Genomic DNA, 72,089 nt, shown 5'->3' with positions numbered 1-72,089 from the left:
ATTAGATATTATTGATTTATAAATCCCAGATAGTGCTCTTGCTCAGCCCCCTTACATGTTATGGAATCATAGAATCATAGAATAGTTAGGGTTGGAAAGGACCTTAAGATCCCTCCATCTAGATGAAAGTACTTGATAAACAGGTCCTGTGTATAGGAAAAAGAGCAGTGGCAGCATAGGCACTTAACAGAGTGATGAAACTGAGTTTTGAAATCTCAGGATTTCTCATGTGATGAAAATTCCATCCTCAGGGAAGCTCTGATGTTTGTAGCCATAAGCCGGTGAGCTTCAGACCTTTCTTTTTTACTTTGTCTTTTACTTTGTCTTTACTTTACTTTTAATTTCAATAGTATTAAAAGCAAGAAGTAGTGTCATGCCGTTCAACCATCCAGCTTAGTTTTCATTTACCTGCACCCTCGCATATCACACAGACAGCAAATGAAAGAAAAGCTACAATAAGTCAACTGCTTGTATTTTAAGACTCTGATTGTATAAGCATCATTTTCACCCTTTCTGTATACTTTTGAATCTCTGACAAAATGCTAGAAGGTTGTTCTGTGCTCCTGACAGTCAAACTGGATTTGTTACATGAAGAGCTATTCTTGAAGCATTGTACCCTTGGCTCTCAATCACAATCTTAAGTTACCAAGGAGAAAGAAGTATCTTTTCTGTGGAGCTCATCTTAACTTGACCCAAGGCATACAATGTTAGCCTGGCTGGAAACTAGGTGCTGGCTGAGGAAAGAGAAAGGACTTCATCTGTTTTAGTACTGTATATTACCTGAAGGTCATGAGATTACTGTGAGAAGGGGCAGAATGTATGACTCTGGTAACAAAAAGTGGTATCAGGAGCTGAAAGAGAATATTTATGGGAAAAAAAAATGTGATAACAACAAATAGAGCTACCTGAAAGAAAAGTAGAAGGGCTAGATAGGAAGAATACAGAAACAACACATAACTGTCCATTTGGAAAGAGACAGGCCATGATCAGAGAAGGTTTGGGTGTCACCTTGACCTCCAGAGAAAAGCCAGTGGAAGAAGAGGGAACAGGGAAACAGTGTGGGGGCACGAAAAAGTGGAAGCCTCATATGCTCCTCTTTGGGGCACTTACCAGAAATCTGGACCTTGGTTCTGGCCAACTGCCCCTTGTACAGACTGGGAGAGCCCCATAGATGTTGTCAGGAGTTGGAGCAGTAGGACCCTGCAGGAGTTGCTCATTGTCCATCTATCACAAAATAGACTTCACTGAGTTTTCAAACCAGGCTGGAGAATCCTGCTGCAGTAGTGCTGGGGACAGCAGGAGGGGTGGGAGCGGGTGTCCTCACTGTTGTGCCTATCACTGAATCTGCAGGGTCACAAGTGTGAGAGCCCTTTTGGAGGCTGCAAAACGCACATCAAATCCAGCATTCACCAAAGTCAACGTGACTGTTTGATATTAGCGATGTTTTCATCAACCCTCACTGCACTTTTTAGACAGCCTCATTCAGTATTTGTAGACATTCCCTTCATATGCTTCACAGTATTATTCAAGTATATTTGTTTCCTTTGTTTCTGACACTAGTTTTCTTCTACCATCCTTTAATAATGCAGTTTTCTCTCAACAAAAAACACATGCTGCATACTTAAATATGAAATATTGATCAAATACATACACCTGGGAAAATGAAATGTGAGAAGCTTCAAACATTCCTAGTCATTTCTTGCCACAATGCAGAACTCTCCATTTCAAGATAAAAGGCCAAAATCTCTGCAAATACACCACTACAAACCCCATCTAATTCTCTTGAAGTTGGAGGAACTATTTCTGCTTTCTGCAGTGGAGAGACCAATCTTTCTCTAGAAAAGGCTGTTTGATGTCTGTCTGTTGATTTCTACAGGAGTGGAGAGGACATGCAGGAGAATTTGCCAGTGTAGCATGCCTGATTAATTTAAGCACATATCACTCACTGAAAGACAAGGTTTCAGGTAATTGAGATGGTAGTGGTGAAATGGTTGATTAGGCTCAGAGCTGTCAGCCGCATGAAGTAGGATCAGCGTCAGCCATAACTCTGAATTTCCTGGCTTTACTACATGTGACAATGTTGTTGTTTCAAGATAATTTCCTAGGGGCTTTAAGAAAAAGATATGAAGCATTATAAATATACTCTTCTTCAGAAATGCTGCTTTGCTGTCCTGGGCATACACATACAACCAGTTTTCAAACAGCTTGTTATTCACCCATCAGGCTGGTAGAGCTCTTCGGAAGTGGTTTCCATCTAAGGGATAAATACCTATTCATAAATTTCTTGGCAATGCTGCATAATTTACCTGACAGGCCAAAATGGCCCTTGCAGATATGTTACAATCCAGACAACCATGTAGGTAATTTTCAAGAGAGCAGCTACATATCAGAAAATCTTTTGAACATTGGTAAATGTGGAAGTACGGCACATATGGTTCTCAGTGTAGTAACTCAGCTGTTTCATTTCTCTCTTTTGCTCAATATTCAGCCCCTCGAGAGTTCCAACACCGGCTCCAGTTTGGCAGTTTCACACACATAAAAGTCTTGTTCATCAAGTTTTGTGGGCCACCAGACAAAAACAAGATCTTCTCTGCTGACCTTTTTGCATCACATATCAAAATCAGAAAAACAAAAACGTTTATGAGAAACATAATCAGGCCCTTTTCATTTAAATTGGTAGCATGATTGCTGCTAATTATCTGTCCATGATCTTTGTCATTAGACCAAAATGAGATAAAGAACGTAGGTGAATGAATCATCTACGAGGACAATGAGACAACAGACACACAGTTATATTACACATGGACCTGATGCAGCAAGTCCAGAGGAGGTCATGAAGATACTGCAAGGGCTGGAGCAGCTCTGCTCTGGAGCCAGGCTGAGAGAGCTGGGCTGGGTCAGCCTGGAAAAGAGAAGGCTCCTGAAGGGGAGACCTTAGAGCAGCTGTAGTAAATGCAAATTTGTCTAGAAATAAGACTGTGAATGGTGTCACACTTGCTATCACCATCAGACTGTGCAACAACTGTGAGACATACCTATACCCTGCTCACTGCACGTTTCCTGAAAGTACCAGTGAACACGAAAGCTCAACCCTGTATTGTGCATGTTCATGCAAAGTCACACCCATGCACATAGACCTCTTCTCCCCTTTCAGGATTACGTTCTTCTAAAAGAAGGCTGAGAGTGAGAGGTGCATATCGCCCTCAGTGCCTCTGCCTATGGGAATCAGAGACCTCTTTTGTTGGCTTCTTCCTTCAACCTACTGAGAATTTTATTTCATGATAAAAAAACCCACAACAAACTGATGTGAAAAATACAGGGCCCAATTCCTGCCACACCAAATTCCACTGCATATGTGGGATTAAAAGAATTGGGTAAGAGTAGCATTAAGTACAGGATTTCATTCTAATGTGAGGGGGATTTATCTTTGTTCATACATGCAATGCAGTGAAAAATCCATGTACCAAAGACTACCTTCAAAAGGTAAAAGGTTCAAACTAACAGAACAACTGCTAGGGGAGAAGTGGCTGAACACTTTTGCCATCATTAATAGGTTGTCAGCTGGCACAAATAACGATTCCCCTTACCTGGGGGTCACTCTCCTGCCTACCATTCCTTCCCCTGTTTCCCCAGCCACTCTGGGCAGGTCACTGGGGAAGGGGAAATCAGAGTGTTCCTCATCACAGGGAGAAATCAGAGAGGGAACAAAGTTTCACTTAGCTTTAGATTAGTCTAAATTAAATAGAGTGGCCTGGGGAGGGGTCTCAGCCTGTGGGGCAACCTGATAGTGAAGCTAGAATCACAGTCTATCTATGTTCTAAATTGATGGCAATGAAAATAATACTCCCTAGACACAAAAGTACACTTGTTTTCAGATTAATGCATCCTGAATGTGAGCTTTTCATCTCCTTTCTGAATGAGTTAACGTGTGCTTGTTCGCCTTGGCCAGAAACTGAACTGCAGATTCATTATTTGGAGACTTATTTGTGCTGAAGTCCATGAGGCCAGTGGCTTGGGAAGATGAAAACAGCTTTCCACAGGCTCTCATTTTGGGAAAAGCTAGTTGCCCAGGGCTGCCAAATGCATTCCAAATGAACTCTTCCATTTGTATGTTATATTGGGGCTGAAATTGAGACACTGAATAAATGCTTTCAGGCCTGATTCACGGATCCCCAACAGCTCTTTGTGAGGGTAAATGATGCATTTGAAAAACAATTCATACCACTCATCAAGGAGGCTGAGAATGCTGTCATCTCGCACTAGCACTGCGTGTTCCCTCTCCTCAGAGAAGAGCATCGCTGTCTGCCATAACTTCCAGATTCCGTGCTCATATCAATTAATTCCTGGTGTGCTCTGTCAATTAACATGTGTAATGGATGGTAATTTCACAAATGTTCCAGCTTCAATTTCTGTTTCCTAAATTGTTATTAGTACAGAATTAAATTACTCTTTGATTAATACAGCAACACAGTTTTTAGGTGCTTTCTACTGCTTTTTCACTAGTACAACTCTACTTTTCTCACTTGTCTGTGGATAGAAGATGCAAGTTAGAAGACAGTTGCAAAATACATCTGTCCAGATAAGCTTGTGACCACTATTCTTTCTATAACTGGAAAAATTGACTTTAATTTAGACATAGACGTTTCACCACCCTTAGCATCAGTTCAACTTTCAGTGAACAGGAATAGTGAAAAAACCCACCAAAATTTAACAGTTGGATCGAAAAGGCAAAACAGGATCATCAGTTCATTCTAGGACATTTATTTTGATACTGTCAAAACATTTTCAGACATTCTGGCAGCACCTGACTTCTCAAAGTATTTCAGTGCTGACGAAGATGCGTTCTGATAGAGCCTGCCTTGTACACAGTCTCTTCAACGTTCCTCCAGTCTGATATCATTTTATATTTCGCTTCAACAATAGACTATTCAAATTAATGGGCCTTCATATGTTTTTCACTGCTCTTATAACTGCACAAACAACTGCCCTCAGTCTTAGCTAACAGAAACTCCCCAAGCGCAGCTGGTATCAACATTGCTAAACCACATGTACCATCCTTGGCCTAGTTCACTCACATACCTTGAACAAATCTCTGTCTTTTTCCAAGCATTAATTCCTTATCCTCCTGCTGTCTGTGCCTATGACTGTAACTTCATCCTGGAGAACACTAATTCCACGTACTGAGAGCAAAAGAAAAGCTCCATGACTGCTTGTTCTAGTGTCCTTGACGAGTGACAGTTGATTCACTGAATGCAGCCTACCTGAAATCTTCTGTATACTTTCATATTGGCACTGCAGATGCCATTACTGGACATCCAATTTTGCTGTGCACTCATACACGTCTGCTTGCTATTTCCACAACTCGCTCTGTTTTGGGAAGACCCAAAGATCAAAGCCTAATGTTACAAACCCCTGACTCTGTAAACTCACAAAGTCACTTTGATGCTTGGAAGAAAGCTGTTAAATGATCCATTTTTTCCTATGATGCACGCAGAGATAATATGCATGGGATAAATTGAAGAACCAAGAAAAAACCTCTTTCTCAGCCCCGGAATTCCCCCTCGTACAGTGGCATTGCTGTTCAGTCCAGGAAAAACAGTATCTGGGTTTGCATCAGTGAAAGCCCCGGCCAGAAATAAGACTATCATGCTACAGGGCAGGAATATAAAGAGACAATTCAAATTCCTTTACTGGTAAATCACAGAATATCATATGTTAGGATCACAAACTCTACACAAATATATGAGCTGAGAATATTTTAAGAGGTTTCTGTAAGCTATTAATCTATTGTGGTCTATTTAGTGATTGCCCTGTATTATAGGGCACATTCCACAGTTGTCTTGACTACAGACAAATCATGAGAAATAGACAGGCATATTTTTATGCACTCATAATCAGATCTAAATTCAGCTTAATAAGAACAGTTTATTCAAGTGCTAAAATACTTAGAGTGAAATACTTATGAAAATCATGTAAAACATGAGACTTCAAGGCTGCTGTGGCACGACTCTGACTGACAGCTCACTTTTGACTTTGTGCGTACAGGTAAGCTCACTCTGTTTCTCATCCATGTCACTAAAACCGTCTGATCAAAGTACATAATCACAACCAGGGCTCTCATGTGAAAGACAAAATATGTTAAACAAAAGAAGCTAAAACTGGGTGAAAAACTCCCCCAAACAAAAATACTTCCAATGGTATTTAGCTCTGATTTGGGGAAGACGCATGCAGTACCTCTGTCTCTTCATGGGACTTTTTTCTGCATTCCAGCATGTGCATGTAGGAACCACTGTGAACTGAATGTTCTTATCCAGTTAATTCTTTCAGACTTCATTTTACCAAAGCTTAAAATTAAAACTACTCTCCCAAATAAAAATGTTAAGACATCTGAACTCCCTGGAGCCTTTGAACACTGGTTAAATTTTTAAATCCATGTTGGTTAAACACGAATTATCATTTTTCTTATGAATTACTTTAAAAAAACATAACATTACAATATAGAACTATAAAACTCCACAGCCACCCACTAAAGTGAGACTATAAATTCCCCAATCTAATGGTTATTTGACTGAGCTAATATTGAAACACTTAATAGCATTTAAACAAAAAATGTTCAGATTTCTTTTAAAAGTAGTACTCTGATCGTAAGATTTAGATTATCATGTTCATTAGAGAAATCCTGTGCTAGGAGTGAAACTCTAACATTGTAGCGAACCAAATTGACACACAGAAATGTATTTGCCTTAAGAAGAAGATAGACATTAATGTGGCATATATTGGCACATGGAAACATTCCTTGTCAGGGCTGTGGTAGTTTTCCACAGAGCAAGTTACCATGTAACTTTCCCCATTGTTTTCTATTAAAAAGACAATCATCCCTTAAAATGAATAAATGAGCAGTAGCTTCGAATCACAACAGGAGCAGGCTGGAAGGACGCGGCCATATGTCTTCATTTTCCTTCTAAATACAAATGAAAACACGAGTGTTTCTTTTTCAGCCCGGACCAGAGCATCTAATTGATCCTACAGAGACAGGGTCTGAATAAAGGGCCATTATGTTCTGATGAGATACGCAATTGCCTTGACCTTGCCAGGAGTTCAGGTGTGGGTATATCTGTACCCCGAGCGCTTGCAGGAATGTCGGTTTCTGCGCACTCCTGCTCATGCATCTGCCTCGTGTAGCCCTTGTAGGGACCGGCTCTATTTCACTAGAATAACTTCGCTATTCATGAACAATAAGGTTCAAATTGTACTTTTCTTTAACACAACATTAACTCTCAAAGAGCTGGAAATTCAGTATTCTGTTCCCTAAGCTTAGATTCCAAATCAGTCACTGAGAACATTATATGAGCAGTAATCCCATTAAATATATCATCTTGCAAATATCTAAATCCAGTTAATTAACTTGTATTGCAAAAGAGCTCCAAGATATAGTTTTCAGGGAGCAAACTTACATTTTAGGTTTCTAATTATATTAGAAATAAGTTTCATATCTCCTTTTTATTTAAAAATTACAGTAAAATCACCTTTAAATCTACAAGAATCAGCAAAATATGTGTTACAGACATACAGAAACGAAAACAATCAGAGTGTTCTTTATTAAACTCCTATCTTGTGGAAATATTATATACAACAGAGGACCTGTAAATGTTGAAAAAGGGGAACATTGTCTAAAGAAAGTTGTAAGCCATTTTCCCCTTGCTAACTAAACAGGAGCAAATAACCAGGCAGGTAATAATTGAGGTAATTTTGCAGTTCATGAAGAATGCAGTATCACAATTCTTGTACTTGGAAATTAGTTTTCTAAAGGGTAGCACTGGTGAGAGTATAAGAAAAATAGGAGAAAAAAAAAAAGTTGTTTTCAGCCAAAAGTGGTTTAAAAATTGGGTAAAAAGAGATTTTTCAAGAGATAAGAACTAAGTAATTTTATTATGCCTGAAGTTAAAGGTGAGGAACTCTCCCAGGTAGAACACACTTAAACTGTGTGTTTGTATCTTCGTGTGATTTCACTTTACAAACAAGTTTTAAGCTAAAGCCAACAAAAGGCCACCTCAGGCTATCTCAGGGTGCTGCTCATCAGGCTCTTTTCTTAAAGTACTCACCTCCAATCTCCCCTCCTTTTCCAAGAGTGGCAATGCCTATGTCACCAGGACAGCTGGTTTATCCCTGAGCAGGATCAACATCCATCAGCAGAGAGTGGACGGGAGGGAAGCAGAAAGGCCAAGCAGACCTCGTGTTACAGAGCAGGATTCCACACAGGGATCGGCTAGGGAGAAAAGAATGCTGTACTTTCAGGGCTGCCCACAACCATTTGCTTTGCTTTCGAAAGGAACAGGAGTTGGTAAGTGAAAATATTTTGAATATTTAAAATAATTTGACACCACTCCAAGTTTAAAAAATAAAAAAAAAAAAGATTCTTAAGGGTCTTCTTATTGTGTGATACTCTACAAAAATGCCACGTGGCCTTATGGTCCTTTTACAAAGGCAGATGTTGAACTATAAAGCTCAGCTGAAAACGTTTATCTCCTCAAGGTTTTGGTGCAGTGGAGGACAGAGGTTAAGTCAGACCCAGTTAAAGGCTGAGTTAGACCAGGTTAACTAATTCAGAAAGCACTCCATATGCTAACCAGTCGCTCCTCTCTCCACCCCCACCCCAAAGGCTGCACAATGTAGGGTTATATTAGATGCTGTATTTCATAGTAAAAATAGAGCTAGTATTTTATTGCACAGAGGTATTTTTGGTTGCTGCGTGTTCTCCTCCAGCTCAGAGACCTGCTGGTAATCACTATTCCTTTGGGTTTGCAGGCTCAGCTGCTTGTGCAAGTCTAAAGGAGGTGAGCTAGCTGGAGTCCTGCAAGCCTTAGGTCTATGTCAGTGCAGTTGCTTTCTCTAAAAACACCATAGGGATCATTCACATGAACAGCCCAGCTTATGGGGCTGAAAAGGAAGTGTAGCTACATCCTCATGGGAAATCCACCAGTGCTTTAGCAAGTGAGACACAAGTTCTGCAGGCCAAGATAATCTCAGCAATAGTGACACGTAGCTGCTTCCTTTGCTAACTGGAAGTATTCCTCATCATCACATTAAAGCCTGAAGTAAGTGTTCCAGGATTTTTACTTTCAATGTCCAGTGAAATCCACTTTTCAGCACCACCAGGCAATGTCACAATGCCACTTAAATAAGTAAAACTCTATGACCATACCTGAAGTCACTCGTGACTTTAGACACAATCCCCACCAGTTTCAGGCATAATGGACTGAAACCTTTTTGCTTTCAAATTGTGGATAGCAGCAAAGATTTAGAAACTGGGGCAGAAGGGATAAACCCTGCTGTCTGCTCAAAAGACTGACCACAACAGACAATGTATTTGCCTATTAAAGTAGAAAAGAGGATATTTTAGAAACAAATCAGCCACAGGATGTGCTTTGGTGGTTTATTAATTGAATTCTGCCCATATTAACAAGTGTTACTACTTTTTTTTTCTCTTCAAATTATGCCAATTATGATTTCTCTTATGAAAAATAACGATTCATGTTTTAGAATGAGTTGTGTGAACACGAAACAAAAGCGGTATGGAGTAAAACTGAAAAGAATTTTGAATTATTTCCCTCCAGTTTATCAGTACTTCAGGTCAAAGTCCACTCACCAATTATCCAAATGGTACTCAGTCTCAAAAGGACTAATAACTACTTAGTCATCAAAGAGAAGTTGCTTGGGATTCACAAAACCTCCATAGCCACATCCTCACTTTAAAATGCCATGAGCTGTATTGTGGTACTGCACTGTCACTGGCTGAGCATCACAAAAAAGCCATTCCCTCAAAATACAGGGATACATGAATACCATTAGTTTTATAATCCCTCTATGGAAATGCATCTCTTTCTTCCCACTGTCCCTTCTCCTTTTGCCTCTATGTATTTTGCTGTTGTGGTGTCTGTTACTCTGGTCTACCCACCTTGCACAATTTCTACCACTGAAAGATTGTTCATTTCATCCCAAGATTCATGCCATCTGCCACAGGCATAATTCAGTGCTTCAAGTGTCCTTTCTCTAGAAATCCTCTCCCTTTTCTCTGATGACAGACTTCTTATTTTGGATCTCCAATACACGCTTAAGTTATATGCGGCTAAATTGAGGAAGTGTGGTCTGGATGATCGGGTAGTGAGGTGGACTGTGAACTGGCTGAAGGAGAGAAGCCAGAGAGCTGTAGTCTATGGGGCGGAGTCTAGTTGGAGGCCTGTATCTAGTGGAGTGCCTCAAGGGTCGGTACTGGGACCAGTATTATTTAATATATTCATCAACGATTTAGATGAGGGAATTGAGTGTACTATCAGCAAGTTTGCTGATGACACTAAGCTGGGAGGGGTGGCTGACACGCCAGAAGGCTGTGCTGCCATCCAGAGGGACCTGGACAGGCTGGAGAGCTGGGCGGGGAATAACTTGATGAAATATAACAAGGGAAAGTGTAGAGTCCTGCATCTGGGCAGGAACAACCCCAGGTTCCAGTATAGGCTGGGGAACGACCTGTTAGAGAGCAGTGTAGGGGAGAGGGACCTGGGGGTCCTGGTGGACGACAGGGTGACCATGAGCCGACACTGTGCCCTTGTGGCCAAGAAGGCCAATGGCATCCTGGGTTGTATTAGAAGGGGGGTGGTTAGTAGGTCGAGAGAGGTCCTCCTTCCCCTCTACTCTGCCCTGGTGAGACCTCATCTGGAATATGTGTCCAGTTCTGGGCCCCTCAGTTTAAAAAGGACAGGGACCTGCTGGAGAGAGTCCAGCGCAGGGCAACTAAGATGATTAAGGGAGTGGAGCATCTCCCTTATGAGGAAAGACTGAGGGAGCTGGGTCTCTATAGTTTGGAGGGGAGATTAGGGGTGACCTTATTAGTGTATATAAATATATAAAGGGGGAGTGTCACGAGGATGGAGCCAGGCTCTTCTCAGTGGCAAACAATGAAGGACAAGGGGTAAGGGTACAAATTGGACACAAGAGGTTCCACTTAAACCTGAGAAGAAACTTCTTCTCAGTGAGGGTGACGGAACACTGGAACAGGCTGCCCAGGGGGGTTGTGGAATCTCCTTTTGGAGACATTCAAACCCGCCTGGACACGTTCCTGTGTAACCTTATCTAGGTGTTCCTGCTCCGGCAGGGGGATTGGACTAGATGATCTTTTGAGGTCCCTTCCAATCTCTAACCTACTGTGATACTGTGATACTGTGATATGCCTGAAGCAGCCCCTCCTGAGGACACCCTCATGGAGTTAGGTGGTCCTGATGGGAGAGCTGCAGCCTGCTTAATGCTCTAGTAACTCTCTACATGTGGAATCCAGGAGGTTAAAGTCCCATGCTCTTGAAATGTTGAAGATGACACTATTTTGTTCTATACTGCCAGAACAGGCTATGGTCCCAACATCTGCTCCTGAATAACAAAATAAGAGCTAGACTCCATCCAAGACAGTAAGAAAATACACTGTTTGCAGTAAGCAGAGTAAGGAAATGGTATTCCTCTCCAGGTCAGCTTCATAAAAGGGTGCTGGGTCAACTTGGGCATATGTTCCACAGTCTAAGAGCATTTACGCATTAGGTAGGAGGTGTCTTATGACAGCTTGTAATGGCACATAATGCTTTACACCTTGGGCTGCAGCTGCCAGCATGCTTGTGATTTTCAATCCCTTTCAGATCCAGGAGTTGAATGTCCCAGCCCCCAAACTAAAAAGTGAGTTATGGTTATGTTATAGCATCATCTGCAGCAAGGAAGTTATAACAAAAGTGGAAGTACTTTTCACTTCATAGGTTAAACAGCCGCTTTGCAAGTTGAAAGTGGCCTTGAACACCACTGTTGTCTGCAGCACAGTGCCTTATCAGCTTTTGGCTCCTTTTCAATGGTTTGGACAATAACTTAGTGCCAGAAACTTCACCTCACATTTTCCAGTCACGCAACAATTAATTGGATCAACAATAAAGCACATTTCCTTTCCCTTGAGAAACACACATCATCATTCCTCCATCTTTGGCCTCTGGCAAGAACGCACAATGGCCAGGTAATTTACTCTTCAGCATTGCTTACTACTTGAACTTATAAAAAAGCCCTTGTGAACTTTACATAAATCTGAAAAATATTATGACTTGGTTTTAAAATAAACTCTTTCCTTTTAGCTTGCCTCCATATCCAGCTTTATTTTCAGTGAAAGGGTTAATACCTGCATTTTACCCGTTTTGGATCAAGTTGTTGAAAGAGGTAGAGCTTCATGCACCATAGGAACCTGCAGTAGTACCCTAATGACAGTATAATTAGAAGTATCATTGTGGTAATGATTCTTTTCATCTGGCAAAAGGCTTTAGCAGAAAAGATCTCTTATTCAGTTAGTTTCACCTGCCCATTCTCTTACCCCTGCAACACTCCTTTCCTACGTCAGCACCAGAAGTTAATACTGGGTGTTTGACAAGGCTTCAGACTTTGTGCTCATCAAACTAATTAAAGAGAAACGCATCCAAAGCCTAGTGAGTTATTTTACTTCTTAAAAACGCTGCCCATTCATCTTGTTTAAAGTTTTACCTGGCTCAGTGGGTTTGATAAATGAAAAGCACAATGGGGCTGTTGTCAGCACAACCTACAGTCACTTGGTTCAGGGTCAGCAGGCTGAGCGAGAGGCCTCTGTGGCTATATTTAGTCGCTCTCTCCTTTAAAAATCCAAAGGATTGAAACGTTACTGATTTTATCAGCATGGCTCAGTTAGGAGGAAAAGGCAAGAACTGTCTTAATTGCAAACTTCATTCAACTCCTTTTGGTTTGTTTAAGTTAAATAGAACACAAGCAGATCCGCCATGGCTGTCCTGGGTATAGGGTAGCTTTATGTTAACACTCAAACTAAGTCTGGAAGTGGGGTATGGACTCTGAGTGAACTTAAAATGTAGATTCTTATAAATTGTAACTGGGGGAAATTTATAGTAACATACATATAATAAACTCTGAAAAGACAAAAAAAAAAAAAGGCCTTCATACATTTTTGCATACAATCCTGCATCCATAATTGCATACAATTAGATAGACTATCACATATGCTCTCACTACTGGATAGGAGCTTTGACTCTGCCATAAATCTGAAACAAGTTAAAAAAAAATCACATTCATACAACTCCAGAAAGAGCAATAAACCAGATTTCTGTTGTAAATCTGTGCGGTCCACAGTCCCCCTTTGTTTTGACAGAGGGATGCAACCGCCAGCAGACTTGCTGAACTTGGGCTGCTCCTCTGTGTCCTGCCTTACCTCTGCTGCTCGTTGTGTTGGGAAGGGCTGAGCATTGGCTCCCTCCACTCCTCACCCTCCCTCCCTTCACCTGCCTGCACACCAGTAAGCAAGTGCTGAGAGCTGCTGCTTCCTTGTGACACAGGCAGTGAGCAGGGGAGTACCCGGCAGGGATTATAATCTGCCCTCTAGTGATTAGTACAGTTAACATTTGGCAGCGTCATTAACATTACTTATGCACTACGTAATTACATATTCATTACATAATTATTTCATTTTGCAACAGTGATAATGCTGATGCTCTACACCTTTCTAAGAGGTTCTTTAATATCATCAATGGATTGAGCATCTAGCAGATTGAGGATAATTATGAGTTATGAGCATTAATAACTCCCTCTACTGATATGTTTATAGATGCTTAAGGCATCAATCATGGAAATCATCCTAGGACAGCTACTGTTGCACAAAACCATGTGCAAGCACATACAGAGATTGTGCAAAACAACCGCTCAATTTCTTCACTTCAGTGCTTAGGACCAATGTTTTCAGTTCTGTAAGATATTGAGCAACAGAGCCCAGATCCTCTTCTGTGGGGCTCAGTAAGATTTTTGAGCAACTCTCCTATGACAACAGGCTGAGAGAGCTGGGCTGGTTCAGCCTGGAGAAGAGAAGGCTCCTGGAGGGGAGACCTTAGAGCAGCTCCAGTGCCTAAAGGGGCTGCAGGAAACCTGGAGAGGGGCTTGGGACAAGGGCCTGTAGGGACAGGGCAAGGGAAATGGCTTAAACCTGCCAGAGGGGAGACTGAGATGAGCTCTTAGGCAGAAGCTCTTCCCTATGAGGGTGCTGAGGCGCTGGCACAGGGTGCCCAGAGAAGCTGTGGCTGCCCCATCCCTGGCAGTGTTCAAGGCCAGGTTGGACACAGGGGCTTGGAGCAAGGTGCTCTAGTGGAAGGTGTCCCTGCCTGTGGCAGGGGTTGGAACTGGATGAGCTTTAAGGTCCCTTCCAACCCAAACAGTTCTGTGTTTCTATGATTCTATGATTTAAATAGAAGCAATGCTAAAACATGTCTTTAACCAAAGGAGCAGCTCAACAAAAGGGATGTTTGTGATGTGGAAGAAGGGCATGGTCTTTAATGTTTAGTCTTGTAAGCAGCTTTGACAAGTAAAAGGTTTTGTTACATGTTACCGTACCTTGATTTTAAGACAGCCCTTGAGGTCCTTTACCAAGAATTAGTTACATCATTCCAGGATAACTCAACAGTGCATCATGGCAATGCTCCACCGCCCTTTGACAAGCTCTGCTTCAGGAATCTGGAAGAGCTTCCATAGCTGCCTTAAACACCAAGCCTCTTCAGCAGGCACCATAAACCCTTTTGCAATCCTGTTAATTCAGCTGGGCAAAACCATGAAAGAAGGCATCTTGAGAGTCTTGGTCCTTAATTTTGTCAGTGATGTACACTAGTCCCAGTGTAGAAATGGGAGAACAAGTCCTACAGTGATTGTGCCTGGAGGAGCACTGGGGCATGACCCAAAGGAACGTGCCCTGCTCTTACTTGCACCCAGCCCCTGTGTGCGTGCAAACTCTGGCCTTGTGTTTCATGCCCCCTAGTCAGCACTGATTACAGCTGCTGCATAGTGCAGCTGTGTAAACCCACCCTCATTCAACAGCCACTTTCTTCTTGCAAATAAAACACGGGCTTGATCATTTTATCTACCCTATCATCTGGGAAATTCATTTGGATAAAGGGACATTTATTGAACTATCTTTTATCACACAAGTATTTCTACTAAAGAGAGACTTCCAGGATTCAACTCTGTGTGTTTAAAATGCAAAATTCAAAGAAGTTTTATTGCCAGACTTTCACTTCTGAGTAATTATATCTTAATTGTTCTACAAGTGTGTGTTCCAATTTGTCATACATTCAAGGAATTAGCATAGAGGAAAATCCACTTTCCTTCTGCTTAATAAATCAAGACGTTGTGGGTTTAATGCTGCTTTTTAAATACATCCATGTGCTGGCATTCTCCCTAGGTTTTTAAAGAGGTAAATACTACACTGGGATGTTTGCAAGAAAGACAAGATTAAAGAGAGATGAGATAGTTGGGGGGAAGAAAAGTTTCATCTTTTCCACACAGCAAGTCAGATAGCGAATACAGTCAGCTGAGGAAAAGCAGATCAGACACCGCACTCAATTTTTATTGTATTAAATTTGAAATATCACATCTCTTCATTCCCAGGAGAGATTTCTACGTCATCTTCCACACGGTACTTCTGCAAGAGCCATTTGCAACCAAGCTGCACATGGTTTTTCAAGGCCTAAATTTCTAAGGTAGGGAGGTAAATTCTTTATTATGGCATCAGTCCTAGTGCACCCAAGCACCGATGGGCTGAACATTTCCTGCAGTGACTCTGAGCTAAGGATCTCCTGATACCTGCAAGCTCTGTGAGAAAAATACTGCTTACAAATGAGAAAGACTGATGCCTGATATTCCAGGAAGCAGGAGGTGTTAGATCTTCCTTCTCGGCGTCACTACACATTTCCAGGTGTTAGGTATTGCATTATTTAAGAGCAGGTAGGAAAACCAGACAATGAGTACCCATAAAACGTCAGACATTCTCCGAAGGGCTGTTTGAGTTAATACAGGCCATAAAGCTCTCACTTTTATTGGGCTTGAAAATGATAGCTATTTGAAGGAAATTATGTCACTACTTAAAATATTTTACCAGAAGAAAGTGCTTAGTACCATACCTTTAAACCACCAAGAAACTCGAGAGAGTTTCCACTACCTTACAGCTTTCTGACAGCTCTCACTATGTGCTGCAAGGCTACACAGGTAAAATATGAAATAACCTTCCCCTCCTGGTTCAAGAATACCAAGGCTATTAAAGCTATTTTTGCTCAGGACCTGTTCCAAACTGTGTGCTCTGCTTGGTGATTAGCCATACTATTAGCCCTCTAAAGTGAAGTCCTTTGCAACCCTTCCTTTGCACCTTGAATTCTTTGGGGTACATAAGTTGACATAGGGTCAGCTCTCTTCCAAGGCATATATGTAGTTGGGTGCAGACAAAAATTCAGTTCAAGAACAGAATTAAGAGCTAAAAGGCAATATGAAATGACTCCTGACACTATTCTGCAGCTGAAACAGTACCTGAGAGCTTAGTTGTTGCCTTGCAACAGCAAACTAAGAGGCCTGCTGTAAGAAGAGCATGGGAAAGACACACCTGTAAAGTACTTCTCTCAAGCTTCTGATCCAACCCTTGAGCAGCCAGTTTGTTCAGCTAGGGTAGGTCCATGGAGTCAGCCACAGGCCTGGTACAGCAAAGTGCTTGGAGTGGCTCTGAGAGGGGAAGAGCCAAGATGCAAGATGATGCTTGTGAAAGGCAAGTAAAAATCAAACAATCAGCAAGGATCAGGGAAGCAGAAGCCATGTTAAATAGATTCCTGCTATGGGTAAGCTTTAGATCATAGTAGCTCAGAATGGTTTGGATTAGAAGGGACCATAAAGCTCATCCAGTTCCAACCACCTGCAATGGGCAGGGACACCTTCCACTAGAGCAGGTTGCTCCAAGCCCCGTTCAACCTGGCCTTGAACACTGCCAGGGATCAAAATCTCATAACCAGATATAACCAGAATAAAATATCTGGGTTTGGATAGACAATGGGTTCCAGCTCCTGATAGAATTTTGGGTTGGTGACAAATCTTGCGGGGGGGTTGGACTAGATGATCTTTTGAGGTCCCTTCCAACCCTTGGGATTCTGTGATTCTGTGAAATACTTGCAGTGCGTGTTTGTTTGAAGTCTGCAAGTGCATAAACCATGCTGTCATTTATACTTTTCCAAAACCTCCAGGATACTGAAAAAAAAACCCCAACCCTGAATAGCTAATGCAAGAAGAAAAGTAATTCTCTGAGATAGCTGAAACCTATGGGATTTTTTTAAGGATTTCAGACAGACATAAATAGATATTATTTCCCTGCACAGCTTTACAACACCAGCAAGAGTTGTTCACCCCTTGGTGAAGGATTCTTGTTATTTGTTCACGTACATTTTAAAATAGGATGAACAACTGAAAAGCACCAAAGCATCCCATTTCTATCCATGTTTTTGACCTATCTGGGTAGGGTCAGAAATTAACTATGCTGCATAGCACATTAGCTAATTCAGAGGGTAAAAAGGCATGGCCACTTAGTACAAAAAGTACATATTTTTATGTACATATAGTACGTATTTTCTGAATGGGTGCAATCTAACAGAACCTCTTAATCTGTTATTAAAAATACTTTGAATTAGCAAATCAATTCCACAGCAGAAAATCTCTTTGGCATGTCTGTTCAAGTATACCACTGAAATTGTTGGTGACGCATTGGTAGTGATACAGCTGCTGGCTTGCCTTTGTGACTTTTGCTGGATCCTTCAATACATTCTGAATGTCCCAGATGTTCAGTCTAACAACTCATAAGTCTTATTTGTGTTACAAGCCCCCCACTCTTCACTATGTCTGCGCTTATTCCTGTAATGACAAAGTAGGTATTTCTTTCAATAACATTCACTTGTCATTAGAAAAAATATCCTAATTATGAATTCAAAAGTGACAGATTGTGAGATTCAGTTTGCAAGATGATGTCACTGGTGGGGAATTGGTGGGTAACCTGCAATTACCTCTTTGAATAAAGACATCAGTGTTGTATCTCGAGAAATAATGGCTAATGATATGTCTTCCAAGAGGAAATAGCGTTATTAATTACCTTACTGTGAACACACCACTTATTGACAGCTTTGAAGGCCATTCATCCAATTAAGTATAATGACTAAAAGCTTCATTTGGCCCTCATGGTTATACAGATGGGCTAAGAACAGAGAGCAAGATCCTGATTTCGTGTATAACCTTCATAAATATTCAGAGGAAGTCACAAACACCCATGGAGCTACCCTGGTTTCTATTGCTGTGATTAGAGTCAGATTGTGGCAGGTAATGATGGTATAGAAAGCGCTGTAAATTGATACCTCTAATACCTTGAAGACTTATTGTTGTGCAATAATACAATCTGTCATCTCTTCTGATTGTTACTAAGCACTTTGCTTCCAAGCACTATCCTATCAACATTTAAGGGGGTTTTCTTTCCCCAGCTATCATCCAGGCCTGCATACGTTTCACTGACAGATGATTTAGTTGTGAACACAGCTCTAAGTTACTTACCAACAAAACTAACTTTTCACAATATTTCCGTTTCCATGTGTTTTTCTCCTTCAGATGAACCTAACAATCATCCTAAAAACCATTCATTCATATTACAGTTTGCCTCAGTTTTATGGATCTGATCCTTATTTTGTTCACACTCTGCTGTAAGAAGAATAATGCAATTGAAGCAAATAGGATTTCTTTGGGTTTTCCTTTTTTGTAAGTGAGAACGGGATCTGGCCTCAGGCATAAGGGATCATTTTTACGGACCCATCTCTCTAGTCCCCATTAACACGCCATTTTGCTGATTAATTATTTTAATGGACAGCAAGACAAATCCTAGCGCACAGCACAGCTCAGTTAACATGTCTCTAAGATAACACTGCAGCTATTAACATTGCTTCTGCCATCACTGGCTTTTATCTTTGAACAGCAACAGGTTGCTAATGATATGTGGTTATCGTTTTCACAATTTGGAACATCAAAAATGCTGACAGACTAAGGTAGCAGCAGTCTGTAAGCACTCAGGTAGAACATCAAAGGCCTTACTAAAGGTTTAGTACACACCAGCAGTAGCAACAGTTTTAGATCTACCTGTACCACCGGTCTAATCACTCAGAAATCTGATACTGATGCTCATATGACATCCAAGAAATGCTTTTTTTGTTAAATGGAAAGCAACATTACAGCCAAATGGTAAAGCATCTGCGAATGCTTTGTTTCTATGGAGCACTGAAGCGTCAAGAAACCCACAACCTTGTAACAGCTGACATTGTAGAATAACTTAATGCTGCCAACAGGTCTTGAGAGAATGCAGAATTATATGTAAATATATCAAGTAAATGTTTTTAAGGGATAGGTCTTCACCCTGTGCAAACAAGTTGCAACAGCAGTATTTATCAAAAGGGTGCCTGATGCAAAGAAGTCAGATTAATTGTTTATGCAGAGGCATTCAGTCTGCATTGCAATGAGGGCAAGCACAGAAAAGAAACATTTCTTGAAACCACCTCCTTCATGGGAAGGACTGAGAATGAACTAAACACTGTGGCAGCAATTTTAAGCATGATTTTAATACCTTCTGTCACTTTGCATTGTCTGTGTTCATAACATTTGAGTATATTTAGAGTTAGCTGACAGAAGGGAGAGTAGCTGCTACTAAGCAGACCAGAAATACGACTGCTTTGTAGATGGGCCTCACACATGAGGTTATCAAACTGTGGCAGAACACACTCCTGCTTGAGGATGCTGGAAACCCATCACCCCAGGGACAAAGTGATTTTTTTCTAACTTGAAGCTAACAGATTTTGATCTCTTCTTGCTGTGTTACTGTATTCCTATTACTATAATTAAGGTCTGATGCTGCAGCAAACAATGCTTCCTGAAAGACAGGCAGGGATCCCAAGGATTGGTCTTTTTTTTTCCTGGCTATTCTTCAGAAGTTACACCTGGCCCCATAGTTTCCAAGCTAGGGCAACCATTTCCGCTACTAGGAAAGGGGAATGTGGAGATAGATACTCAAAACACGGATAAAACAGAAACAGCAGTTTGATACAAGCAAGAGGCAGTACTTTGTGCAGTTACTTGGCCCATGCTTTGCAGCAACGCAGTGTTGGTGGCTTGATTCTACTGTAGGGCTTTGCAACCTGATCAGCCTGGATGGAGATTCAGACTCAGCTGTGGCACTGGAATTCAGGTGGGTTTTGAATTCAAGACATCTTCATTTCATTTGTGAGAGCAGGAGTGAAAATCTACCCTGAAACAATCTCCAGCTTTGAAATTAAGCAGCAGGACTGTCAAGTGACTTCACTTCCATCACATCAAGTGCCAAACAGCAACGAGACACGGTGGCCACAGAACAGTGGTGCTGTATCTTCCAGCCCTGTGTGGATCTCCATGATGGATCTTACATACCAAAGCCAGGCAAGGACAAATAAGACATTGCATTTTCTCAGGATTAGAGCTGGCTGAAACTAAAAGCTGAATGACGAGTCTAACCAGCATGACTGGCCCCCCAAGGCAAACAGAAACATCATACCTCCTCATGTGTTACCCTGCTGCCCCCAATTCTTTCCATTCAAGGACATCAGAGGAAACTGAGGAAGACAGCAATGACAGTTTCTTTGGGTCCCTTCACTAACACTTTGCCACCTTCACTAGCACAGTTCTCTGCTTGTGTTTAGCCCATAGCAAAACCAAACCAACCCAACCCTCCCACTCTCCCCGACTCCTCATATTAAATATCACAGGATTATAAAGTTTACACCAGAACTAGAATAAGTTGGCAGATGTAAATTCTAAGCACCTCAATGAAAAATGGAAGAGGACAAGGCCACTGTGCTTCATAACACTTACCTCAAGCAAAACTATCTTTTGATCTTGCAATTGGTTACATGTCAGTAACTACGCCTAATGAGGAAAAAGGCTCAAAAGACTCATAATTAGACTCACATAATAATTAAACAACTGTTTTAAATCAATCATTTTGCAATGAATCTTATGCAAAAGCCATGCCAAAAAACACCACCCCAAAACTTATTCCCAAGAAGTAAACAAAAAAAAATTTCCCAATTAAACCATTTAGTTATGACAGTACCATGATGAGTAAAATAAAAGAACATTACCAGCGAGAATCTAATTTCTCTATAGCATCCTAATTTGGGACCTCATTTTCCAAATACGTTTAACTTTAACAGCAAAGATAGCAGCACTGATTTCATATGTTCTTTTTTGTTACAAAAGGTTATAATGAACATTGGCAAATACACAATAAAATTTAGGACTGTTTCCACAGATCAAAAGAAAAGTGTAATAACCTTTTACCTTCTACAGACCACAGTATTAAGGCAAGGCTTATGTAGGCTTTAAATTTCTTAAACCAAGGCACTATCAAAGTGATTTGGTAGCAAAAAAGGATGAATATTTGAAGTTAGCAAAACACAGTGAGTGCCAATGAAGAATGAAGGAAAGGAATCATTGACAACAGCAATCTTGCCATCTCAAAATTACTCAGCTCAGTGCCTATGCACAAAGACTGTCATAGCAAATAAAGCTAGAAGCAAAGCATAGGAAGAGGAATCATGCTTCATGTCATACTAGTGCATGGCATGTTACATACCTGTGATGCAAATGCATGTACCACATTCAATTGTACATTCCTTACTGACCACAATAATACTGTCCTGTTAACTTTGGGTACCATTAAGTAATTTGTGGCTGACAGTGTTTAAGAAAGACTAATGCAGTACTCACACTTCCGTAATTTACACCAGTAGCCAGGCTGTCTATATATCATCCATAACAGGTGTTAGAACAGGGCTGAAACAACAGCACAGAAACTGCCTCCCAATAAATTACCTCTATTGCATCATTGAGACAGAAATGAGAATTAAAAAAGAGACACAAAATTAACAAATTTGTCAGAAGCACATTAGAAAGAACACAAAATCAGTGTTCTGTTTAATGTTCTTGCCATGAGAAAATCTCCCGGTGGAGTCAATGAGAGATTATCTTGGGCAGGGAGTACTGAGCCGGCCTTAACACATTAAAAGATAAATCATATATAGCTGATGCAAGTCAGGGGGGGAAAAAGTGTTACGGGAAATGCTTATCTTTTCCAAATCTTTCTTGAGGGCAGTGCTAAAAAAAGGTTGATGTGATTGAAGCATAATGTCATTACTTGCCAGGGGAAATACAGGATGTTAAGAGGCTGATTAACCTGCCTTCACAGTGCAAGCATGTCAGCCCTAAATTTATATCACATTAACTTTTTATCTTCTGCAGTTCTTCAACTGCAAATGCACAGGTAAACTCAACAGGTACATTTACTGCAGTTAAAGTGTGAGATGTGCCACGTTTAAAGACAGAGCTCCTCTGAATGGTTTGCAAATCTGAGGAGGGTCAGCACCAAGGATTTAGTTTAGATCTATCCTGAGCTAAAGGTAATTGAGGGCAAATTATGACCCCTTCAGTCAGAGGAACTACAGAGCAGCGCTGCTTTAGTCAGTGTTGCTTGGGCTTGCACAGGATTTCTTGATGCTAAGAACAGACTTTGACCTAAACCATGCAAATCTATAATCCACACTCTATGAAGTGGGTGTATGTTTTTCTTACCCTCCAGGATAGACCTACTGCTAAACAACTATGGCCTCCCGCAGCTTAGTAACTAACGCTTTCCTTTGATTTACAAAACAAAGTTCTCACCTTTGGTTGTTAGGAGCTTCTATTTTGGGCTGGGGCAGCACTCCTGGAATGCAGCAGAGCATGACTGGGTGCTGCACCTTCGCCCCACGCAGGGAAGTATCTCCCAGGAACAGCACCCGGAGGTTTGAGGAGAGCCCGACAAAGCACCGCTCAATCAGAAAGTGCTGGAGGCAAATACATGCGTGCCAGCTCATGCCTTGTTAAACCGTAAGAACAGGCTGTTCCAGGGCATACATCACGAGATTCCCAACCCTGCTGACACCTCGATGCCTGTTGGAACACCAGTGAACAGCATCATTACTCTTAAATTCGTTAATAAGGTGGCTTACTCCCGGGTGACTCCCCAAAGGTGTAAGCTTATTCACCTGCATTAGAGTGAGTTCATTACTTCTCCCAGTGCCAGCAGAAAATAGCCTCGTGCTAAAATTGTACCAAATTATAGATTAAGAAACGTTAGGAATATAAGTTTATAATGTCAAGTGCTCCAAAGCCGAGAAATAACAGAATTAGGGTTGCCTTATTATTCACACCTAATTTTTTCCATGGGTTGTACTGTGCTCACGTTAAGAGCAGAAATTATACCTCTTGCTCTCTCCCTGCACCCTCATAATCAACATGAGGAGATGAGCTTTAAAGGCTCATTTCCCAGACTTTTATAGGCCCTCAACTGTCTTGCATCTGCTATGTTTTGTACTTGTTAACTAATTATTTTACAACATCCAAGTGAGATGACCTGGTGCTGATGTGGAAGCCAGAGCCCACAGTCAGTTTGACTGACTGACAAATAAAGCAGAGAAAAGGAAAAGTGTATGACCCTGTAACTGCAGGCTTCTCTGCCCTCTTGGACCTATGAGTTTTTACCACACCTATTTGGAAATAGATGCTTAGTCACAACAGAGGGTCTTAATTAAACCTTTAACACTTCTCCATTGTGAAGAGGATAACTTACAAACCTGATCCTCTTCATAAGGATCATCCAGAAGGGAACAGCAGGGCCAGAGGATGATTTGCTGATTATGGAGGCTTTGGTTCAGTTTCCTTCTTCATTACAGCTTTCTCCGTGATTCATAGCACATCACCAAAGCCATCCCCTGACAAAGGACACAAGCACAAAAAGCAAGACAAGAATAAACTGTAGGCACTCAGGTACAGAAGTATGACTCCTCAGGTCACATATGCATCTACACTGTCAACAGTAAAACTTCCCCAGCATTCATAGCCCAGCATCACCAGCATGCTCTAAGGGCTTAGTGCGTAGCTCTAATATCATGCCTAAATGTGAGTGGCATTGGCTTCAACACTGAACATTCATCAATAGCTCTTGTAGCTTTAGGGCACCAAATACTCTCAGCACTGAATTAGAGAACTGAGATTCTATCTCCTTTTACCCAGCTCCATACTTGGTGTGCTTTCTCCAGTGCTGGCAAAGCTTTAGCTGCAGAAGTGGAATGTCCTTGTGCCCAGGATGATGACAGCAAGTGGCAAAACCATCTTTCCAGAAAGCAGATGGTTTGGATCATTATAGATTCGTACAGAAGATAGAACCTGAATTTCTTAGAGCTTGGTCAAGCCCTCTAATCACTAATGTGCTCTTTATCATGCTCACCTCTCCTTATTCCTTCATTAAAATAAAATACAAAAGTCCAGCATCACTTCTGTTTTTAAAAGAACAACATAAACAGCATAATTACAAAAGATGGTCTAGCTCTGTGGAGTCGACACATTATTTTGGTCCAGTCAATCAAAACACCGGCTTAAATAGCTCAATACTGTCCTTAGATTTACTTCCATCTAAGAATATTCTCCTGTATACAGTGAACGTAAGAAAACTCTGTAACCAAAGTGTGTGGTGCTAATCAAATATTTTAAAGTGAATGCAGAGAAACAGAAGTGGTGTAATTTACATGCTACAGTGAGTGTATATGTTCCTTGATTATCAAAACCTTTATTCCATTTGCTGTAACAAAGGTTCCACGATTGGAGTGCACCCATGGGACTACCGTTTACAAGATTCATTCTGAGACCTATCGACAGTTCAAGCCCACTAGGTACAGAGGAACATTGTGGAACATTCACAGTTCATAAACCCTAATATAACAACTGCCAAACCCTATAAGACCTTGCTTTCAGAAGAACAATTCGCCCCTTTATACATCAAACAGCAATTTTCTTAACTGCAGCAATTTTGTATGTGATGATAAATTTGGGTGGAAATTAGCCCAATAGTTTCTTAGGAAACATAATGCGAATAAACTCCCTCTTCTCACTGGTGCATCTTTTTATATATTAATGTGTGATTTAAGTACTTAAATAAACTTGCATTTCTTTGGCAAAAATGGGTACCTGTGCACTTGATACTTGCACAGGTCTTTCTCTCCCAGGATTAGTCTCACTGTAGCTTGCAGGATTTACCATGACTTCCTTTAATCACTGGCTGGAAAAATTGACAGGCAAAGTATTTCTCCCCAAGAAAAGTACTCTGTAGGGCTTAAGAAACACATATCTTGGCAACTGAGTTCAGAAAGGGAATGCATATACATGTAAAGAAAGGTCATTGTTAGCTGAAGTGTGACAGATCTAGTCTGTATTAATCTACATTGACTTGATGAAAATCCATGACTTCATTGATTTTTGGACTGACTCCTAACAATTGCAGATCCCAGCCAAATATAACAAGATCTTACTGTGGTGATTTTCAGATTGACCCATTTGGGATAATATGCTTCATAAAAACCTAGACTGTAAAACTTATGAGTTCTTTCTAGCTTAAACAGCTCCAAGGAACTAGACCAGTTGCAATTTGAACTCTGCATAAGCTCTTATGATATCTTGAAGTATCATAGTAAATCCTCAATTTTTTAATTATTGTACATTAAGTACCCTAAGTCTCCCTTAGAAAAAAAATGTAAGTCCAGCAAATCAAAATAATGAAATCTATTTCAGAAGGAGATTTGTTCTTTTGTGTTGCTTTCTTTGTGTGAAAATATTGTGCCTTTCTGAACTGGGAGTTTTGCTTCAGTCCAGTGATTTGGGATTTCAAACAGAAGCTGAAAGTTACAGCCTAAGTCAGTATCTGATTACTTTAGGAGAGTCTGGACGGGGTTAAATAATGATAAATGTATGATAAAATGAGGATTAAAAATACGTATGCTTTATGAGCATCAGTACTGTGGCCAAATTCCACTGTTTTAAACTAATATGAATGCTTTTTGCTTATTTACCTTCAGTATTCAGAAAATGAGGCTTTTGCTTATATGGAAATCAGAGCACAGTTCATGTCCTTCTCATGCTTGGTTTATAGCTCTCCTTTTTAGCTTTTGTTGTGCTTAATCTTCAGGTTTCAGCTTGAGCAGACTTTGCACTGGGCTCTAACAATTAAGGAAGTCTCCAACAGCTGGATTGGGCACCGTAAGTTTCATATTTTTTCATTTTGCACTGATCCACTATAAATTGAGGTGACCAACTGAAACAATTTAAATAAATTAGACTTTTAAAAATCTCCCGAAATAATCACATTTCAGCAAACTCAGAATAATTTCTGTTAGCTCTAATCTCACTATAATCTATTCAATTATTTAAAATTAACAAATATTAATACAGGTTTTCTCTAAATTTTGGAGAAGGTCAAGCTACTGAACTAAAGTTGAGCCACGCTGAAGCCAGGTTAAAGTGGCTAAACATCTCTACCAGCTGGTTGAAGTCTTATGCCAGGTTTTGTCGACGCTATCTTTTTCTGTGGTACTGGAATACTCTGTTTGCCTCATTTCATTCCACTAGTTCTAATTACTAATTAGTTCATCCACTGCTGAAAAACAGTCTATCAGGAACTGAAAAATAGAAGACAGATTGTTCTCTTCTTTCTGTCTGTGCATAACAATACAGTGCAAGAGTTTTATCATCTCTAAAATTACGAAGGATGGGGATGAATGTAAGCAAATTGATTCAATTTTCTAATTAAATACAATTTCCCTTTGTTTAATAATTGAATTCATACTGTTTTCTTATATATCTAGCCTACTTTGGGTAATTTATTTCAGTAGCATCAACAAGATTAATTCCTAGAATTTTTTTAGCCATTTGAATTATAATTTCTACACAAATGAGGATACAATCATCATCCAACCCATGACAAATGCAAATACAAAAAATCTATTCAAGTGCCTAAATAATAGACACTAGATATCACATGCCTTATATGCAGAGCACAAAGATAGACAGTTATAGCAGCTTTAAAGGTGTTCTGCTTGCTTATTAATATTACTTTTCTTACTACTTTGATTTAAATCAGCTCCACTTGGCCCAGTGAAACTTTTTCTTCCTGTGGCTTGAAGCTTTGGTCTAATCTTACGATAGGTATTTGTTGACCTTTAGGTGAAAAAGATAGAGTTTTACCTTTTTTCGTAAGTTGGTACTTTCTAGCATGACCCTTGGAGAATACATAACCATACAGTATTCTAATATTTTTTTTATAAAGCTCATGATTGTTCTTATTACTTCACTCATAATTTTGCTGCCAATATAGATGGAATGATTTTGTCAGAATAAACCCATATATTTTTATATTAGCTGTTATTATAGTCCATATTTGATCCTATAAAAGCTTGCTCTTGGATTCCTCAAGGTAGCATTCACCTTTAACATCAGCATAGAGACAATACTTACTTTTACGAACCTCTCAGGAGTTCTGCAATGTCAGGTTTGGATTCATTATTACCAGACCATTCAGCTGACCAGGAGATGGCCCAGTCCCACACCCATTACTCACAAATGTAGTCCTGTTAACATAAATAGGACAACACAGAATAATAGATTGCAAGAGGGGTTTTTTTTTGTGTGTTTACACCTTAAAAGGTGTCATCCAGTTCAATTCTGTGTTTCAAGACACAAAACAGTAAGAGTTGCTTAAATTCCCATGGAGAAACTACTTAACTACCACAGATTTCCTGGAAAAGTGATGTTGCCTGAAGATAGAGGAAGCTGGATCAACCTAAGGACCTTTCCAACCTGAGTTATTCTATGATATTACTATAAAATTTGGTGAAAAGGGATGTCCCATCCCAGTGATATTTTAAAAATTAACTGGGAATTCTTTCCTGCTAGTGCTTTGGTTGTGAAGAAATAATTCAGCTCTCTTGGTTAGACTTGCTAATGGCCTTATAGCACGGACTCCTTCTTCTAGAGTGAACATGCAGAAGATAAATGTTTAAATCCATTGCTTTCTCCTCTCTAAGGCTGTGTCACTGTCATCTCAATGGTGGCTTTACCTAATCCCTCAGCAGATGATCTTTTGACTTCACATGAACACATGGTGAATGCGGTAGATCCTGGATGGGAAGGAAAAGCTTCAAGGTGTTGAGGTGGAAAAGCTTAAATGTGGATGAGAGGAAGAGCTTAAAAACCTACAAGCTGTGGAAGGCAAAAGAGATGTCTTGGGGGCTAAACAACATCAAAAGCTGAGAGCAGATCCCAGAGGGTGACAGAAGGAGTTTGGGTTTAGAATTTACTGCCTTTGTCAATGACTCAATGGAATTTGAGTAATATCTACAAATGCATGCACTTCCCTTGCATCAGAAAAGGCTGTTTGGCTCGGTAGAACTGTTAGAGTGGTGCCTTAGCCCTGCGAGTAGGAAGCGTCACTGTCAAACACATCTGAACAATTACTGCAGTAAATGTGTCAGTTTTGAAACTCAATTTCTGGGCTGTTTGGAAGAGAAATGGTTTGCAAAAGCAACACGTAGGGGGTTTCCCCCCCCTCTTGTATTTAAAGAAGATATTTACAATAACTTAACATTTGTTCAAATGGTGAAAATCCCTTTTAATTATACATATTTTCTGAAAAGCTTCATAGCTACAATAGTTTTATGAGTCATTTATTAGAAAAGATTGAGGCTTTTTAAGAGGATCCAGCTGTAACTTGCCCTGAGCACTGTACAAATTCTTTAGTAAGCGCTTTTTGTGTGTCTTCATGATTGAAAAAAATGCCCAGTAGTTTTGTTTATCAATGCAAAAACTTGCTTGAACATATTCAGAACGGTGTTTCTGGTTTTATTGAACATAATCTGTCTGTTTCTCTTATTAAGAATGCTTTCATAAAAATGATCAAAAAATATGAAACCTTATACCTCAGATTCACACTGATGTTGAGAAAATGTAATGGTGCTGAAGTTTTGATGTTTTCTGAAGTAGGAAGACTACAAAATAGCTCTACAGTGTTTTGGCTTGGGGATAAGTACTTTAAAAGCACAGCACATGAGGTGGTTCTTTCACCCCAAAAAGAGAAGGAAAATAGATTTTCTTTGGCAAATTAATTCTCCTAACTTCTACACAATCATTCAAGTAAACTGAGTGTGATCTCTCCCTTCCAGCCTTTCTGGGAGCCACCATTTGGCACCACTGTGTGCTTCTGCCTTCCGATTATCTGAAGGAAAAGAAAAAATAAGGAAAAATTAAGATCTTAGGGGAAAAAACCTCCCATTTAGATGTGTTTGGTTTAAATATTAAGAATACAATCAGTAAAATCTGATTAGCGAGTCACTTGCTATCCCTTGACTGATTTATTTCTATATTCAGAGGTGTTGCCTGAATGTTCTACCTGCGCAAACCAACAATATGTGACAAGGTGCCAAAAGGCTCCTAAACCTCATGCTGGGTGTGCTGCCTTCACCGCAGTGATGTGCCTACTGCATGTTCCTGGAATAACAGTCCTGAGTTACTGACCTAAAAGTGATGGGTACTGCCAGAATTGCATCCTTCTTTGCCACGATTAAGGGAGAAACCCCTCCTGAAATCCCTCTGATATTTTTCCCCAGGCAACCTCCCAGGTCCCAACGGAGGCTTGAGGCTGTAACTCAACACATGATTTTGCATAATAGGATGCATCTTAAATTGCAGTCTTCTACTGTTGCTAACCCTGGAGTCTGACCTTGGCTTTAATTTTCAAGAGTTTACTTTGCCCAAGCTTCTCCTGCTGAACTTCAGTGATGCTCAAAACAATGACAGAGCAGCCAAAAACTATAAAGTGGGCAAATAACAGAGCGCTCATCAAACTTTTTTGTATTCTGATACCTTTTTAAACACAAGCGATATTAGGAATGGAGCATGATTTAAATGTGCTTTGACATGGGAGATGAGACCGGGGAAGATAAATGTTTTAAATCAAACTCTATTTAAGATAAGCACGGCATACAAAGTAGCTACTTGACTCCTGAATTTAAAAGTGCAGTTATTCAGGTACATATTTAAGTACATAGAACTGTATCTGGAAAATACAGAATCATAGAATAGTTAGGGTTGGAAAGGACCTTAAGATCATCCAGTTCCAACCCCGCTGCCATGGGAAGGGACACCTCACACTAAACCATGTCACCCAAGGCTCTGTCAGTGAGCAATTATATTAGCAAAGAAAATATAACATGTTCAAGCAGTATGCTGCTTTATTGACTATTATTCTTCAACTAATTTTTACAACTTGCCAAAGTGCATGGTCTATACTGATTTGAAGCCAAATTGAAAGTACAGGTGCACCAAAATGTAAGAAGTTATTTTAATAGCTGAAGCTATTTCAATAGCTGAAGCTTATATTCAGAAGTGAAGCTGTGTGAACCAATGTTTCAAGTGTTTAGCTGTGCATCATCAGAAGGAAAAGCCTCAGAAAGAAACAGACTGATGCTACTGCCATTTCACAACAGTCCTGGGCTACAAACACATTATTTAATCAAACAAGCCAAAATATTCCATTCCTAGGGACCAGGATTTACGCCCAGCCCTAAATTTTCCTCTATGTCAGCAAAGCTAATTGCTATTTTCAAACAGGCATGGTAAGAGTCTGCTGCCCTGGATCTAAGATAGTCATTAAAACCAGTGCGAAGTGGGAATAACAGTTAATATTGGAATTCAGCAGTCTTTTAAGCTCATTTTGACCTGGTATTATGCCAAAATTTGGTATTAATGTCAAAGTTTGAAAATCAGTAATTACACTTATTGAGAATTTCTTTCTACTTGGTAAGGGTCTAAAGACAAAAAAGGGAAACACAGATGGAAACAGGAGTGAGCCTCCTGAGTTTAGCTGCTCATAAGTGGTCTGAGAACAAGAGACTCATGTTTTTTAGCAGATATGCTGCCAGCTTTTCTCACAGTGTAAAGCCTAGGGCCACATCTAAAATAAACACATTTTATACCTGTGGGAAGCAGGGAGGTTCAGTTTTCCAATGGTCTAAATAATTAATATCCAGCAGTGAGAGATACAAGCCAATAGAATATACACTGGTGCCGTTGGGTACCATCGCAAAAGGATAACAATAATCCAAATGTTATGCTGACATCTGCTACTGTACAAACTGCAAGGGCTACAGCCAGCTTGCTCAAAGGTTTTCAGACACTGACTCAGCTGTCCAAGTGCCAGTCTGAGGTTAGCAGGGAGAAAAAGATGAAAACCTGGAAGTTTCGTAATGTGATGATTTCATTATCTCAGTATCTCTTAAAGTGGCCGCATGAGAAAACACTGACTTCTAAAACACCTCAGGAAAAGCATCACTTCGCATTTGGGGTTGCAGTGAGTGGTTATTTCAGTTGACCAGTATCATGCTAGTAGATCTTCCCAAGCTGGAACAACAGCTAGCTTGTACAGGGATTTATGGAGGGAAGGATGTTTCCTAGGACATCACAAAAAGCACTCCTGCCAGACAAACAGCATTTCATGGAAACATATGAACAGTAAAAAGAACTCTACTGGCCTCATATCTGCCCTTCAGAAATGCATCACTCTGCTTATATGTCATTCTTTGAACAAGGCATTGACTCCATTAGGCTTTAGTCAGCCTAATAAATTTTCTTTCAAAGACAAGTCAAAGGAGGAATCAAATGAAGAAGTAAAAGATGTAATATTTTGTGTTTCTGATAATTACCTTCTGGGTAAGAAAGAAATAAATAAAATCAGGAGCTTTTAATTCAAGCAATTTATTTTGGGGGGCAATTCACGCACGTTTTCCCAGACAGTAGGAAAAGCTGAGAAATCTGCTACTGTTTGTGTTCACAGCATCCAACACACTCCTGAAGTGTGATGCTAGTCAGTTAGTGCCTCCTGTAAAGAAGCAGTTATTGCTTTTCATGCTTACCACAGGAAAACTCAACAAGCTTATTTGTTACCTTTTATATTCTGAGAGAGATGATGTTCCCTTCTACAACCACCTTATATATTAGTATTTCACCAACCAATACAGCAGCTACCTAAAAACTGTCTCACTTCCTCTCCTTCTAAAACTAACATTTCTCTTTTTCAACTAAACACACAACTCCAATTACTGAAGACCATCATTACTGAATGCTTTTCACCTACTATTTCTGAACACCTTAAAAAAACTTGGGACATTGAGAGGTACTGTGATTGAGAGAGAGGCTTAGGTTTTTCACAGAATAACCCTTTTTTCTCCAATATCAGCTGTTTTGTTAAGCACACACGCTCAGCTGCAAAGTCCAACTATCCCCTTGGGTACAGCAGTTGTCTTATGCAAGTCTGCATGTTTCTTTAGGATACAGGGAAAAATGTGGTCTCCTCCTTATTCAAATGAACTGGCTGAATGTTCTCATATTCTTAAGTTAGATAAGGAAGACACTGTTAAGTGAACAGAACACATCTCCAAACCAGGCAACTTTTCAAACAAGTTAATGATGTTCCACATGACATTACCAACAAATGTTACCTTTTAGTTTGAATGCTCTTTGGCTACTATACTTTTAGGTAGTAAACCCAAACAGGAACTGCAAAGGTTTGTGGCCTTGCAGATGAAGAACACCCTGACCAACCCATCCTGATTGATAAGTGTTTGGGAATTTATCTGCTTATTTGCTTCCTTTCGCCTAAGACTAAAGTGATTGGTCTTAAGGGGACAACCTTTCTCCCTCTGTATTCAAGGAATGTGTTCTCACCTTGATGTTCATTTCACTATGTTTTGCTCTATTTAGACTGTGGCTTTGAGTCATGCTTCCAAAGTTCAAGATAGTTTTCCAATGAGCCCTTCAGAAACTTGCTTTCAACCCAGTTTTGGCAGTCATCTCTCATCACATATTTCATTTGTTACTTTGGAAGTAAGTCCCCATCCAAAACAGTCCAAGAGCAAAGAAGAGGAACAGCCTCCAAATATGGTGAGAGCTAAGCTGGTTTCTGGAGTAGTTTAGCACATCGACGTGCGTAAGAATGAGGAGAACTGGAACAAGTTTTAACTAATGCTCTAAATAGACTGTGGTTAATTGTTCAGAACTTAAAAACTACATAGAAAATCCTGACACAGATAAAAGAATAGCTAAGACCCCGTTAGTAAATATAACCCTGTCATGATCAACTCCAGCAAGAAAATGCTGCTACAACTGTCTCAAATCATGTCTGATGAAACAAAGGTTAAGCACTAGTCCTTAATTTAGTATTTGGTTTATAAAGAGCTAGCAAAGTTTATACTGTCACACACAAAGGAGTTTTCCAAGGCAATTATACTGGACAGATGTAATAAAAATACTTGCCAGAAAAAATATTCTGCAGTATCTACCAACAGAATCTTAATTCAAATCACACAATTCTTTTGCTTTATTTAGGATTATTCTATTTCTCCCCACTGCTGCCGGATGTTTCTTTCGTTTAGTCTCATTAAGTTAAAATTCACACTCTTTCACAGTATTCTGTGTGTGGGTTATGAAGAGGTCAATTAGAAGAACATCTCAAATGGCAGTTAACATTAATCAAGTGAACTGTTAAATCTATTATAACCAGTAATAATCTGGCCCTTAACAATAGAGTTATTTATACAAGTTTTTAACTATAAGAAAATAGGGTATTTTCTGTATCTGACCCTGGAAACACATAAGCCTGGTATTTGTAGAATCATAGAATATATTCAATATACTTCACACACACCAAGAAGCCAAGATCACAGCTCAAAAAGTATCACCTTTTTCCTGGGTCTGACAGAGCAGTACCTAGCACCTGCTGTAAACTGATTCCTATTCTCTTGTCCTCTGGTTTATAAAGAAATAAAGCAAATTTGATGCTAGCCTGTTGGATAACGGAGTGCCTGAGGCTATGTACCCACGTCTAATGGCCCTGCAGTTCAACAGAAAGCTTTGTATAATTTTTTAGGAAAACCTTAATTCTCCCAGAGCTCATTTTTAACTTCTGTAACACAAAAAGAGGATGTCAGATCCTTTGGCTCTGTATACTTTGGAAAAGAACAATTTGGAATCTCACAGTATCACCTTACAACTTAAAATATGGAACTGGGGTAGCTTTTGAATCACAACTATAAAATATTGGCGCACATATCTATAATGAAATTAAAACTATAAATTGCATGAACACTTTCAATTGTTTCTTGTTATACGCATTTAATGATCTAGATTAAAATAGCACATAAGAACACCTTTAAAACAGTGTATTGAAAAAAGCTTATCCAAATGCAGTTGCTATGCAAAAGGCCAGACTTTCCTTTTAAAAAACCAGGACATTTTGCATGTGTGCTTCAGTGTTCCTTAAAAACAACTACTAAGTAATCTACAATTAGCAAAATATAAGCATATTTAAGCTATGAATTATAAGCTAATGAAATAAGCTGCTTTACTAGGGAAAACATTTTGTTAGGAAATAGAAAATACTCATAGCTGGAGAGTCAGCAGCTGTTTTTAAAGGATGCCATTAAGCTGCCATTATTTTGACAAAGCTCTGGCCTCAAACAGGCAAATTTTCTTAATGCATTGTATAAATCCTTGACAAATTACATAATATTCATTAAATTTAAATGGAGACCCTTGATGTCTCCTGTAAAGATGTCCCAGGGAGTCAATTTTCAGGAAATTCATAATGTAAGCAGCAAGTTATCGGAGAAGGGAGACATTCATCACCTAAGAAGGCCCCGAATGAATCATTTAGAGGAGGTGATATGACACATTTTGGTGGTTTATTTGTTAGACTCCATGAGACCTGGAGCCAGACACATCCCTCAAGTAACCACAGAGGCAGTCTGGCCAGCCACGTGTTGCGTACACTGAATTTCCTAAGCCACTTCCTATCTTCCATAGGAAAGTGGTTTGTTTAGTCCCTGAAGTTAAAACTAATGTCTAAGAGACTAAAAAAGCAGAGGTGACACCTGGCCAAAGCAACGTGGCGCTGCCTCACATCTAACCCCTCAGGAGCCAATCCTTCCATTAAACTCTCACTTCTGGGGAGGTTTTCACCCTGGCACTGATCTTGCTAGTGAAGGATGCTGTGTTAACTGGTCCCTGTTACAGAAAGAACCTGCTGGGCAAACAGATATTTTAAAATCTGAATCCTAGCCCTACTAACTTTTTCTTGGTGGTTTTCCCAGCAGTGGAATCTCTCCAGCCCTGCTTCCACTAACCCCCTCTATATCACACAGCAGATAATATTTAGGCTGAAAGAAAAGACCACCCCATGAAATTCTGCCTCCTTTTTAATATTTGGATTTAAATGTTGCATGTCCTTAAAAACCTTTTAAAACTGCTTACTTTGAAAGTACAAACATGTCAGTGTTTAGCCACGGAGGGCACTTTCCTATCCTAAATCATCATCTATTTATCAAAGACGGATCTACATTGCTAAATGCTGTAAAATGAATAATAAATAATAATTTTATAAATAGTTTGCATTAATCCCCATGTAATAGCCATTGGCTTCCAGCACTGAATATACTGCTACTATATATAACCATTATACATACAATGCCACAAGGTTTTCAAATGGGCTGCGCTTAGCGTGGTAGCCGCCTATGTTTACCTATGAAGTAGTACAGACAAGAGAAACCAGCTTCCTTGAGCAGATAGTCTTATTCCTTTCTCTCGTAAAATGACATTATTACAAAATAATCCAATGTTTAATTTATTAATGCAGAATAAAAGACAGGATTTCTTTTTCATCATCATTATTTATAACTTTACTAATGTGCCCAGTATGACACAAAAGGGCAATGTATCCCAAGTGAGCTGCAGCCAGAGCTTGCACAACACTCCCATAAAAACAAATTAAGAAAATATGGAAATGAAATCCTGATTTTTACTCTGTATGGCTCCATAAAGAATTAACTTTAATAAATTCAACTGCAGAATGGTCCTTAATGATGCCCCTAGTTTAAATCTAAGTATTTCAATAGCTCTTTAACTGATAAACTATATTCAAAATATTCTTGGAAACCTTTATTAGGAGGTTGAGATATTAAATATGAAAACTCAAAACCCAACTCCACACAGGGAAAACTGGAAGCTGTTTAATCAAGCTGGTTTCTTACCCTGTCAATAGAATTAGGGCTGGTATCAACTAACAAACATTATGCCTCTGAGGTAGGGAAATTGCACTGGCTTCATTTTCAAATGGGCATAGGAATGAGATTAGTTACCAGATGTGAATTACAGATGGGAACTGGTATTTAATAGGTAGCATGGTGCTTTCAGAAATCCTCATTCCTCATGTACTCACCCAACAGAACAGTCCCCAAATCAGTGAGACATGGGTGGAACAGCTGATGGAGACCTGCATGACAAAGTGCGTGTAAGTATATATACATCTCAAAAATTCCCTCCTATTTCCCATAACCACTGTATTTCATGGATACCTCCAAGAGAGGAACCCTTTCTAAACCTAGCCCATAGCTGTACAAAGGACCTAGTCATGAAGCAAGCTAACTGCAAGGAAAGGAATCTCATCCCAGTGAAAAGCAAGCCTCCAAGTTACTGGGTGAACTAACAACATTCTTCTGATCCAGGACCAGTCTTCGTATCTCCATAGGATCCAGAAAACCTGTCATTGTCAAGGGACAGACTTTGCTGGATTGCTGCCTCAAGGAAGAGGAAAAGAGGATAAAAAAACCTTTTTTTTTCCTTGAGAAAAGGGAAAAAGTTGCAGGGACACTGAAAAACTAGCTATGGGACAGGGAAGTGGGGGACAATGCTCCAGTTTTCTGCCATTCTAGCTGGGGTTTATTCTGTCAAGCCTGAAGAGAAATATGTGTCATGTTTGCCCTATCCAAATTTGCACACAGTTTGTCCTCATGCTAAATGCAGTTCTGGTCTGCAGTGCCAAAGATCTCCCAGTACTATTTATACAACCACATAATCAGAGGAATGGTGTGCATTTATAGGGACTGCAGCTGCCATATAAAACCAAACATACTTAAGAAAACATGCTTTTTTTTCCCACTAATTACAAGTTTTGACACTACTGAAGAGATTTCCCTTAATGGCTACCTTGCAAACATATTACGATATTGCTTTAGAACTGTCCTTAAGGAAATACACCTCTCTGGTCTCGGAGTCTTAACAGCACAGCTCCTACAAACACATCCTTAAGCTGAGCTTGGGAGTTACATGCTTTGCATTACACAGATTAACATCACAGTTCAAGAAATACGTCGGTAGTGCATTGTGGTGCTTTATTAGTGTTAGACATGCAATATTTAATGGACAGAAAATAAAATATTAAGATAACATTTTAATCAAATTAAAGGAGTTGAAGTTGCACTAATGAAACAAAAATAAAGTTTTTCATGCATTCTAAGTTTATACTTCTCACATGTGCATACAGCTGTGATTCTGTACCATTATTAAATGTAGACAAACTACCATTGATTGCACAAGACGAAATCAACCCTTAAGTTGTAAGTAATGTTCGTATCTTTTACAGGCTTCCTATATAACCTGGATCTTCAGCTTTTTATGGTACACTGTAATACAAGACATCTGGAAGCTTCTAAGATGAATAGGAATGGGTCTATCATTTGTAATATACAGTGGCTTCTTCAATGCACAAACTATGAAAGATAAAGCAAATGCCCACCATGCTGTAGGAGACTGTGACTTCTTCAACAGAAACAAATCTCAAAATCCTTCATTAACAGATTAAAGTGCTACCTATTGCATATTAAATACTTCCAGTGACTCTATCTACATTTAGAAGTTATAAATCCCTGAAAATAGGGTATCATACCGAAAGTGCTGACAGACCCTTAAATCTACCATCATCAACACAGCAGCACTATAATCCTTCACCATGGACTTCAAAGAGAGGAAGTTAGTCAACATGCTTTAAATATCAGCGTTTTAAAAGCCCACAGTTAACGCCTCTATCATATCTACAACAGTAATGGATGCATAAAGAGCAAAAAAGCATGAGCTTACTTGACATAGGACAATAATTTTTCTTTAAAGCTGGAAGTGTAAATCAACATCCAGTGCAGCAATAAACATATTAAGACAGCAGTTCCATTTAAGATGCATCTATGAAAGGGCATCCTGTACAGAAAGAAATGCAGCCTAGCACCTAATGAACATGATTTTCATTAGGTCCCCGAATCATGAAACCTTTCTAAATGCAAGGCAACATTTTCACAGCTGGAAAATTACAAATAGATCTTGATACAGAGCCAACAGCAATAAATGTAGTTATGTATAATCTAGGGAGAATGCTACATTCATTAGTAGGTGGAAAACCAAGCTAAACATAATATACAGCAGCAAGAGGTAACACATGTAAATATTAAACATCCTTCTTGAATGGCAGAAAGTTTCAATTTGTTACTTACAACATTACAGTATGGCCTTCATGTTTGTTCCTTAAAGTAAGTAAAACACATGGCTATGAGCAGAGACATTTAAAAGGATAATTTCAAATCTAGTGTGTGCATGGATGAAGTCTTACCCTAATTTTCGAGATAAAAAATCCAAATAATATGGACATGTCCAAAATTTTCATCCTTATATTTTCAAGGGCAAGAAAGACTGACTGTAAGTGGCAAGTTACTATGGTTTTAAAATGATCTGCAAGAAAGCTTAAAATTTTATCCTATGGGAGAAGCAGAACTTTATTTTCAACATATCAATTACTCTGTGTGAAATGTTTTCATCTGAAAGCTGTGTGGTTCAAAAAAATACATGTGGGGTGAAGCTGGTTTCCAAAAATAACCTCAAAATAGAGAAAAATGATAAAATTTTCTTTCTAAGCAGAAAATGAAGTGTGTAGAATCTTTCCAGAATTGCTCCAAAAGCAGCCTGTATCTTCAGCTAGAACTCTGTAATCTTTCATAGCTGCAAATGTCCCATTCTGCCTCTTGTAGGAACTCTACCTTTGCCTAAACTGTGTTTGCCATTCCCCCTTTCTTGACAAACTGCTAGAAACAAAAGGTGCTTTTATTCACATACAGATCAGATAAAGACTAGATAGCACATTCAAAGCTTCACTAAATTTCTTCACTAATGCACAAAAATTGATCTTTTCGCTACCTTTAATCTGCTTATCGTTGTTGGTATGCAAATATGTCAAATGATCTGCTCTCAGTCAATTATGCAGTTTGATATTCTACATTTACATTCTAAAAGGAGTCATTTCTGAGGTGCTAAATATAGTAGAGTTTCATTTTAATAATTATAGAGTTGGCTTGCAAGTGAAAAAGTCATTGGAGCGTATTCTCTGGTTAGTTTACTTGTTAAACCCCATTGGGGTGTGTGATTTAATCATTGTAGATACTACAGATGGTCTCATACCAGTGAGTTTGAAAATGACTGTGGAATTCAAAACAATTGTGCAACACTTCCCCACTAACAATACGAGAAAACCACTTGCTTTGGCCAAACATTTGAAAATGTTTAAGAATTTTTATGGAAATACTGAGTAACTGAAATACATCTTGGTGTAATTAGGAAATTGAAATCAAATAGAGCGCAAAACCTAACTTCCAACTGTAAACATACCATAACTTAGTACATAACCTTTGGCACTTCAAATATATTACAACAAATTTACAGTCATTTAGATCTTAAGTGGGTCAAAAGAACATTCAGGTGGCTTATGAGGTACCGAACTTGATAAATCCTTAGGCTGTCAAAAGAGAGGCTACCCAATGAAGTGGGCCCATTTCTGTCCTACAAACATCTAAATACAGAGCACTACAATTAGGTAGGCCTTGAATAACTCAGGCTCTATTCAGGCACAATAATCTATGCTAAGGGATCCCAATGGTGAGCTGGGAACACTCAGACTGCATAAATTTTAGGGACACAGGACTACAGGGATGGGAGGTAGCTGGTAAAATAAAGAAGAAAATATAAAGAAGAAAGAAAGAAGAAGAAAAAAAGCTAAAAATAAGTAAATGAAATCTGAGAACAATTCTATAAAGAATTCTTTCTTTTCTAAGAAGAATAAATTTGTACTGTCATACAATACCACCATCATCAAAAGCATCCAGGTGGAACTTTTAACTTTTCCAGATCATATATTGAAGACATTCCTAATTTGTGCAGTTTTAAAAATGACAAAGTATTTAGGTCTTTTACAAGAAAAAAACTGGGATTTCATTTCAAGCTTTTCCTCCTCAGTAACAGCCATTACATGGTGCTAGGAAAAAAACACAAAACAAAACCAGATCAAGTGTAGAAAAAGAGGAGGAGGAGGAGAAGACAATCAGTTTTCTTATATCTAATGCATTCTCTGTACATTTTTAATATCATCTTACTCTTTCACAGCGACAACTGAGGCTCTTAGGAAGAAAAATTAAAATTAAGACCTATTTATGTTAATATTGTGAGGAATTTTCTCCTGTGGTATTCTCCCATTATACATTCAGCATTATATTTTGCCAATTTATTGAATAACAGATACCTTTTTCATATGTTATTCTACAAACAATTATTAAATGATCAGGAAGACATTTACTACATTCTTCTTTCATTTGCCTCAATGAAAACTGACTTTTAGAAGTACTTACAAGGGATAGAGGGGTGTTTTTAAATGAAAAGCCTTTTCAGGTACTCTATACATGTTTAAGCAACATAGCCTATTTCTAAGGGCATATACTTCATTGTCATAAGATTAAAAAACCCAAGACAGATATATATCATGTTAAACTCAACCTTAAATTGAGTCAGTTCCATGGTTTTTGAATTATGTCTATTTAAGTCAGTCTGTTCATTTCTTCTACATTTTCACTGTAGCAGTCTTTAACTGAACAAAGTATTCATAACTTTATTTCATACTTTTTCTCCAGTTCTCCCTCCAACTCTATTAACACTGTTCAAAGTACTTTAACATATAAAAAGGCATGCAATAACTTCATATAAAAAGATCCTCAAAACAACTTTATGTCATGAGCTCACTACCAACGTTCAATCATTACACACAACATCCAGCATTTAAGTGTAAAATAACTGATTCCAGCATGTGCCATTACTGGAATGGCATGGTATATTTCACATTGTTATACAAAAAGCACATTGTATAGAATACAGCATTTAATCTGCAAAGATTGTGCATCACTGTTTTCCTCTAATACGTGTAGAACAAACTACATTCCATTGCAACAAACTGCACTTAGGTTTAGTAAAGCGTACTACACTGGCTTGAAAACAGCAGTCTTGATGGCATGCTGTAATATCAGAATTGATATATTTGCATAATACCAAGAATCACTCAAGAAAACATTCATAACAGACAGGCTTCCCAGTTGAAACTGCCACATGGTGAACACTAAGCCACTATATAAACTGCATGGACATATTTAAGTTGTATTATTAACTCCACCGTGAGCATTCTGTACCTAAAGGTGTTTTCATCAAAAATAATAATAATAAAAAAAAAAGTTAGTTAGGTCATGTAACAGAATATTACTTTTGGCAGGCCCTGCTAGTGTTTAGAGTAAAAAAGAAACCAAAGAAACCCACGCCATAGTCCCGTCCTCCCCTGATTCCTGGAATTTCTTAGGAGAAAACGAATGAAGAGAAGACAAAACGGTGAAGTGTGATTTCCTTCACGCAATGTATTCAGCAGAAAGTTCCATCAGGTCTCACTATCTTAGCTTTTGGAAAATTTGCCAGCTTTTCGGGAAGGTTCATATGGCACTCTGAGAATACTAGGTGTTTCTTCCATTACTCGTACAAGAAGATTATCAATGTAATCCTCAAGTTCACGAATATGGGTGTCCTTCTTCTTAAGTTGCTCTTTATGTTTCACCAGCTCCTGCAAAACCTCTTCGTAAGTAAGGTTACGGTATCCTGCAGTGGCGTCAAAAGGATTTCCATCCTAGAGATAAGTGTGAAAAAACACCAGGTTTTATTAAATAGTTCAGTGTTCTGAACAAATTCATGCTTTTCATATGTTTCTCATGTGCACCTCTTGACAGAAGCAACTTCTTGGCAACATACCTCCATTTGCTCTATAGCTTTCCCTCCAGTAACCCCACTGGAGCAGACAACTGGAGATAGCTTTCCCAGTTTGCAGTAAGGTTTCCCACACCATCATCTCAAAACCCCACTGTTTTATGCGGTGTATACACAGTTAATGACCGTTAAAGCAGTAACCACATAAACAGTAAGCAGGTCCATTTTGGGAAACCACTATGTAGTTAATTATAGAAGGACCAGAGAAAGAGCCTGGAGAATTCACATCCTGCTGTAACTTCCCTAAGTTCTCGCTTTTTGAGCGCATTATAGCAAAACTTAGTGCTAAAGGACATCAGCCCTCATCTGTCTTTCATACTCTATTTTCAGTCATCAGTGGTTCTCAACGACTTGGCCTCTGATTCATGTAATAAAACTTCCAATTTTAAACTTCAGGTGAAAACTAAAAGGCTGCATCTTATTTGCACCAGAGCACTTAAGACAGAAATGTGTACTACTAAAAGACCTTGCTTGCCTGCTTGCTTGCTTTAAATCAGGAGGGAACCAGAATCGAGCAGTAAGGAAAACAGGACTGTTTCTGTAATGAGTTCTGATGACTTGAAAGTGCAGGTATTAGCAGAGATGGACAAATCTGTGGCCTTAACAAAGGGCTAGATAAACTTGACTGTCTTATTCTGTGTTAAGAGAATTAGCTCTGACCTGAAATAACCATATTATGAAAAAATTGGAAACGTGTAACTGAGAAAAAAGTGGGGAGAGTCAAAGTAGCAGTGTTAGACACGCTAAGCAGTAAGTTTTATCTGATTCAGAAATGGAGACATTTAAAAGATATGGAATCTGTAATGAAGTAAAACTAATCTCACCTCTAAAATCCTGCTCCTCTAACAGGGCAGAAGAAGAACATAAGATAGCTTTTGTTTACAGTAGAAACTTGTCATTAAACATGATAAAGCTTTCACAGCTAGGAAGCACATCACATAATAAAGTCATATTCATTCCTTTTTCATGCTTCATTCCTCTTCTTTTCCATACAGTAGCTCCATATTTGCACATTGGCATATGTCGAATCATTAAAAAACACAGGTGGCCAAAGTTTTCAAATAAACCTAATTAAAAGTGATGGCGAACTGCAAATAGGCTGAAGTACGACAGATCAACCAGCCTCTCTCCATCACTCATATTCTAATAGTAGCTCTTCAATATCTGTGCTTTTAAGGGTTTCTCACTACGTTTGAGATACGCAATGTCACGTTTACGTATGTGTATTCAGTATCGTAAACTTACTAAGTTACAAGATTGCGATTAATAACTCCCACTTTATTAATATGGCTAATAATGAAATTTATAAATTGGTCAGTAATTGATTTCCAACAAGTACTGAAGAGAAAATAAATTCACTTTGTGGTCATTATATTTTTAATACATTTTCTTCTACAAGAAGGAAGCAGAATTGTCTCTTTATGGTATTAGATTTGTACACATTGGAAAAGACATCGTTAACACTTCCATGTCTAAACTATAGGGTTTGCCTCATTTGCTTACTTGGCAAAGAAACATAAATTAAGATACAGTGATGACTTTAATTACTATATAAAGTTTACTGTAAAATTGTGTGCACTCCATATGCTTTAAAGACGTTTTGCCATACCCACGCCCCAAATAGATCCTTAGGGGAAATAACCTATCACATTAATTACTCAAGAAAATTCGAGTTAAAGAATGTTAGTATCTAGAAATAAATATTGTTCAAATTAAGAAGAATTTAGATGGTCTGTTCAAGCAAGTAAGTGATACTTAAATGTGCAAGGAACATCTTTACAAAGCCAGATACTATGATTTTAATACAAAACATTAATCTTACAATGCATTATTAAGGAAAAAAGAAGTTTTTAAATAACAAATCTATGCAAAGAACGATTGTCTTAGCTACAAAATACTACAGGGGTACACACTGACAGCCAGAGGAAATGGAGTTGGATAAAACGAAGGCCTGGCAATCTCTGATCATCTCTTTATTGTTCTAATGAGGAATTCTGCTCTGGGAATATCATCTAAGCTACTTTCACATCTTTTGTCCTACTCATTTCATCTTCCTTTCAGTTCTTAATTAGGCCTTAAAGAGCTCACGCTGCCCTTTCAACTGGTTACTGCTCCCATTTAAACACTGCTTTCAGAGACAGGTGTTGGCACCAGAGTAGAAGACATACAAACATAATTACTAAATGTGATGCACAAGGAAGAAATATAACAACTTGGTGAGGGCTATTATTGCAGAACCTAATAATAAATGACTTCAAACACCTTAGAAAGGAATCTTGAATATTAAAAAAAATAATAATCAAATGGTTTCATTCAAAACTACGGTTGAGATATTGTTTCTTCTCCACCTAATTTGTATTTTGTATTAAATGAGCACCACCTCATAATCCTACAACTGACATTCAGGATAGTTGGTATTCCAAAGGAAAAATCATCAAGGATTTCTTTTATCACCTTTAAATCCTTTAAATAAAACAATTCACATCTTATTTCTTAAAAGAATTAAACCGATGCTTTTACCAGCAATAAATCACATGATGTGCAAGAACACATTTGCAAGCACATAGAAAGTGTAATTATGGTTACTTTACAGACAATAGCTGCTAAGTTAAATCAATTTTTTGATGTTGCTTTTTGTCAGAGATTAAGTAACTGCCTGGTAGAATTCAGTTTACTATCTGATCAAAGGCAGCCTTCATATACTCTGACATCTCCCACCACTTACTTACATTATAAAAACTCAGGCATTTACAATAACATCAAATGATATTACAAATCATTCACATAAACCAGCAAAAGCAAACAGTACAAAGCCATATTTGCTTGTGAAACTTGTTTTCTATATATTTGAAAGATTGAAAACAAACCTAGTTTTAAAGATTTCATCTATTCATGGAACGAATCCTAGTAAAACCACATTTTCCTTCGAACAAAGACACTACACGGGAAATCTGTGGATTTTTCCGGTCTTAGTACAGATTATTTTCTGGGTACTTTTAGAGTCAAAAGAGTATTCTGAATAATAACGTCTTGTATTTCTATTTGTAGTGTTTTCTGAGAGGCTGTTAATCAATCATTTGTATTATTAATCCCATCATGTATCAGTTCATTGCATCCATTTTGATTTGCCTTCTAAAGACTGTCCTCAAGTCTCTGACTACAGTGATAGGAATATCCTGTTATGATAATTAATACACCACTGCCAAATGCAGAGTTCCTGACCATTATTTCTCCAGAGTCACCTGAAATACCCCAAAGCAACGGTCTTCTTCTTACTTTCTGTGCAAAGATCTGATATTCCCCTTCTCTACATCATCACACCAGAAGTACAATGCATATTGACTGTAAAACTCTTCTTTATTTCCAAATTTGTATTAAGCTTATTATTTTCTAATTAGATTTTCTGGATATGTCAAAAGAAAACCAAGAACCCTAACATGTCCTTGTAAGAGGCTAAACAAGAACTGTCAAGCACCAATTAGTTGGCATTTACTGATGGCTTTCCATAACGTTTCAGAAACTCACCACTGTTTTCCTGAGGTCCTCAATGCCAGAAGGATTCACATTAAAACTGTGGGAAAAAAAACAAAACTGCAAATATTAGCATTGCATGCTTATCAGGCCAAAGCATTGACTAGAAGACACTGCTCAATTCAGCATATAGCTATAAAATATTTAATACGATCTGTTTTCTTGATTTGTTGAACTTAGGAAAAACAGGAAAATACTCAGAAATCATGGAAATTTTAATATATTCTTTGTTGACAATTTTGGTTTTTTTTCATATTCTTTTTGCAATAAAATTCGAATAATTAAGAAAGACAGGAAAGGATATTACGGATTGTGCTTCTCTATTTCTTCTCTTCTCTCTAGACTTACCTTGAGCTTCTAAGCAGAACGTGATACTGTAAATGAATGTTCTGGAAACAGGTCCCTGGGATGAGACTTAAAAAACCAACAAAATCCTGCACACTAACATGTATTCACAGCTGTCATAGCAGCTGCTAGAGGTGAAAGGTCCTTTAGAAATTCCAATGAGATCACCAGTTTAAATCAGAGCTGAAAAGCCGTTTTCTGCAGCAACATTTGTTTCATACTTAAAATTAAGTAAATAATGTATTATTTTATAAACATGGTGATTTTCTCACATATCCAAATAGCAAAGCTATTTCATGTTGTTGTTGTGTTCAGATTCTTTTCTTCCTCAGCTACAAAAGTGCAGTTGATATTGATCAAGGCAGCACTGTCTCAGTGTCAGGCCTATAAAACGGTCCACTTGTCTCTCAGGTTGGTATAACTATTAGCAAATACCTTCAAAAATCAGTGCCTCTATATTCTCATGTGCTTGATATAGCAAGATTGGGAAGAAAAGTAACCCTCTGAAAATTTGGGTCTGGCTCACAAATACTATGTCCTCAGTAGCATCATTGCAAACGTCATTCTGTCACCTCACAGAATCTACTATTCAGCTTAGATTGCATGTACTGCCCGTCAAGGGTGACGTCTGTTGACTGAGAATAATGCAAAGAAATACAAATATATGTCTATCCTTTTAAAATTTATTTTAAAGGTAGCTTCAAGTAAAGAACAAGCATTTTATGACTGCTCATCACTGTTATCTGAATTTATAAGCCATATATATGTAAGTCATATACATAGGGTGTAAAAGTGGAAGTGATACAATTTATAAATGTAAATTAGGTAAAATGAATACCCCAATTTTTTCTGTTTTTAAAAAAATGTTGTTTACATTGTAATTAATTTTTTTACTTTATTTTTTTTTATCTAGTTCATTTCCATTTATCTATTTCTATCTATTTCATTTCCAAAGCAGGTAGCCTTTTGCTCATAGAGGAGTCCCATGAACCATCTGCCAGCTGGACTGAAGATATTAAATAAAGTCTGGGTTACACAAACAGTCACAACTAAAAATCAAGAGGTGTCTGAATTAAGTTCTGGCTAATTCCCATTATACCTGTTTGTAACAGTGATCTGCAGCAGTTTGCTGGAGACCAGTTTTGAATGAGGGGCCTCTTTCATCGGGTATTGTCTAAAAAGCTAAAGGCAGGAACCCTCCCCCCCCCAGCCCGCCTTTTAGTTTCACACTGATGTGTCAAACACATGATGAACTTGCTTCATTCATGGCTGCCTTTCGTGATCCGAGTACAAAAAAAAATGGGTTAACTGAACTGGATCGAATTAGCTTGGTGAAAACCAAGAATGTCTCTATTTAACGAAGTGTGCCGTTAATTTGGGATATCTTTCTTTTGGGACTGTTTCCTCATGTTAGACAAGATATAGAATAATACAGCCTGACTGCTCAACTGAGTGACTGTCTGAAAGGTTAAAAAAGCAAGATCTTTCATTGCCCTGAATGACTTTATAGTTTCTGTGAACCAAGTTTGAGGACTCTTTTTCATAGCAGCAGCTTAAAAGAAAAGCAGAAGTTCTGACTACATAAAGTTAAGTTTGAAAATTAGAAATATAAATCACTAGCAATACAGACTTTTTTTTTCTTTTAGCTAAAAAAAAAACCTGCAATCATTTCCATAATACTGCAGACATTGTAACTGCAATTACAATAGAGCACATCTGCTTATTTTACATGAAGCTATTCAAATACACTTACAAAAAATGAAAAACTATTAAACAAAATATTCCCCCAATAAAAACCTAAACCCCATGAACGGTCTTACTCATATTCTGAAGTGATATGTGGAAATATACTGTATCTCAAGGACAAAACAGGTGCTGAGATTGCATATAACATTTTTCACATCAGACTGTCTGCTAAGCAAAGTGGGAGCTTGGTGGCCTCACTGAGCCCCGCAGGGTTTCCTGCCAGCGCTTCCAGCCCAAGGCGAGCCTGAGCAGATGCAGGCTCTCACTGCTGTACCTATAATTCACTGTCGAGAACCATGTAATACCTCTAAAGAAAATACTGTACAATTATCAATACATACAGTTGGGGGAGTCACATGTTTGGTGTATTGAAATTCATGACAGCATTTGTTCTTCAGTTTAAATTTCCTCCCAATAACACATGCCTAAAGTTACCATCTCGTTTGATTACTGGTAATAGCTTACAGAAAACACACCTCTAGGGCTACATCCCACACGCTGTACAACCATCATAAGCCTCCTTCGAGCAGCCATTTTTTTGACATCCTAAGAGCATTCTGAAATCACTGATCTCAGGGATTATAAAAAATAATGTCATTTTTTACTGTGTTCTAATCAAATCACAGTTCATAGTGATAGTTACAGTCCCATCTCTGCTTCTTCCCCAGGGTTTGATAAATTGGCAAGCAACTTTCGCTATGGAAGCATGAAATTCTATGTTCATAGCTTGGGAAAAAGTTTCTTTTTGCTTTGGGTTCTTTTGTTTTGAGCTTACTGTGAATAGCGACTGTAAAAACCTGACATTGTAAGATTCTGTAATTACTGTTTCTCAATTATGTCCAAACTAAATTTGCTCAATTTACAAGTAAAAAAGATGTTTCTTTTCTAACAAATGCACTTTCTGCCAACTCACTCTGAAAACTACAGTCAGACTGGGTTTCTCTGACTCATTGTCTTTAACTGTGTATAACTTCTATGCATTGTTATAGCTGAGTCTAACAGCTCCTCACTGGTCATACCTTCCAACCTACACAAACTGGCTCTTTCTGCTCGCTGAAAAGAACTCATCTACCTTCTTGCTCCTGTGTTCTTCATCACCTCAAGGAATTAAGTCATTTTCTACCTCTTCCACTTACCCACACAGAGAAGGCCTCCTCTCCACCACTGTGGAGTCTCAAGTGCCTCAAGGTGATGACCCTGATATTGTGATGATTTTTAACACTTTGTCTCTTACAATTAATAAAATTTCACTCACTCCAAGCACCTTCAAGAAAGTTAGAAACTAGTAAAAGGGAGGTAAATCACACCAGCAGAGATTCAAAATCAACTACAGAGGTGGGACAGAGGCGCACACAGATGATGCTAAGCAAGCCACTCAACTTCTACATTGCCCCACTATAGGTAGAACAGACAATCTTCAATCTAGCACAACAGTTAATCATGAACTCAATTTCTTATCTGGGAATTCAATTAGTTTCCTCAACAATTATATCAGACAGGCATATTATAAATCTGATTCTATAGAGCATTTTGGATGTCTCATAATCATAGCAAACATATTTTATACTTGTTATTTTCCCTATTTAAATACATTAGAACTACTTACTTTACCTATTTAAATACATTAGAAAAGCTTTCTACCCCCCCCAACAGCTATTTTTTATAACGTAGCTACATTGCATGCTTACTATTTGCAGTTTGTATAGAAACTTCAATGCAGTGAAGCTGAGGATGTATCACAAGCTCAAGTTTACGACTGGAGCTTGTAATTCTGTCTTTGAAGTTTAATAGTAGTTAAAAATTAAAACATTAGGTCTAGTGGCTGCTTAAATATTTAGCTTCTCAATGCCTAGAGATTAAAACAACCTTTAAAATATCTTTCCCATAGCTGATTTAAACATTTAGTGCCTGAACCATTTACTCTGACAACATAATGAATGGGAATCAGACTCCTACATTATGCTGCATGGAAAGTGTATTTTCTTAATAGAACAAAAGCTTTTTACTTATCTTGTGTTATTCATATTAGTTATATGATCATTGTACTCCGTACTATTAGAAATTAAAACTAAGATATTTACATTAATCATTACTGTTCCAATTCCTGAAACCTTCCATTTTAACTTGCCATCATGTAAAATATCCATTATACAATAAGCTCAGTCTGAGCTTTCAGTTTCTTTAATATGGAATGTCTGTGTACAGGTAATTACAAATCTCTACCATGTTAATTTTCCATTGGAGTCAAAATATCCCTATTCCTACTTCTTGGTCTTTGGACTGATTCTTATTACAGTGCTTATGCTTTTCTCTTTGGATTCTCACAACACGTATCACAACTTTGAAATATTAGGATGCCATTTAAGTTATTACCAATGTACTAGAAAAACAAAAGAAACTAATAAAATCAGATAGAGTTAATGAAATTCAGAAACTTAGCTTTCCGTAGAATATTATTAGCCTGCTGTGCCTGGCAATGCAGACATCACTTTATACTCTGAGAAGGAATGACTATCATGTCTGGCAACTAAGCAAGTATGGAGTAAGCATATTACCATTTATTTCACAATCAGATTCTGGGGAACATCACTTAAGACACTTCACTTTATAAATTGTCCTGCTGTCAAGCCATGTTCTGTTGCCTTTTGGAGCTTGTGTAACCCCAGGAGGACACAAAAAGAGCATCAGGTTTTGTTGCTATCACTCCATTTTCTTATTACTATAAATTCTCATGCCAAGAGCTAAGAAACTGGACCAAACCCCCTGAACACTAAGAGACACTTTTCTTGCAAATAATTTATTCTCAAGCTACATACTCTTTAGCCAGACTCCTTTGGAAATAGTCTGTGAGTACAGTTCTGCTCTCTATGGAACCCTTTAAAGATGGCAAAAGGTTCCATGAGATAAAGAAGTTACAGTCTCAGAATACAGTGCTCAATAACGGTCCTGAACCACATGTGCTTCAAGCTCATATATATTTCAGTTAGTGCAGCAGAAACATGACAATGCAACTACATGGAAGGACAGAAACTTTCAGTTAAAACAACTTGGAGAATTTAACAGATTTTTGGTTTTCTGTATAAACACCTTCATTTCATAAACAGACATGGATTTGGATCCAAAATATACTGGTGAGCAATTCTGAGGTGTCTGAACTGTTGGGAGACAGCTCAAGGGACATAGAGGCATACAGGTCTGCATTCACAGGTTCTACCACAATCCTTCTCCTTCCAGAAATATAAGTACCTTAAGCAGTTGTACTTCTTGTACTTGCCCACCGCTGGACATGTTACTCATGCAAATACACTTATTATTTAGGAGTTACAAAACACTCTAAAAATCAAGTGTTCTCACACAATGTACTCAAGTGAATTTTAAGTTTCTGGAAACAAACAACAACAGTTTTACATAAAAAGTTAGTATTTTAAAGCATATAAATATTCCCCCTTTTACTAGGCAGTTGTGCCTCAAGAGACCAATAAGGAACTGTTACACTGAAAGTTGTGCCAGCACCTCCACTAGAACCCCCTGCTATTAGCGATCTGTAAGTCAACCGAAAGACCCAAACAACCCTGAAGTCAAATCTTATACTGAAACTTCCAGAACCATTTTTGGAACGCTTAAAAAACAGCTCTAATTCTTAGTTCTTCTAATGAAACAGAAAAAAAAAGGTTCATCCGTTTTACACAGCTTCTGCATTTATTAACGAAGAAACTGGATATAACTATTTAGTTTTTTCTTTTTTCTTTCAAAAAGAAAATAGAACAGGCAGTGCATTTCCCCTTGGGACAGATAATATGCCTCGTGTATCCACTTGAAAAAGATTTCACATGCCCTAATGTGCACCAACAGACAATGAAAGCTTGGAAAAAATCTTGTCATGCAGCCAGGAGGATGAACTTTCAAAACAGTGTTGCTAAAACAGACAACTAATTAGGAGTAAGTGGCTGACGGTGAAGAGTCTGCAAAAGTCAAGATTAATACTAAGGAATGCTACAGTATCTCTCTAAGAACTGATTGCTCCAACCCACTACAGTTATGTCGCAAATACTGTGACCACTGCTTTGTAGTAGCTTTGCCAAAGATTATTTCATTATTCTCTCATCACACGTAGCGATCTTTCTAAACCAGATGATACTAGTCCTGGCAGGACAGACTGTGAATGTTTGCATCATTTCTGCTTGTTTTGTGGTTTCCCTTTACATCTCATGTACTGATAATGTATTTAGCTGTTGAAATGATGCTTTAGTGACAGCTTTACCACACTGCATTAACAAATAGGAACAGTCTACAGCATAATTCATGCATTATCAGTCTACCAATATTCTACCTTGCACAGATAACCACAGCTGACTGAAGTCTAATCAAATTTCAGCAGAGAACTGAAAAAAACGCTTTCATTTCAATGCAGAAATTTCAAAAGCAATGCAGAAGTATGCTGTTGTTAAAATAAGACATGCTAACAGAGACAGAGGAAACAAAACTCTGAAAATAGCATAGTACACCTGACACCATTTTTTGACTAACAGAGAAACAAATAGATGTTAAAATGTCAGAATGGACTTCATTGCTCTAGCAAGCACAATAATAAACTCGTTAGAGATCAACACTGCTGAACAAGGCATACGAAAATTGAAAATAGGGACTTGGAAAAGTACATTGGAAAACGATGACCTTTTTTGGAAAAGAAATATACAGCCATTATAACCCTTTGCTCTGATCAGGCAACTTCTGGGGCTCATTCCAATGGAGCTGTGGCCAGTAACTATGCCTCTGGCACATCACATGTAACAGGCGAAACTGAAAGCATTTAACAGCCATTTACCTTTGACTAAGTTGAAGTTATTGCACTAGGAACTTATCTCCACTGTGGTTTAAGATGTCAGGTTTTATTATAAGCTTTTACTTTACAACTGCAATGACTAGAGACAGGCACCCACTCTACTAACAGCTCAACTCACAACAGTAACCTAGAAAGTCGGGTTACTGTTAACAGTAACACCGTGATTTTGCAAAAGCTTCTTTATCTAGTTGACCATCACACACACATTTCCGTATTTGCTGAAATGGAACAGATACCAGCTGTTCTTTAGATTTCACGATTTAATACAATTCGAACACATCACAGTTATCAGGAGCCTCATGTTTTCATGGCGCCTCACTTGGGTTTTTTTTTTTTCCAAATGAATGTATCAGAATTGCTTATTTCAAACACTGCATCCATTGGGAAAAATTAAACTGCAGATACTGATTTGTTTAGGACAGGCATCTCTGGAGAGGCAGCTCTGACAGCTCCTGCGATGACAGTATGGGGGAGTGAGGCTCAAGAAATAACCACATTCGGAAATTGCAGAAAAGCAGAAAGATGCAAAAGAGATGAGTTTAAGGGTTGGGTTGGGGGTGGTTTTGTTTGGTTTTAGTTTTGTTTTGGGATTTTGGTTGGGTTTTTTTTGAGTTGCAATTTTTTAAAAAGGCTGAAGCAGTAAAAGAACACAGAAAAAAAAATAAGGTTTCTATTTTTTTCCTCCAATTAACAAAAAAAAAATTATAACAATAAACAGTATTCATAACTGCAATAGTGAATCCTAATAAAATACATGTTTCTCCTCCACTATTCCATCTTCCATACTGCTTAGAATGTAAAGTATCTATTGCCAGAAATTGAGATAAAGTGTAACCAGTATGTAGGCACAACCTTTACCTTCTTTTCTCTAAGTTTAACAACACTTAGGTCATGGAAGTGCTACTTTGAAAGGATTCTTTAATGTATCTTACTTTATGTATACATATACGTATATACAGACACACACTGTGCATAAGTGTATGTATTGTATTTTATACGCAATGTGTGGGTATGTGTGCATGTATGTGTGTGTATATATAAATAATGAGTCTTAGAAAACTCCCACCTATCAATTCAGTTCCCCACATGTGGAAGTTGATCAGACTAGTAACAACCTGTCAGCTTTAAATATTGGACTATTTGTTTCCCTGTGTCCAGTGCCTAAGATCTTGTTAATTACCTAAACTCTCTTTCTGTAGGTCTTGTTAATTACCCGTCTCCTGTCTCAGAGGACCTTGTTAATAACTTGTACAATCTCTCTAAAAAGGTCCTAATAACACGTTAAAATTAAAGATGTTTTTCTTTTAGCACTTGTCAAGTGGTGTAAATTGAGAAATTTGCACATCACATTATTAGCTGACTCTAGTGTATTTTCCTAAACACAAACAATTTCAGAGAGATGATGATGCGCAAGTTTGGATGTGGCACAAAAAACAATCTTTGTCTTCCAGGAGTAACCCTCAGTTTCTTTAACTGTGTTCAATGCAAAATCCACGTGGCTTCTGCCTGCAAATTAACCTCTTGAGAGCCATGACAATAGCAGCCATTGTAAGAATGAATGCAATTTAAGATAGTATTAGGCCAAAGTTTCAAAGGAGTGGATTAAGAAGTATGAAGACAGAACTATTATTGGTAAATGCTGGCTTAAAATACTAGACATATTGTGTGCTTAAGAATTCTTCATTGGCTTTATAATATAAATCCTCTGGAACGAGCAGATTTTGTAATATTTGCAAAAACAGCATTTCGTGTTTCACTGTGAGACTGCAGCATTTTTAAGTTGTCAAGAAATCAGCTCATAAATATCTATATTACACCTACACCAGACAATAAACCCCCCCGAATCTTAACACTTATGTAATACTGTAACACCGTATCTGTAAAACCCTTAAAAATACTCATTTATCCACTCAGCATTTGTAAGAGGTAACAAAATACCATCCCCATTTTACAAATCAGGAGCAGGGAAACTTAAGTGATTTAGCCAAAGCCACAGAACAAGCCTTTGCCAGAGCAGAGATTAATAGAAATTAGGGGTCCATATTTTGTGATTTCCTGACAACTAGTAGTATACACAAACCAGGCAGGTTTTGTTTTGCTTTCCCAAAATACTTCTTAAACCTTTTCGAAATAACAATAATAAATAATAGTAATAAAAATAAATAATAATTCTCAAATAACCCTGGGATACTTCTTGCTTTTAGGAGAAAAGAAATCCTGTAACTGTTGCTGAACCACTTCTACATTTTCTGTGTCAGCAGCTAAGAAATGTGGAAGATGCATCTATCTTCATTCTTTTATTTAGTAAATAAGAGTAATTAGTGACAGAGCCTGCATACAGCTAGCTAGTACTTAACGACTGGTTGGGTGAAGGGCTATTCTGCAACTCTCTTCTGTAACTCACCCAGTGATGCTGTTGTGAGCTCCTATCTTTCATGGCATTACTGCCTGGTCAATAACCACATTCAGTTAGGACGGACTTGATCCTGACTCAAAGCTCACCAAAGCCACTGAAAAGACTCCCATTAACTTTACAGAGACTGGTTCATTGATGCTAAGAACCTGACCTTCACACTGTCCACATGAAGGAAATGGTTTGGTCAGTTTTTGCCCACTAGAAGAAAAAGGTTGCTGTGGGGTTTTTAACTCCACTTTGCACTATCTGCAGCCTGGTCCCATGGACTGAATGTCCTTTTGTTGCTACAGGGTGCTCCTGGAATACATCTTCCAGCTGAGTTTCATCAGCTAGGAATACAGTTCATATGCCCCAGGACCGTTCCATCACTTAAACCAATGCTTAGCTAAGTGGAGTTAACTGGGAAATCCACGTGCAAAACAAACTCACAGCAGAACACTGATTGTGAATACACCTTGATAAAAAAAAAGATACTGCCTGGTTTAATTGCAGAAATGGTATCCATCCCAAATTGCTTAACAGCATGTTGAGTAAATAGAAAACAACTCAAAAGTCTGAAATCCCCGTGTATATTTCCTGCATACTGAATTTGTTACTGAACTTCATTCATTTTGTGCCTACAGATTTATACAACTCTTTCTTCACAGTATTTCTGGTTTGAAAAATTACAACTGGATTCTATTCAACAAATCCTTCACAGATAAAAGGTAAACTTAAACTGTAAACTTATTAAATATGCACATTTTGTATTAGTTTCTACTTCAAAAGGAAATCATTGTACAAGATACATTTGAAAGAAAGTGAACTTGTTCTAAGTTTCTGACAGAACATAATACAGGAGCACATTAAAATCGAGAGCTTCTAACTGAAATTATTACATGCTAGATATTATTCCATAACAGCTGTATTATAGAAAAGGTCAAAATGTTTACTTTTTTTTGCTTTTTGAAAACAACAGAATATCTGTTTGTCTTATCAAGAGTTTACATTTACATAAAAGTCAAGAAGTAGTAAAAGAGACTTAGACAAAGAGGGGGAACAACTGACTAGAGTCATTCTGAATGGGCACTGTGATGAGCTTTTTTAATTACAAAATAAAGAGAAAAAAGCCCATCATGATTACCATTAAAAACATATTTACACAGATCTGCTGCATTCAAGAGCTTCAAAAGATTTCACTACTTGTATCTAGCATCTGCCTGCATACATTTTTATATTGAAAAAAATAAATGCCATGTAATTTTAATTGTTATTTAAATGATTCTTCTGTAAAGAAGCTCATTCAAACAGAAGTTTAACTTCTGACAAACCAAGCTACATCCTAACCTTACTCTAATCTAGAGAAAACCTTTATGAAGTAAATAATATTCTCAGACTGTCTGTAAACACTTTATTTAAGACACCAGGAACTAACCTGACTCACAGAAGATGCTAAAAAGACAATTCGTTGGAGCCTGTATGAGCTTCTGGCAACTGAATTTTTTCTACAGGAGTTCCACTTCAGTTTATCTAATCCATACCCATTATTAGTTTTGTTGAGAAAATGATTGTAAGTTTAAATCAGGAGTGCATGCATTCTAACCTATGAATAAGACTGAACTGGGATACAGTAAGATCAATCTGTTCTAAAGTCTTAAAGAACAAGTTAAGAAGAAACACTTGTTTTAAAGAAAATACTATTGTGTCATTAATGATGGAACTAATAGACATGGAAAAGGCAAATTTGTTAGAATCATGTTTACCATTTAAAGCAGCAATTTATTCCACAACTTTCAAATTCCAGTTTGGAGCGTTTGAATTTTGAATTCAATTTCTACCAAATTTAAGCCATTAAATAGAAACGAATCATTACCTTAAAAAAAAAAAAAAAAAAAAAAAAAAAAACCCAACTGTTAATTTTTGGCGTTAATATACAGAAAAAAAATGCAAATGAATAAAAGTTAAATAATTAACTTAAACATTTATCTGTTGGGAACAGTATATTCGGGGTGTGTTTGTGTGTGTATATATATATATATGTGCATATATATAGGGAGAGACAATATATCTTCCCTGACTAGCAAACAAAAGCTCAAAAGGAAACTAACTATGGGATACAACTTTTTTTCCCCCAAGCAAAACAAGTAAACTGTTGGTAGACAAACAAAGATTAAAATAGATTATTTAAATGAAAGCTTATTAACAGCCCAGGTAACTTAATTCACTCTGTTTAACACATAAACTGCTGTCTTGCTGTCTTGTGCAATGACTTGAATACGCAGGAACTCAGCAAAGCTACAAGGAGCCAAATGAATTCAAGCATAATAAGTGCCCATGGGTGCACCCATTTTGTTTTCATTACTCACATTTTCTTCACCCTTTTGTTTATTCCGTTTCATCTTTCCCTTGAAACCTTTCCCTCTTAAAGACTGACTTAGGGCGCTGTAATAATTAGCAATGAGTTTCAGTGAAAACAGAAGTCTTTCAGGAAGGACAAACAAGGTCTTCCACAAACCTAAGTACCCAAGAACATTCACAGCATATATTAGTAATGTAAATGTAACTTCAAAATGAAGTAAGAAAAGATCCAACTATATATTAGTAATGTTAATTTATCCAACTATATATTAGTAATGTTAACTTCAAAATGAAGAAAAGATCCAACTACGTAAGTTCATAACTTTTACTTAGAAACAGATAAGCAGTAAGTGTTTCTAAAGCACTAAGATAGTGTTCCTTGACACTTCACATTTTCATTTATATAACATGTTCAAGATATCAGATCAAAATACAGCAAAAACCTACCTTGAAGATGGCAACATGCTTGTAGGCTTGAAGTTTGTCAGAAACGGATTAGTTGAATCATAATCAAAACTCTCCTGATGAGTTTCACCGAATGCACTAGGTGATTTCAAGTCCGTAGTACTGTCTGATCCCCCATTGCTCAGTTTATCTGACCTCCTGCTATCTTTTTTCCCAGTCACTCTTTCAAACAGACTAACTTTCTCTTTTTTCTCTTTTTTAATTTCTTTTCTGATGTCGACAGGTTTGGAAAACAGGTTTATGCTCTGATCCCATGTTGCTGGGCTTTCTTCAAACGGGTTCTTCTGTCTTGGCAGTGTAGCAAATTTTTGGGGTAACGAAGCACTTACATTGGTGAATGGGTCATTTTGCGCTTCAAGTGCAGTTTCATCAGCTGTGCTGCCAAGCTGATTCATTTTAGAAGTGTCAACACTTAATGTCCTTCTATGTGGAGATTTCAGGCTTCCTGCAAAAAAAATCTGTCATTAGCGTATTATCAATGAGACGCTACAATATAGCTTATGACATGCAGGGAACCCATTTTAGCTTAGGTCTAGAAACTTTGAAATTGATTATGGATAAACACTACAGCAATGTTTTGTTTCCTGTGTGAAAACTAAGTTCTAAAGGAAGATAGCTATGACTAGAGCGTGGCATTCCAGAAAGCAACAGCTGTCTGTTGCTGCACAGTAACTTTGACCAATGCAAAGTATTTTCACTTCTTTGTATAAATCAGGTTTAAAATTTCAGTGATAAACTTCTGAAATATATATTTTTGACAAGATGATATTTTGCCTAGAGTTCCCTCTAGAATGCAATGCTTCACTACAATATACTCTTAAGTGAGGAAATTAAGAAGAAAAATGCTAAATTACTATATATTATGACCACTTTGTTATCTTTTATGTTCAGAAAAATGCTAAATTACTATATATTATGACCACTTTGTTATCTTTTATGTTCAGAAACAGCAATTACGAGTTACCACTAACTAATGGAAGTGAAAATAAAAGGCTAGCAATAATACTTAACTTTCTGGCCTTGTAATTGCTTCATAAACTAAAGAAACAGACTTTTGAATGCTGTAATAGCAGTGGACTGTAATTACAATGGTCATGATACTTACCACCTTCATCAACCGAACCAAAAGACTCCAGCTGACGCCTAAAAAGATGAGAGTAGCCAACTGTGCTGGATTTCATTTTTTCTGAGACATGAGATCCTGTTAAATCTGACATTGAATGAGCTGAGGATAACCGCTGAGGTCCCAACAGGAAAGGTTTTTTTGGTTTTGATTTCATGTGTACTTCACCACTACACACCCCTACGCTTGCATGAGGTATGTGAGTACTTGGGATGATCGCAGAGGATGTGTCTGAAAATGTCCCATCATTTTTTCGACCTTTCATTTTGTCTTTCAGTTTAGCAAAAGGGGATTTGGTTTTGTCCTTCATTGACAAATCAAACATACTCGCTGTCATGTTATTCCTCATAAACTGAATATTGACTTTTATTTCTCCTCTGTCTTTAGTTCTCTTCCCTTGTCTGGACTCCAGATGAAACCACCTTAAAGGAGAGAAAGAGCAAGTTAAATTGTATTTTCTGGTTAGTTTATTAACATATCTGGCAAATATCACTGAAATTATGAAAATCAAATTCCATAGCAAAAATTAACACATCTCTGTACTGAAAACCTTTTTTGTCTATATTTGTTTTTGAAGAAAAAACTTGAATAACTAACCAAGCACGAAGCTCTTTCCAGAGTTCATCTGTTTTGAGAACCAAAACTAACTCTGTGGAAGCTTACTAAGCTTCACCAAAGCTAATGGGCTCACATCTGCTTATGAAGGAGAACTGCATCTCAGGTTAATTACAAATACATTTCATTTTGCTATTTAAAAGAACACTTGATATTTTTCAAGTGGCCTTTATTTAGCAGGGATGTATATTACCTGCATGTATACTGCATGGCAAATATTTCACATTTAGTAACCTTTTCTCCTCTGATTTTGCCTAGGTTTATACGCTAGGAAACATTTTTCCCCTCTGTCCCTTCCTTCTAAACACTGGTTAAGATTTATTTCAACTATACCAACACTAGCAATGAAATACCGGAGACTCCTGGACAGACAATTACCATTTTGGTTCAGCACCTGCAACCCCTGCTGATGTTGAGGTAACTTTACCAGCACCAGTGGCAGAACAGTGAGCACATAAGTGTTATCTAACAGCCATCCCTTCTTTTGCAAGTCATTAACGTCAGGCTTTGGAACCATGACAAAAAAAAAACCCACTTCTTGAAAAGAGATCAAAGGTATGATCATCTGTTTCAAAAAGGCAAGTGTGCTTCTTTGCCAGGTCCAACAAAGGCTTCATGATTATCCCAGTGTCTTATTCATTCCCTTTTGTGCTCCATTGTCCCATGGAAGCATCTGCAGAATTACGGCTCAATCCTCCTTCCACAGCTTCACCTACACGAATGACCAACAATCCCTTCTCCACACCCATCATCAAAAGCCTTTCTCTATTTCAAAAAAGGCACAGATCTGCCAGCTCCAAAGAACTGCTCTAAACCCAGTCAGGAGAAATTCATGAACTCAAACTAATGCAGCAGTGCACTATCATGATGAAGTAACTTTTGAACTGGAGACTAAGAAATGAAATTGCCTATCAGCACAGATGCAAAATTGATTATGCAGTTACACATACATTATTCAATACTGCCAAATATAGAAAACAAGGGCAGGAAAGGAGAAAAATAACCCTCAATTTCCTTTCAGATTTCATAAATATTTTTAAAGGTGACAGCTGAAATCAAATTTTCAGGCAGAGATACTATTTTCTGAGCTGAGAAAATACTTCTCCAAGTGACCCATCAAAGAAGTAACAAAACAATAAAGAGTATTATGACTTTTTTAATTGCTTTTGTGATGTTCAAATGAGGTTTTTTATCTAAAGCAGGTCACCTCTGTCCTCGCAGTGGCCATGAATCCAGACCAGTAGATCCAGAAGGTCAAATTGGTAGGAGGACAAACACTCAGGAAGAAAGCTTTTCTTCTGTTGTGAGGTAACTTCATTTATATATTTTAAGTTAAATATAAAACCTGAAATATGTTACATGTCTGAAGATAGATGGATTGCTTTTCTTTCTAGTTAATAATGTTTCCCTTCTTGGTAACTGATTCCAGAAACACTTTAAGTCATCTATAGAGTCATTACAGAAAACACATACAACAGAACCCAGGAGAAATCTTTTTTGTGATATATAATATATAATATCACAAAAACTGGAAGACAAGATAGCCTACTTTAACACTTTTCTTTGAAAGGAAATATGTTCATATATTTGCTATAAAAACAATACACAGCCATAATGAGCAAGCCCTTGCTCAGACAGATCTTGCCTGTGCAGGAAAAAAACCCCAAACCAAAACCCACCCTGAAAGTGAGAAAGTCCTCCCCATGATTCCTTAGACAGACATGAAACGTAAGCATAAATAAGGCTTATGAGTGTTTTAAGAGGCTTAACAGGCAGAGAGGAACTCACTGACATTCAAATTTAATGGCTCAGCCTACACTATGAGAAAACATATTCCCTTCCTCTCTCTTTACCTCCCCTTACAGGTGCCAAACATTAATACTGTATCTCTGATGAGACTGATGCATTTTAATATATTTCTATTTAGGAATTACAATAATTTAAATTGATGAATGACACTCACTAACTTGTTTTAGAACAATCTAGGGACATAAATTCTTAAGCCTTTGCTGTGTAGCAGAAAGCCTTTTCTTTTAAAACTTAATTTAATTCAATGATTGACATTCTTATCATGAATCAACAACCACTTTGTGACACTACCAGCACTTACCTGCTACTGGCATACCTCTGCATACTATTTTGACATCCACCAGGTCTGAAGGAGACAATTCCAGCACACAACTTATACAAGCCATTGCAGCTTGTACATTTGTTTTCAAAGCAGACTGTGATGAACTTGACACTAAAAGTAAGTTCAGCTGGGGAAACAAAGAAACTCTCCTTACCTAGAAGATAACAGAATGGCATAAGGGACTGGACCTCTTACCTGCTGGGACCAGGTTCAACACTACTACTGATTCCAAGAGAATTTAATCATAAACTCTTCACTCCAGCAAAATTCCTCTGGACTTCAGTGGAATTTCTATTTGAATAATGAGTGCTGGATCAAATCTTTGTATAAAAGACAGATATTTAATTTTCTTAGGCATTTCAAGGAGGTTTCTTTGTTACCTTGGAGAGTTTATCTTGTTTTAGTTATAATGAAGGTTCCATATGCTTCAGCTCATAACAAGACAATATGAGAAGCAGACTCAAATCACGATTTTCTTCAAATTCAAAGGCAAATAATTACTTTTTTAAAACAGATGAGAGCAAATGCAGGCAATGCATTTGTGTGGAGCTGCACGTGAATGAGCAACCGAGTCCGTAAATGGTTCTTATTAGAATCTGTTTCTACAACACATGGGAGTGAGCAACAAATAAGAAAAACAGCACTGTATGTAATAGAAAAAAAGAACTGGAAAATGAAGTCCACTGTTTTCCGATAACAACATTTGGGTCCTAAAATACTGAATTCCACCCTACCACTGCCAATTTAAAAAATTGTAATGTATTATAAAAGCCAATAAAACTTGCTATTTTGGTTTTGTTTACAGTACTTTTAGCCACAATAAATGCTCCATTTGTCAGGCTGCCACGAGCTTATTCTATAGAAAGCCTGTACAAAGTAGGAAAATAGCCAATAACATACACGAACAAAACAGGGTGGCTTTTATGAGAGCAGATGCCCTCTTATTTAATAACCAAATATTACATCCAGTCTTGCAGACAGTCTTTATTTAAACAGACCTTGTACAAAGTCTGGCAAATTTTCCCAACTTCAAAGGAAGCCCTATTGCCTCCTGAATGACACTGATACTTCTTGCTCTCACCTTCAAATGTTCTGTAGGACAACATCCTCCATACACCCTCTAATTTCAACTTTTACCCTATGGTTTCCATCAGAACAACCTTTGTTTCTTTTTCTCATCTGTTCTGAGTGAGCTAATGGGCTTTCCCTGTCTTGCACAGGTTCCTGATAATTCTTATTTTGTAAGTATTACATAAATTACCACTCTGTATGCTGATGTGTTTTTTGAACATGTAAAAGAAGATCAACATTCAAGGCTGAATAGGGAAAATCCTGCTGACCAGTCAGCCCTGAAAAACTAAACCCCTATCTGAAGAAACGTGGCTATTTTCCAACCAGAACAAAATTACTCCATTTTGGCCATACCTACAATCAGGGGTGGAAAAACCAAACTCCCTTATTTCTAAGAAAGACAATAACCATCTTCTGCACACTATTCAAGTAAACTGTGTAGTATTAGCACTTCTGAACCTTTTACCTTAGTAAAGACAGACAGAAAGAGTGAAAGTGAAAACTGAAAAAAGTTACTATAAATGAGTAAGTTACAAAATTCTGGCCTGCCTATTCCACCTACATAGCTAGCAATCTACAAACAGACTTACATTTTCATCACAATGTCTTCAACTATTCTTTTCCTCCTTCCGATTTCATTTTTTTGCCATTAACTTGGTTTTCCGACTCACCTTTGCTTATCTGTACTATTCTCACTGCACCCTTCATCCTGCATTCAACAGATATTTTGAAACCAGCATCTTGCTTCACTCGTAATAGAAAGAAACTGATGCTGGTGTGTCTTACCCTCCAAATCTACCATGCAATTTGAGAGTTCCAAGTCCTAGCCCTCTCTCTTCTTTGAAAAAGCATCACTCAACCTATTCTGCTTACTACGTAACAGTGAGCAGGATAGACTGACACTATGGGTAATAGTACGGGTAAGAAAAAACACTGTGTGATTTTAATGACATTTTAATTATGTACTTAACAGTCTCCAAAACCACTGGTATACTTGTCTACCAATTTCAACAGGAATTAGAAGTTTTCTGGCCTGCATATTCCACCTGGGCATGACAAATGTCCTTCTAACTCTTGTCTTCTTGCCAGTACTGAAGATGGAAAGTACTGAAGGAATCTTCTCCACTCATTTCGCTGCTTCTCAAATACACCACTCTGACTCTACCAGTAAATATCTATTGAGCTGATTTAACTTTACTTTGCTGAAATCATTAGATTGAACCCCAAAATTTTTGAAAAATCCTGATTTTAATTCACATATTGCCTAAGGAATTCTGCAAAAAGCCACAGTATCACCACAGCATTCACGAGGCTTCTAACCTTGATATTACAGGTTCAATTAGCATCCTAATCTGCTACGCAGTGACAAGGACAACTTTCCACACTAGCAGCTACTTCTAAAACCACCCCTATAAATGACCATCAAAATCCCAATGACAGAACCTGTCCTTCAGGTGTCATAGGAAAGACGTACTCCATCATTTTAGATTTCTACATTCAAGCTAGATACACGGAAGAAACTTGCTTCACAAAATCCCACTAACTTTGCATGTCCACAGCTAATGGCTAAAAAAGCAACATCCAAAGCCCAGAATTAACATTTTCATTAGCAGCAAAAGCACTGTGAAAAATGCATAAGTATGTTTTCTATAAATCATTCAAATACCCCACCAACAGACTGTCCCAGCCAGTCAGTAAGAAGGAAAATTATGGCAAGGGGCTGAGCACAGACTCCATCGTGTATGAGGGGAAATGAAGAAGAAAACAGATTCTTTATTAAATTAAGTGATGATATTCACCAAGATGAATACTATTACTTTCTGGAAGCCAACTGAAATGAGAGGTACAAAGAAGAGTTTAAAAATAAATACTACAGGGTGACATTGTGACACCAAAAAACATATGGGAACTGACACATATCATACCACCCTCACTAAGGGGTGAGCTAACATCAACTGGAATCAAAGTAATTAAAGTGATCTTAGTTTACTTATTATTTTGGCTAAAGACTGTGTGTGAATACTTTTATTTTAGAAACAAAATAACTGAAAGTATGAGAATTAAGGCCAGCTATTTCAGTTGAGTTTGTGTGCAAGCATGTGTGTGCACACAGAAAACGGAGAAGTATCTCAGTCCAGATGGCACTCAGACTCTGACTCAGAATTATGACTTATTCAGAGGATGTGCTTGCATTTGTTGTCGAAATGTAAATGTTGGGAATATTACTAGATAATTTGGAAATACAGCTATAACCCCGTAAAGCTACAACTGGGCGCAACTTTCTGTTCCCTGCTCAAGCCTCTTTGTCTTCTGTTCCTCACTACTAGCTTTCTTTCATTTGTTTTTAAATATACTGAGTGGTCCAAGAAAGCAACACCAGAAATACATATGGATCCTCCACACTGCTCATTATTTCTATGCCTTTAGCAAACTTCTCAGTTACCACTGTTCCCATTTTGACTAGAGCAGAATGATTTTTTTTCTCTCACTTTAACCCCAGCATTTTGATAATTTCTGTCACAGCCTTCCATTATCATTGAATTTTATCACCTACAATACGCTTTTCTGGTTTAAACTAAAGACTCAAAATGAGTAAATAATAGTCTTATGTTTTGTAGGATTATTTTTTTAAAAGGCACAATTTATTAACAAAGCCTGAGCCCACGACATACTACTTACTAGTTGTTTGCTTGTTCATAACTGAAGTTGTATTTGAAGCCACCCGTTGCTTTATGCTGCTACAGATGAGCGGACAGAGCAGAGGCAGTCGAAGGGGGATCTGTCCATACCCATGAGGAAGGGTGCCAATAAGGAATTCACATTAATTCTCATATGTTCCAGGAAGCTCAGCAGCACTAAAGAGTAAGTGCTTAAAAGACAGGGGTATTGATCATGGTCAACCATTAATTCTGTTTGTTTGTCTGTTTGCTCAGAAGCTGGCTTTGACTATTTATATGATCAATGTAAGCAGAGCAGTATCTTAGATAAGGCCAAGATTCCTTCACTGTAATATGCTCAAATAAGTATTTTTTACAGCACTGCTGGGGAAGGGGAGTGTTGTTGAGGCTTTACAGAAAACACAGAGAAGGGGAACTGAGGCACACATAAAGGATGTCTCCCCCAACAAAGTTTCTGTAAGAAATAAAAACTCTACCATCGCCTGCCTTCCTCACATTTATAACATTTCATGCAAGTGTTGCATCTTAAATCAGCTGAACATACAATAAAAGTAGCCTTCCAGGAAAGCTAATAATGCAATGGGCAATAAATAGAGTGGAATTAGAAAACAATAACGATGAAGCAAATGCTAGGGAAATTAAGTAACATCATAAGAAAAGTTAATGGAGATTTGCTCTTCTATTGCTGTTTCTTTAGCACACGGGAGAAAAAAAAAATAGTCTAAGCACATTCATTAAGAAAAACTACTGAAAAATACTCAAGATATGTCAATAAATATTTTTTATTCTATGATAATTCATAAATTTGTTTTGATGCAATGCACTGTCAGATCATCAGCAGTATTAAGGCAACTACAAATAACTGAATTAAAATTATTACAAAACTATATATATACAATACGTTGATCACCATTTGCATCAAAACTGCAAGAGCAAAAGAGCTACATTTATTCTGCAACAGCAGATGAAAAAAAAATACGTTCATGTATTTCTCAGGATGAGGTAAAAAACCCTGCACGATTTTCCTGTGAAATATTAAAACCATGTCAGAAATCTCAGATAATAAAGCAGTATCGCCCAAGCTTTTTGAACTGTAAAAAAAATCAGTAAAATCTCTCAGCATCTGGAGCCTACTTTTCAACTTGAGAAAAGAGCAGAAGTAAAAAGAGCCCGTCTATTTCCAACTACAGCAGAGATGAAGAGACCCAAATTTATAAGGCTAATACAGTGTGATGGGCATTTTTGCACCAAGATGGAAAGAAAATGAAATAGGATCCTGCAAATGCGTTGGCTGAAGTCTCTGGAAGAGACCTAGTAAGGGACCATCTGAGCCACATCTGGATCGAGCCGCTTCAGGAATTTTCACTTTTAAGAATTAAAAAAATCATCAGTTTCAAAAAGGAAAGAGAAAGGACATTGAGGGATGGTGAGTAGAAAAACTTCACTATCAAATTATAGTAAATACACTGCTTTGTTTCACTAAGTCTTGTGCCGGAGCAAGTTTAACAGAACACAAGACATGCAAATCCTATCACGAGGCCTCTGCCTGAAAACTTTACTGCAAAGTATTTTCCTTAAGATGCGAGGATCTACATAAGCTGTACAGAAAATAAGGATTACTTTTCCCTAACATAATGTTTCTGAGGCTGCAGTGAATTTTTAAATTCCTTTTAATTTCTAAAATATTAAATAATATATATCTATATGTACAAAGAGCTGAATGTCTCACAGCCCACGGTCTTCCTAGGAATTCAAAATCAGCTGGTAGCCTTCACTTCTCATACCTCCTCACTAAAAAAGCACTAGGGAATTGCTGACAGGGTTCAGCATTGTGCAGAATATTAAATATCTTTTTTGCAATACCCTGGTGACTCTTGAGCCTGTCTCTTACAGCACCATATGTACAGCTGTGTTGGAAAGAGGAAGCTATTAAATATATTAAAAAGTAGAAATATTACCAATAGACACTTCATCAAATAACTGGATCTCATTCATCCCCAAACAAAGCAAGAAATGTTAAGGTTACATCAACATAAGAAAATAACTCTGGATTTAATAACACCACAAGCCTGTTGAACATATTTGAAAGTAAAAACATTGCTTAATAAAACAGATTAGTGTTTCTGAAACAATGAATATAGCTTTCAACCATCAGAATGCTTTGGTAACAAAGACATTGGACTTGGTCTTGAAAGGCACTGCGTGTCTCAGTTCCCACACTACAGCCACGGCTAGGTCTTTGGGCCCAAATATATTACCCTGATTTTACTGGCAACAGGACTAGGAATATTTTGTATCAAAAAGGATTGAATAAAAGGTACAAAAAGAAGAGTGTTTTGTTTGAAATCACATTTGCAAATCTGTTCTTGAAAGTCTGCCCTCCTCCCACATGCACGGACAAATATCACATCCGCATCCCCAACTAATGCTTAAAGGAGACAGCAACAGCACACCCATGTTGCATGAAGACAAACACATAGACAACCAGGAGACCTTTTCCAAAACATCCAAACAGGTAAGGACTATGAATTATTTTTTCAAACTAGAGTTTCTAAAAGGAGATTTTCCAGGTTTCCAAGCACCTAAAGACCCTGACAAGGAAAGTGGTCTTTCAGAGGCTCCCATCTCATAAGCATTTGAGTCGACATTAATACTTAAGGAAGTATGTGCTGCAAAAAATCCCCCTAACCGCCTAGCCTACTTTTACACTTACTGAAGACTTTTACAAGTACGGCTGTTCGGCTTTAGAAGCCTAACACCCATCCACTTTTAAGAAGATCTGCAATCTTAAATGCCCAATAACTTCTGAAAACAAGACTTAGGCTGTTTGTAAGAATTTCCCCGTAGGCTTCATCTTCCGCAATGCAGCTCGTAGGCAAAGCGCAGCGCACGTTCACATAGCATGAGCTCCTCTCGCACTTCAGAGAAAGAAATGAAAAAATAAAGAACCCCCACAAAGCTTTTATATGAAGTGCCACTTCATATAAAAATACTGAAGAGATATGCCTGTTTATTTAACTAGCACCAGGACTATGTTAATTACCCAACTCTCAGGTTTTAGCAGTAGTTTTGTCAGACTCCAATACTACTTTTGCTAACATTTGTGCATATGGTTCCTCAAAGAGAAAAGAGATTTTGTTACTCACAGTAATACATGAATAATTTACATATTTTCCTCCAGCTTCATTCATTCACTTTTTTTTTCCTGTAGGTGTTTAAACTAAGGCAGTTGCCTACTGACTGGTAAGATAATTACAACTGATGATTAAGGAATATTTAAGATGCATGTCTGAAGAGCACTGGAACTTCTTGAATCAAGTGTAAATAGAAATTCAGACCCTAAGGCTACAGGCATTCACCATGTATTGCATAAACGTAACTGGTTTGTCCTTAAAAAGATAAGCAATTAAAAAGTATAGTACTTTAGCTCATGAACCCACAGAGATTCTGCACAGACACGTTCTTTCCTATTATATGGTTAGTGAACATACTGCTTTGTTAAGGATTTAGTCAACAAAATAAAACCCAACACCAGGGCAAAGAGAGCTTTGGCTTGTCCTTATTGCTGCTTCAATCTCTGTCACCACACATATGCAGGACCAGGTTTTGAGATGGTTTCTGCAGAAACAGTTGCCTGACCAACAAGAGCTGGCTGGTGGTGCTGTTTTATCCATCTCCAACTGCTCAAGACTCTGCTGGAGGTTCAGGCCTCCCCACCACCGCCAGTGACAGGCAATCAGTCAGTTTATTCATGTTTCAATCAAAGTCCAGCATCTCACTATAGACCCACCATCACTAATAGAAGAAATACAAGACTTTAATTAACAGCTGGGATTTGGGCCTTTCTACTCTACCTGAGAGACACTAGAGGAGGAAAGGCACCTGGGATAGGAACTTTTAACCACTGCAAAAAGATGTGCCCATGCTCACACGTCACTGCCTACACATTGCTAGCTTGCAGTTCTCCATGATGCTCTTGGACTGCTTCTGTGGGATAAGCACAGCTAAAACAAACACAAATCACACAGTCACAGGCATGCCTGCAATACCTTTACACCGACGGTTTATTCCCATACACGTTGAAGGATAAATTACACTGGTACCAGATATCTTTCTGCAACCATGTCTTAACAAGAAATTATAGCAATTTTACTCATTTAGTTGCAAAACCCAGAGAGTTAGTTATGTTTTAGACATGTTTACAGTTCAACCTAATAAACTGCTGTGATTCCTATTAATAAACTGCTGTGAAGCTTATGGTGGGGCTTTTTTTTTTTTTTCTCCTTTTTGTTTTTTTTTTGCATTCCAGTGTCAGAATTTGCTGTCAAATAGCAATTTTATTTGACAAAGGCTTATGCAGGCAATGATGGAAGCAACTGCAACAGCACAAATTTCCCTTCAGCCTTCTCTGTTGAGGCCTGCAGTACAGAACAGCCTGCAGGATTGTGGCCTAGGACTAATGAGGCTCAAGCACTGTGCTGCTGGGGTAAGCCACGATGAAGTCACAGTTCATTGACCACTAAACCATAAATACAGAATACTTAAAGACGTTTGGTAGCAGCAAATGAAGAAAAACTTTTTTAAAGAGAATCAAATCAGGCTTCGAGAGAGTCTTAAGTCTCATACATGGTTCAGACCCAGGCAGCAGTTGACTGGGGATATGGCCCTGAGCAAAATGAAGCAAAACCTTTAGAAAAACAGACTGTAATGAGTTCACATCGCACACAGAACTGTCAAAAAACGTTAATGTTATTGACAGCTCTTCCCTGTGCAGGGCAACCACTGTGATTACAGTAAACTCTAGAAGAGGTCAGGCCACAATGGCATAACTGTATATAACATAACATAACTTCAGGGGCTTTGAACACCCCATAGAAGAGAGAAACATGCCAATTTCATTTCAAAGTACGCTGCCATGTATGGCTACTACTTCCCATCCTCCCCAAGTGTACAAGGAATACAAATTACAATGAAAAAAACCCAACCATCACTTACTCTGTTTTCCGTCTTTGCTTGTCTTCAAATATATCATTCAGACTGATGGACACCTGTCCCAAAAACTTGTCCAGCCCCACCAGCGACCTGTGCATGACAATCAGGTACAGGATGTATTTTTCTGGATTCTCCTGCATGAGTAATCCAGGGAGCTCAAAGGAGGCCTCCTCCTTCCATACGGGATCCAGGGTCTTCTCAGCCACCGAGGTGGAGTACTTCTCCTTGCCCAGCTGTATGATGGTGTAGGCATCGTTGCTGCCATTTTTACCTTTTGGCTTCAGACCTTTGGCTTGAAGGACCGTAACTTGCACGTGAGTTGGGAACCACTTCTGGGCTTGCTCTGCCAACATCATCTCTGAAGATCGCAGCAGCAGCAATAACAAGCACAAGGTCTCTTAAGTCTTCAAGTTGCTGCGTTAAGGGCACTTACGTGTGGACAGACACCTGTCGGGGGCTCAGCCTGGTCCTTCCTCCAGCGCTCCCGGCCGACGGTGGCACCCACCGGTCCTCACGTCCCCCCCTCCCCACGCAGCCCTACCTGCGACTCCATGTCCCCCGCGGCACCGACACTACTGCTCTCCTTCCCCCCGCTCCCTTCCCGCTGCCGCCGGCCCGCTTCCCCGCCGCTCCCAGCGCATCCCCCGGGCAGGGCCCTTCCTCCGCCCGGCCCGGCCCGGCCCGTTGCGCCGCGGTCCCCTCAGCGCTTCCCGGCCCGTTGCGGCCTCCGGCGGCCCCTCCCGGCTCGGAGCCTGCGGGCGGCGGGCAGCGCGGGGCTGGGGCTCGGGCTCTCCACCGCCCCGCTCCCCGCGGGGGTGTCGGCCCGGGCTGCCGCGGCCGTCACGGCGCTGCCCTCCCTCCCGCCCGCCTCAGCCTCTCGCCGCGCTCTCCCCCCGCCGCCGCCCGGCCTGACGGGCCGGCTCCGCCGCTTCCGCCTTCCCCATGCTGCCAGCGGCGGCGGCCTCCGCGGCGGTCAGAGGGCAGAGGGCAGGGTTCGCCCCCTCCCCACCGCAGCATCCCCTCCCCTTCCCCGCCGTGCCGCGCCCGGTCACCAGGGACCGGCGCTGCCCAGGGCACCGCGCAGCGCGGCGGGCGGGGAGAGGCCGGGGTGCCCCGGGATAACGGGGAGCTGGGCTCTCGGGGCCCTCCCGCCTGAGATCCCTGTCTTGTTAATTAATTCGACGCTAATTTTATTTGTAGAAGGGAGGGAGATCTCTACTGGAACTGTGGGGAAGAAGGAACGTCTGCAAACAGCCATTGTTGTTGTTATTAATAGTTATCTATACAGGGGCTCAGGGGCAGCCATAGAGCTAGACACAGGCCTGCGCGGCTCCAGAGCAAGCTGTCATCCCCTCCCGCTGCCAGCCACATAAGGAACTTCCTTCTTTCCCATCCCATCACTCACCGTGACAATGCTGTTGGATTTAAATAAGCAATTTTGTTGATGGAGGGTATGTGTGTCTATGAGTGTGTGCACACACACCTGTAAGCGGAGTCGCAGGTATTAGCTTTGTTTCTACAATAAGAAGCCCACATAAGTGAGGTTTGTAAGTCTATGTATCCCACCCCCCTGTCACAAGCAGGGAAATCAGCAACCAAGTCAGATAATACTTCATCCACCAGCCCTCACTCATGAGTCCCTGGTCCCTGGCTCACGGGTTAGTGAGCAACAAAAAGCTTGGGAGACCTTCTCATACTGCTGAGACCTACAGGAAATTAAAAAGTTAAAGCTGAAAGCCATTAGGGAGGGTAAAGCACGATGCTGCCCACAGCGCTTAACGCTGAGCGAATTATTGTCCAGGGTCAGAAGAGGCTGGGGATCACCAGTGTATAGTCATTAGTCCAAGTCCCTGCTCACATTATCTCTGTACACAATTTAAATAGCTACTTAAAAGACCCTTAGGTTTTGACTGGGAAAGATATTTTTCTGCTTGCTGTGGTAATTGGCACAGTGCTGGCTCTTCTTTCCATTC

The 72,089-nt window shown here is 38.7% G+C and overlaps 1 protein-coding gene across 2 annotated transcripts; it reads right to left on the bottom strand.

The window, feature by feature from the left end:
- Positions 1-37,024: 37,024 nt before the first annotated feature.
- On the bottom strand, positions 37,025-70,629 carry RAB11FIP2 (RAB11 family interacting protein 2). Of its 2 annotated transcripts, none has more exons than XM_061364220.1 (5): positions 70,120-70,629; positions 58,612-59,051; positions 57,489-57,951; positions 45,349-45,394; positions 37,025-41,686 (listed from the first exon to the last, which is right to left on the bottom strand). In XM_061364220.1, the coding sequence occupies exons 1-5, from the start codon at positions 70,470-70,472 to the stop codon at positions 41,459-41,461; spliced, it is 1,530 nt and encodes a 509-aa protein (XP_061220204.1). In that variant the 5' UTR covers positions 70,473-70,629; the 3' UTR covers positions 37,025-41,458. The 2 variants fall into 2 exon arrangements, with proteins under 2 accessions (XP_061220204.1, XP_061220205.1); XM_061364221.1 differs by lacking the exon at positions 70,120-70,629 and adding an exon at positions 61,355-62,802.
- Positions 70,630-72,089: the final 1,460 nt, after the last annotated feature.

Source organism: Neopsephotus bourkii, unplaced genomic scaffold, assembly GCF_033783945.1.
Source record: "Neopsephotus bourkii isolate Nb327-2 ecotype Australia unplaced genomic scaffold, CSIRO-AGI_Nbou_v1 NB_1189, whole genome shotgun sequence".
Classification (NCBI taxonomy): Eukaryota; Metazoa; Chordata; class Aves; order Psittaciformes; family Psittacidae; genus Neopsephotus; species Neopsephotus bourkii.
The sequence above is the reverse complement of the archived record's forward strand: the minus strand, read 5'-3'. Positions and strand labels throughout refer to the sequence as shown.

Coding starts and splice junctions, on each gene's coding strand:
- RAB11FIP2 (XM_061364220.1), bottom strand. CDS start 70,472: ATGATGTTGGCAGAGCAAGCCCAGAAGTGGTTCCCAACTCACGTGCAA. Junction 59,052..70,119: donor AAGCAAAGACGGAAAACAGA/GTAAGTGATGGT, acceptor CTCTCCTTTAAG/GTGGTTTCATCTGGAGTCCA. Junction 41,687..45,348: donor AGGACCTCAGGAAAACAGTG/GTGAGTTTCTGA, acceptor ACTTATCTCTAG/GATGGAAATCCTTTTGACGC.